This window comes from Sceloporus occidentalis, unplaced genomic scaffold, assembly GCF_023333645.1.
Source record: "Sceloporus occidentalis isolate IW3139 unplaced genomic scaffold, rSceOcc1.0.p SCAF_18, whole genome shotgun sequence".
NCBI lineage: Eukaryota > Metazoa > Chordata > Lepidosauria > Squamata > Phrynosomatidae > Sceloporus > Sceloporus occidentalis.
In genome coordinates, this window is record NW_028316998.1 from 9,160,488 (window position 1) to 9,217,792 (window position 57,305).

Below are 57,305 nucleotides of genomic sequence, written 5' to 3' on the forward strand. Positions count from 1 at the left end.
CACGAAGAGTGCGTTTTCGTGTTCGTTCCGAAGACACGCTGAAGAGAAGACAGCGGCGGTAAAACGCAGGCGAAGACGAAGACACCACACCACGATTCTAACTTACCTTGTCTTCGCGGCATCGCGGGCAGTTCACGGAAGTGGAAGTCCGCAGGTTCGCCGTCACGGGTTACAGGCCAGTACGAATGACCCTATTGGTCGCCTACAGGGACCTCCTCTGGCATCAACCAATTGGTTGATGCCAGAGGAAGACCCTGCAGGTGACCAATAGGCTCACTCGCACGGCCTTTTTAAGTTGTAACCCCTGACAGCGAACCTATGGATTTCCGCTCCCGTTAACCCCTTCGATGCTGCGTTAGATAAAGGGAGCGGAAATCCGTAGGTTAAAGGGCCGTGCAAGCGACCAATAGGCTCACTCGCACGGGCCCTTAACCCTTTAAAAAAAAAAGTTAAACCCTAATAAAAGTTAAAAAGTTAACCCTAATGCTGCAACTTACCTGGCAGATCCCACTGGTCTCCCTGTTCTATCAGTTAAATGTCCGTACGAGCGACTTTATTGGTCCAACAGAGTCGCTCGTACAGACTTTTAAAACCCCAATGCTGCAACTTACCCTGCAGATGCCACTGGTCTCCCTCCCTGTTCAATTAGTTAAATGTCCGTACGAGCGATTTTATTGGTAGCCAGCATGGGGCTCGTCTGCCATCAACCAATGGCAGACAAGCCCCCTGCTGACGACCAATAGAGTTGCTCATACGTACATTTAAACTCCTGGCGCCAGATCTGCGTTAACCCCGTATTAACCCCTTAACCGGAAAAAACAAAGAAAAAACGAACACGAAGAATGTCTACGAATATTCGCCCGAAGAGAAGACAGGAACGGGCGAATATTCGCGGAATACGAAGATTTTTTTTCCCCCGAAGACGAGCACGAAGACGAACACGAAGAGCCCCCTGGTGCCCAAGTCTAGTAATTAGCTGCACAAAAATATTGCTAGGCTACTGACTTATGCTGAGCTGTAGCATAAAACACCCTTATTACCAGGTGTATATGGCATGCTGTGAACGCCACCAAAATTCCAGCAAGTTCTTCTGTTGAGTCGGACCTCATAATCACTGTCATTATGTTGGAAGTTGTCTGGAGTTGTGAGGGAACTTGTAATCCACAGAACCTACAGAGGGATGGAATGAAATGGACAATGTCCGACTGAATTATAAACAGAACAACGCAGAATATATCAGATGCCACATTCATGAAATGAGGAACTTCAGTGCCAAAAACATTGATCTGTAAGATACACTAACCAATAGTCTTATGGCACAGAATTGGTACAGTGAAAGATTTCTTACATAGTTTACTGAAATCGTATTACTATGGCTGCCTGAGCATGTTAAAGGTAGCAGTCCACAGAACATTATGTACTAGGGCTTACTGTATCTATATCTGTGAACCTTAGCTATTGGATCAACAATTTTACATGCCACCCTTTATTAACTGATTCAAACATCGTGTTTAATAATATATTCCCAATATCATAGTGACCTTCAAGTTGTCAAAATAAGTCTTCAAAAAGAAATTCCTAATACAGTCATCTGATAGTATATGATTACGCAATGAATTGTTTTGATTGGATGAGATTGTATTACCGTCCAATCAGTTGGCCGTCACTTTCTTTTCCATCATATACCAGTACATGGTCATATTGACATATTGTGTGCTCCTCTACAATTAGTGATATGAAATCGAGGGTGACATAGAAGCCAAGCGGAGCTTCAATGACCCATTTACAATTCATATCCTTGTCATAGGACTGTGGGAACCCGGGGCTTTGAAACCTTCCAGAACGTCTTTGAAGCAATCCACCACATGTATCTGAAAGGAGAAGCGGTTTGTTTGAACTCATATAGAAATCCATTATAGCTGATTTCAAAACTGATATTGTATCTTATTCATTTTAATGATAAAGACTGTCCTTGAGTTACATGAAAGTGCCTTATTGAAATGCCCACGTACATGGTAACCATGATCTTGAATTACAGTGCAGAATACTCACTGTTAAGTCAAATATTAAATAAACCTTACTTACATCAGTACATCTTATAATTGGGAAAAAAACTAAAATTGTTGTCTATCAACTGTATACTTCCGTGCAATGCGAAAAAAAGAACAAAGCCTAAATTTATGCTATAGGGTTTCAGGTAGGAAAAGACTTGCTGTTAATAACTTGCCTACTTTCTTCAAGCTATCACAATGCTACGGCTGCAGAAAAAAAATACATTATAATGATATATTATATTATATATATTGTATACTTTGGATTATATATTGCATTTTGTAAGCAGGATGTGAAGTTGCTCACCCAAAGTCTTGTCCATGTTCAGTGATGTTGATCTCTCAGTTCCTCTGTGCAAAGATGGAGTGATCAGTGAAGGGGCACTTGTGGGATTGACTGGTCCATAGGCAGAAATCAACCTTGTAGTTTCATTTGCATATGTCCTTTGGCCAACACGTTTTCTTTCTGGTAAAGATGATGTTTTCTTCATTGGCCAATAGGATGAGGGAGTTGTGAATGTACTTGTCTGACTTCTTTCAGATGTGCCTTTTATGGATGTTGAAATCTTGTCATCGTCATTGATTGCACTTTTCTTTATATTTTTATTTTCATCAAGTAAACTTGTGTTTGCAGCACCAGATGTTTCGGGCGTACTTGATGATTCAGCTGTAAAAGTCATAACTGTTGGACTAAAAGATCCCTTATTTGTTGTAATAACTGGTAGCTTGTGGATGTCCTTTTGCTGTTCTTCCACTATATTTGAGCTTAGTAGCCATGAGCCATTCTTTTGTGTTATTGCATCAACACTTTCATCCAGTAAAGTGTTTTTTGTAGCCGCAGATGGCTGTAGCATGTTTGTAACTGTTTGTCTAAAAGTTCCAATGTTTGTCTTCACATCTAGTAGCTTTTGGGTACTTTTTTGCTGTTCTTCCACAATATGTGAAGTTTGTAGCCATGACCTATTCCTGGTGACTAAATCTGTGTTTTTTAGTTCCAAATCAGTCAAAGGTTCAGGAACATTTAAATAACTGTTTGGCTTCTGAGTTGTATTAGTATGAAATCTCTCATTTGTGATATTCATTTTATTCAACATTGTTGAATTGCTGACTTTTTCTGAGAATATTTTTTGTGGAAAATCCATCCAGGTAGCCACTGGCTGCTTAGGTTCCTCATAAGCAGTAATATACTCATTTAGTAGGCTTGAGGACTGAGTTGTTGAAATGAATTTAGGCTTTCCATTAAGGGCAACCGCAGTTTGTGATGGAGTTGATTCATTAGCTTGTTTCAGATTTGCAGAGTCACTAAGTCCAATGCCAATTTGTTCCCTAGTCTCAGCTATAGGCATTTCAACATACATCAGGTTATAATGTGAACAATCGTCATCTAACTTATAGCAGAATACATCCCACTTTTCCAGCAGGTTTTGTCGTATTCCGTATGATATAATACCAGTTCTATTTTCACCGCAGTTCCAATGTTTGTTAATCCTAGGGTAAGCCACCTCTGCGGACGTTATCCAACCTGCCCGACACTCTTCAAGACCAGACTGCAATGCTTTCAAAAGCTGTTCACGGGTTGCTAATGCTGCCCCAAAATCTTGCTGGCACGTAACTTTAGCATCATAGTATGTGAGTTGGTATCTCATATGGCGATCATAGCGAAATACTCCTTCCTTACGACCTTTTAATATATAACACGAGTCTGAGTTTGAGTAGTTATTATGGCATTACATGATTTCTGTATAAAGTTTATTATAAACTGCACTGCGATAAATAAAAGCAAATTACTGTATTGAGTAAGAAAGTGACTTTAGAACATTTTACATATGTATATATATATATATATATATATATATATATACCATATATATGTGTGTATAAAATGTTTTAAAGTCATAGTCTTACTCAATACAATCAAGTTATCTGCATAATATGGGCCATAATTAATATTGTACAGATAACATACATTCACTTTGCAAAATTTAGGTTCATTCAATATATGTTAAATAAATAATAATTAAAAAAAAACAATAAAGTTAAAAAGTTTTTACTTTCTTTTACGATTTATAATCACAGGCGGTTACCCTAGCTGAAGAACTGAATAAAGTAGGAGGGTTGCATGTTTATGGGGGACATCCTCTTCTTTTTTTGGAAAAAGATATGTTACATTAATACACAGTGTTTTAGGGATCATGAAAGCCATGTCAACAGCTTAGGTTTCAGAGGATTCTTCCACTGCCTGGACATATAACACGTTTTGTAAACTCAGTTTGTAATCATGATTGAAACTGTTCGAAACTTTTAGCATTTTTTTGTTTGTTCAGGAAAGTCCAACAATGGAATCATTAATATTACTCTGTCACATCCAGTTGCATGTAGAATAGGAAGTGAAAATGTTTATTTAACCTGCCCTTAAACCAGATCTTAAACCATTTTAAGTGACCTGATATTTCAGATGTGATGCCAGCACAGCAGATACATATGATATATAGGTATAGAGGACAACAAAATAAATCAGTCCAGGATTTAATCTGAATGCAAGAAACATAAGTGGAGCTGGAGGCAAATCAGTTGGAAAAGAGGTACAAATGAAGGAATGGGTTATATGCCAGAGAATGGAAAATGAATAACCAAGGAAAACAAGCAAACTGCGATACAGCTCATCAGAAACATAGAATTTTATGGCAGATAAGAGCCATTCAGCTCATAAAGTCTGCCCCTTTTTCTTAATGTAAAGACTCAGATCTTAATCAGTCCTTGGTCTAGTCTTAGATTCAGGATGGCTTTGTGCCTGTCCCATGAGTGTTTAAATTCCCTAAATTTATTATCCGACACTTATGATGAGAAGCTGTAACAGGATCTAACTCACAATCAATTACAAAGATATATAGAGTAAAGTAATCTGGCATTGAATATGGTTCTTCTGCCCATTTAATTACCCACAGACAGTCATTTGTTAACATAGAATTTGACAGCATATAAAACCCATTCATCCCATCTAGTCTGCCCATTTATCCCAGACTTCAAAAGTGGCCGTGGGGTAGCAGATGAGCCAACTTCCCTCTTCGGCCGATAAAGGTAGGTGTGTGTGGGTCCAGTATTAGTGTTTATGAGAATGTCACTGTATGTATTTGTGTTAGTATGTGTAGTTATGTTAATGTTTGTGTGGGCAAGTATGTTACTGTGTGTAAGTATATTAGTATGTTAGTGTGTGTAAGTATGCTATTGTGTGTTAGTATGTATAGTATAGCTATGTTAGTGTGGCTGTGCCTGTAAGTATGTTACTGTATGAATGTGTAAGTATAAATTTCTACTCTGTGCGTGTTAGTCTAGATGATGTACAAAAATATATATTTTTCAAATATGACTTACGACTTAGGTAGTACTTGCAGTCCTGTAAGCAGCAGCATGGTGAGAGAAGTAGGGATGCAATTATAATGATACTCCAATCCATTCTAAGTTGTAGTATATATTTTCTAGCACATTGAATCTGAAATGAAAGAAGGAAACAGGCTGTTGTGACAGAGAACTGTTCTGGGAAAATGTGTTGGTCAAGAGATGTTTAAAAAGCACTTCCTCGGAAGGAAGTTAAAGTTTGGGTTAACTATTTCAATGCAGCATTATGGTTTGGGTTTAAGTGGTATATCAATAATACAAATAATTTCAAGGAAACTGTAGTGATTTAAAAACTTACAAAAATATATCTAGTGATTTAACAATTTAAAGGTTAGCTAGAACCTTACAAATATATTAAAATGAGAAACATTTTCTGCTCTTATGTGCTTTACATATTATATAATTGCAAAAGATTTGATAGTGTTAGAAATGTATTTTATATATATTGGAGACACCAAAGCAGAAGGTCCAGAATTCATATTTAATCATAGAACAAGTACTCCATAATCACTGGATGTGGTTCAAAACTGCGTATGCGAAGGTAGTCAACTCTGCCCAGACTAGGCTATTATGAACTCACTTCCCTCCTGGGCCAACAAAAGTGTGTGTTAGTGTGTGTGTAAGTATGTTACTGTGTTTGTAAGAACAGTATCTCACAAAAGTGAGTACACCCCTCACATTTTTGTAAATATTTTATTATATCTTTTCATGTGACAACACTGAAACACAGAAATAACACTCTTCTACAAGTAGTGAGTGTACAGCCCGTATAACAGTGTACATTTGCAGTCCCCTCAAAATAACTCAACACACAGCCATTAATGTCTAAACCTTGGCAACAAAAGTGAGTACCCCACTAAGTGGAAATGTCCAAATTGGGCCCAAAGTGTCAATATTTTGTGTGCCCACCATTATTTTCCAGCACTGCCTTAACCCTTTTGGCTGTGGAGTTCACCAGAGCTTCACAGGTTGCCACTGGAGTCCTCTTCCACTCATCCATGACAACATCACGGAGCTGGTGGATGTTACAGACTTTGCGCTCCCCCACCTTCCGTTGGATGCCCCACAGATGCTCAATAGGTTTTAGGTCTGGAGACATGCTTGGTCAGTCCATCACCTTTACCCTCAGCTTCTTTAGCAAGGCAGTGGTCGTCTTGGAGGTGTGTTTGGGGTTGTTATGTTATGGAATACTGCCCTGCGGCCCAGTCTCCAAAGGGAGAGGATCATGCTCTGCTTCAGTATATCATGGTTCCCTCAATAAACTGTAGCTCCGCAGTGCCAGCAGCACTCATGCAGGCCCAGGCTATGACACTCCCACCACCAAGCTTGACTGTAGGCAAGACACACTTGTCTTTGTACTCCTCACCTGGTTGCTGGCGACACACGCTTGACACCATCAGAACCAAATAAGTTTATCTTGGTCTCATCGGACCACAGGACATGGTTCCAGTAATCCATGTCCTTAGTCTGCTTGTCTTCAGCAAACTGTTTGCGGGCTTTCTTGTGCATTATCTTTAGAAGAGGCTTTCTTCTGGGACGGCAGCCATGCAGACAGTGGCGTCTCCAGCTTTCATATTTAGGGGGGGCACATGGGGGGCCAGGAACCAAAGTATGGGGGCCAATTATAAAACGGTACATATACACTATATATATATATATATATATATATATATATATATATATACACACATATATACACACACGTTAGGCAGTTATTTCTCATTCTTTAATATTAGCCCCTGCTGATGACAATATATAGAAATATTACACCCTGCTTCTGATATATATTAATATTAACCCCTGCTGCGGATATATATTGATATTAGCCCCTGCTGCGGATATATACTTATATTATACCCTGCTGCCGATATACATAAAAATTATACCCTGCTGCCGATATATATTAATATTTGACCCTGCTACCAGTATATATTAATATTAGCCCCTACTGCCAATATATATTATTAGTCCCTGCAGCCAATATATATATATAAACTTAGCCCCTGCAGCCAATATATATTAATATTAGCCCCTGCTGCCGATATATATATAAATACTAGACCCTGCTGCCAATATGAATATAAATACTAGACCCTGCTGCCAATTAATATTAATATTAGCCCCTGCTGCCAATATATGTTAATATCTCCCTCTCCCTCCCAAACTATCCTAACTACCCCCTCTCCCTCCCAATCTATCCTAACTACCCCCTCTCCCTCCCAATCTATCCTAACTACCCCCTCTCCCTCCCAATCTATCCTAACTACCCCCTCTCCCTCCCAATCTATCCTATCTACCCCCTCTCTCCCTCCCAATGTATCCCTATCTACCTCTTCTCACTTCCTATCTACCTCTTTTCACTCTCTAACCCCCTCCTAACTTTCTACCCTCCTCCCCCCCCTTTGAAGTTCACTTACCTTGGGCTTGTAGAAGTCCAGCGGCGGGATCGCGAGGTCTCTGTCTTCCTGGTTCTGCCGCAGTGTGCGCGGCTTCATTGCTGAGCGCCGGATATGACATCATATACCGGCGCTCGGCTTGAAATGCCGGCACTGCGACCAAGGCAGAGGCCTCGCGGTCGCGGAAAAGAGTGAGAGGTGCCGAACGGTCGCTGAGAACTTATTCCTCAGCGACCGCTCGGCGCCTCTCTCTCCTCCGGATCTATTAAAAAAAAAAAAAAAAAGACGGCGTTTCAATTGGGGGGGCACACCGGGGGGCACAGCATGATTTAGGGGGGGCCATGGCCCCCTCTGGCCCCCCCCTGCCGACGCCACTGCATGCAGACCAATTGCATATGGTCTGAGCACTGACAGGCTGACCACCTCCCTTCAACCTCTGCAGCAATGCTGGCAGCACTCATACATCTATTTCCCAAATGTTGAGGGGACAGCAAATTTACACTGTTACACTGTTATACAGGCTGTACACTCACTACATTGTAGCAGAGTGTCATTTCTTCAGTATTGTCACATAAAAAGATATAATAAAATGATTACAAAAATGTGAGGGGTGTACTCACTTTTGTGAGATACTGTAAGTTTACTATTGTGTATGCAAGTATATTATTAGTATGTTAGTGTGAACATATTCATGTTACTGTGTGGTGGACTCTAGATACATGTGTGTGCTCTTTCTGTGTAGGGTCCTCCAAGGGTAAAAACAAGTTCAATGTACGGATAAACAAAGAGATGCATTTAGACGGATCTGCATCCCCGTAGATTGTCACATCCTATCCAAGTAAGGATCAAATCAGACCGATTAAAATCACCCCCTATGATAGCATTCTGATAAGTAACAGAGAGAAACAAAATAGAAAGGTGAATAAATCATGTTTGGGGCATAAAGGGCATATACATCGATCAGCCATAACATTATGACCACCTGCCTAATAATGTGTAAGTCCCCCTTTTGCTGCCAAAACAGCCTTGGCCAGTCAAGGCATTGACTCCACTAGACCTCTGAGGGTGTGCTGTGGTATCTGGCACAGGCATTTGCAGAAGGTCCTTTAAGTCCTGTAACTTGTAAAGTGGGGCCTCCATGGATGCATCCTGGTGCCATGTGTTCTTCAAGTAAGCCACACACATGCACCGGCCATCCACGTGATGTAAAAGAAAATGTGATTCATCAGACCAGGCCACCTTTTTCCATAGCTCTGTGGTCCAGTTCTTATGCTGATGTGCCTATTGTAGGCCCTTTCGGCAGTGGACAGGGGTCAGCATGGGCACTCTGACTGGTCTCTGGCTATCCAGACCCATACGCAACAAACTGCGATTCACTGTGTATTCTGACACCTTTCTAACTTTTTCAGCAATTTTAGCTATAGTACTTTGTCTGTTGGATTTGACCACATGGGCCAGCCTTCTTCTCCCACGTGCATCATGACCCTGTTGCTGGTTCACTGTTTTTTTTTTTCCTTGGACCACTTTTGATAGGTACTGACCACAGCAGACTGGGAACACTCCCACAAGAGCTGCAGTTTTGGAGATGCTCTGACCCAGTCATCTAGCGATCACAATTTGACCCTTGTCCTTGTGTGTTTCATTTTCCCTTGCTGACACTTCTTACCTGTAAGAAGAATTCTTTGACCTAAGCCTTTCAGGGTAGACTGTTGTATGTAAATTACCCTCTTGTACTGTTTTAAGGCCAGTGGGTTTTTTTAATTAAAACTGAGTTCCTGTTTTACCTCAACATTCGTTCTGTCTGATGTTTGGGGTAATATGTTATAACTATTATTTTTCAATTAGCGCTGCATTTCACATCATTCTTAAACAACTGATCATCATATTTGCAGATATGCAGAAAAATATGTTCTCACAGCACACATGCACCGACAGGTCTCTAGTGGGTCGATAGCATGTTACATGTGTGCCTGCCCATACACATGCCTACCCATACTCCACTTTCTCCCTATCTTGCCATTTCCTCATCTCTTCCCTTTCTCCATACCTCTCCCATTTCTCCTCTTTTCCTCCAACTCTTCTCTTTCTCCCCATTTCTTCTCATTATCTCCCCCCTTTCCCCATATCTTCCCTTTTTCAATATCTCTCATCTTGCTCATTATCTCTTCATTATCCCTTTCCTTTCTACCTATATATCCTTTTTCTCCCTACCTCTCCCTTTTCTACCTATCTCTTTCCTTTCCATGTCTCCTTTCTTTTTCATGCAACCTTGTTTGTCCTGTGGTGGGAGTGTGAGATCTGTTTCTTCAGACCTCCGTTTCAGCTCTTCCTCATGTGTTAGCTTCAGCTGCTTCAGTGTTGAGCGCCAGGATATGACATCATATCCCGGCCCTCAGTATCACTAGAGGGCATATGATGAGAGGGAGCACTATAACAGAGGTCTATAGGAACTGAACTCACGCTCCCTTAATTTTGGCCCAGTTACAAGTAGATCAATGATCTCCCAATTCAGTGACAGACAGCCGAAATTGTGTTGAAAGACACCGGTATCCGGGTATAGACACCTAGCCGGCCCCTGCTTTACCTGTACCTGCAGTACTGTTTGGGTGACTTCTTTATTTTCAGCTGTTTCTTTAAAGCAATGCCGATTAAGTCAATTTTTCCATAGATGTTTATGGTGACTATTGGGTGATAAAGACCGAGCTATTCTATTGCTTACAGCAAGCTAAGATGCTAAAACAGATACAAATGAATAATATGCAGCTGCCTAAAACCATTATTTTATGTAAAACCTTTAAAAAGAAACAGCACAATATTTATGAAAACATTTTTTTATACTGACGATAGTAATTACAAAAAATAAAAGGAACATCAGAAGTCCTAAAGGCTTAGGTGACTTTACATCTCTTTCCTTGTTGGACCAATAAAAGGTGCTGGACTAAAGAGCGGCAGTTGGGGTGAAATTGAGTGGCACTTGGGATGAAATTGAGTGGCACTGGGAGTCAATGTAACATAAGAACACTTTGGGGCTAGATAAACAGGATAGTCTCATTGACATAACCTATAGCTCCCACTAGGTGGCAGTAACTAGCCTGTCCGTTGAGAAGGCGGATCCCCTGTGATCCCGCCCAGTGCTCCAGACTGACATCCGAATGTGGAAGAGCAAGAGCCACTATTGTGACGTACCTACGGAGGCTGGGTCACGGGATTCAGTGACGTCACTAGGCCGGCCTGACCACAGTTTCGGTGTGTTGCTTCCGGGTTTACGTCACGGTGGGAACACATCGGAGTCTAGATATCGGGCGGCCTCCCGTATCGGAGTCACAGACGCTTTATACCGACCGTTAAAAATGAACAGGATCTTTGGGAAGTCGAAGCCTAAAGTGCCTGCCCCGAGCCTGACAGACTGCATCGGGAATGTAAGTGACCGAGTGGGGGGTTATACAGCACAATAGGATACAGATCGGGCACCGTATACCGGCACTGTACATGACATAAGAGAGCTCGCAAGCAGATCCAATGTCAGACAGAGCCTTTGGCCCCTATATATATATATATATAGATCTGGCGTATAATGTAGGCCAGATTTAGGTCGGTATGTACAGTACATACTGGCCACAAAACATCTTGGAATGTGAAGCCTCCCTTCATTATCACTGCTTCTCTGAATGGCAAGTGGAGCTTTATTCTGGTGGCCAAAGTCATTTGCCTGCCACTAGCGATTACCTGGCTGTTACTTTGAACGGTTTGTGTATTGTCATGATTTATATATATATATATATATATATAAGATAATAATAATTCAGAATTATAATTTCTATCGGGTTAGTTAGCATAGAAATATAGGATAGTGTTAGCACTTCCTGCTTCCCTGTGATTGGGTCACATGACTCTGCCCCACTGTGATATATCCTATATGTAAATAGAGAGAGCTTTAAACGTTACCTGGATACATAGCATTAAATGTATTATTTCCCATTAACGGCACTAGGTATGTGGACATTCCTACCTATTGTCACTTACTTTAGTTATTAACGGAAATCCATAACACTGTTATTTCTGATACTAAACAAGTTCTGGTGTTTGTTCTCAAAACCAACAAGATGACTTGACAGGATAGATAGAACATTGGGCCCATGTTGTCTGCCTGTTTTTCCTGTTGTCATTTACCTCATCCGCTCATTACGAGGCAGCAGGCCCAATTATGTTGCATTGACACATCAATAAACCATTGCATTGCTTTGTTTCAGTTCCTGGGACATTTTACCTCAGGCTATTTGTGACTGAATCCGTTTATCACAGAGGCTAAACACAGCCGGGTCCCCCGGCCTCTGATACATAGTACAGTAGATACACAATGCACTCTAAATTCTAGCGGGAAAAACAGGTTTATAAAGTGAAAACTACCCTTTTCATTTTATACAAATTGTTGTTAGACTGTTCCAGAATGCTAGTGCTGTGGAGCAATGTTGTTGTTCCGCCAACACTCCAATATATATATATATATGAGAGACACTACTGTTCAAAAGTTTGGGGTCCCTTAGAAATGTCCATGTTTTTGAAAGAAAAGCACATTGTGTCCATTAAAATAACAGGAAATGTATCAGAAATACAGTGTAGACGTTGTTAATGTTGTAATTGATTATTGTAGCTGGAAAGGGTGATATTTAATGGAAGTTCTTCATAGGCGTACAAAGGCCCTTTATCACTCCTGTGTTCCAATGGCACGTTGTGTTCGCTAGTCCAAGTTTAAGTTTAAAAAACTAATTGATCTTTAGAAAACCTTTTTGTAACTATGTTACACTATAAATGTCCTTGTTTTCCATGAAAACGGCTAAGTGACCCCAAACCTTTGAACTGTATATAGTGTTTCAGAATGCTGAAATGGTTTTTGTTTTATGCCAAAGGTTGACGGCAGAGCAGAATCCATTGACAAGAAAATTGCGCGGCTTGATGCAGAATTGGTGAAGTACAAGGATCAGATGAAGAAGATGAGGGAAGGACCGTCCAAGGTATACATTTAGTCTGTGGTTGTGGAAACGAAATGTCGATGTAAATTACAAACTTTACGTCTCTTGGAAGAATAAGAAAAGAAATATTACAAGAGAATATACGTTAATCATTTTAGAAATGTGATTTAATGGGGAACTTTTTGGGGATTTTTTTTTGTTTTAATTCTAGCGTCTAAAGTAACACAAATAGGCATTTACATAATGAGCTGCTGCCCGGGTATAAATTACCCTCTGTATAGATAAATTAATAAAGAAAATAAAACTATGCAAATAAGTGCAAACATAGAAAAATCTTATTTTTTTGTGCCTAGCTATTTCACTAATTTCATTATTACAAAAATCTCTTTTCTGACTAAATTACCAATTTAAAGTATCTTCTTGATAGACGCTGTACTTTTATTTGAAGGATCCAAGGCTTTATACTACACTGCCATTATTTTTGTGTGGCAGATCCATCAGCATTTACTTTTGTCGAGTAACAAAACCATACAGTGTTTTTATGAATAAGACTCCTTCGGGTCCCATTATAACTTAAGTCAGAAAAACATTGCTATGTCATATACATGGGGTTTTCTGTTCGATTATCACATTAATAGCAACCCTGTGTGCATATGGATATTAGTGGGTGGCCATGGCCGACAGAAAGCCGACATGGCAGATCTTCCATTGGCTTAATACAGCTCTACCTAACCAAAGGCTGGCGCACACAACCCCCCAACAAAGTCTATACAGTAATTAATACTTAACCCGTGTGATGCTTGGCAAGCAATATGGTATTTTAAGAGTTTAATTATATATTTATTAGCAGTAACCCATGCATATTGTTTTTCTTTTTCACCTTTTTTTTGTTACTGCATCACCAAACCACCTAACCCAGATAACGATTATATATTGTATTCATATAGGGTATTATACAGTGGGGCAAAAAAGTATTTATTTAGTCAGCCACCAATTGTGCAAGTTCTCCCACTTAAAAAGATGAAAGGTCTGTAATTTTCACCATAGGTACACTTCAACTATGAGAGACAGAATGGGGGGGGGGGGGAAGAATACAGGAAATCACATTGAAGGATTTCTAATGAATTTATTGGTAAATTCCTCGGTAAAATAAGTATTTGGTCACCTACAAACAAGCAAGATATCTGGCTCTCACAGACCTGTAACATCTTCTTTACGAGTCTCCTCTGTCCTCCACTCGTTACCTGTATTAATGGCACCTGTTTGAACTTGTTATCAGTATAAAAGACACCTGTCCACAACCTCAAACAGTCACACTCCAAACCCCACTATGGCCAAGACCAAAGAGCTGTCGAAGGACACCAGAAACAAAATTGTAGACCTGCACCAGGCTGGGAAGACTGAATCTGCAATAGGCAACTAGCTAGGTGTGAAGAAATCAACCGTGGGAGCAATTATTCAAACATAGAAGACATACAGGACCACTGATAATCTCCCTCGATCTGGGGCTCCACGCAAGATCTCACCCCGTGGTGTCAAAATGATCACAAGAACGGTGAGCAAAAATCCCAGAACCACACAGAGGGGGCCTAGTGAATGACCTGCAGAGAGCTGGGACCAAAGTAACAAAGGCTACCATCAGTAACACACTACGCCGCCAGGGACTCAAATCACGCACTGCCAGACGTGTCCCCCTGCTTAAGCCAGTACATGTCCGGGCCCGTCTGAAGTTTGCTAGAGAGCATTTGGATGATCCAGAAGAGGATTGGGTGAATGTCATATGGTCAGATGAATCCAAGGTAGAACTTTTTGGTAGAAACGCAACTCGTCGTGTTTGGAGAAGAAAGAATGCTGAGTTGCATCCAAAGAACACCATACCTACGGTGAAGCATGGGGGTGGAAACATCATGCTTTGGGGCTGTTTTTCTGCAAAGGACCAGGACGACTGATCCGTGTAAAGGAAAGACTGAATGGGGCCATGTATCGAGAGATTTTGAGTGAAAACCTCTTTCCATCAGCAAGGGCATTGAAGATGAAACGTGGCTGGGTCTTTCAGCATGACAGTGATCCCAAACACACCGTCCGGGCAACGAAGGAGTAGCTTCGTAAGAAGCATTTCAAGGTCCTGGAGTGGCCTAGCCAGTCTCCAGATATCAACCCCATAGACAGCCCCAAAACATCACTGCTCTAGAGGAGATCTGCATGGAGGAATGGTCCAAAATACCAGCAACAGTGCGTGAAAACCTTGTGAACCAACAAAGTGTATATAACAAAGTATTGATATGAACTTTTGTTATTGACCAAATACTTATTTTCCACCATAATTTGCAAATGAATTCTTTAGACAATGTGATTTATGGACTTTGTTGTCTCATTCTGTCTCTCATAGTTGAAGTGTACCTATGGTGAAAATTACAGGCCTCTCTCATCTTTGGGAGAACTTGCACAGTTGGTTGCTGACTAAATACTTGCTCCACTGTATCCCTTGCAGATTTTGTGTTTCCAAAAAACAATCAGATGTCTCCTTGGATTTAGAGAAGCTCTAAAATCTGAATGTTTATTCCTTCTCCATCTAGGCTCCACCTATTTAATAATAAACTCTCATACAGTTAATTCAAACCGATTATGTCGTTGTAAGGCTGTGTAGTTTAATTCAGTAAAGACTCCTATTTGTGTTAGTGTGTCATACCAGGAATAAGAGGTAATCACACTGTGCCAGAAGAAGACTGTGTGTGACTAGCTTGTAAGCCGTCAGGTGACTGACATACCTCATAGCTGAATAAGTGGGTGTTGGTTAGTGATTGCAAGACCTGTTCTGCTTACAAAAAAGAAAAGTATGCAGACGTTCAGATTCAGTTGACAGATATGCTGGTAAAATAAATACAAAATACAAAATCTGAGGACTGTTCTCAGAAATTTGGGAAAGGAGGAGAGTTCCATTTTTAATCATAGGACAGAAATATTTGATTTAGACAGATGTCACAGTGGAAATGATTCTGCATTTTGAAGGCATTTATTTTATGGTTTTATTGTAGAATGGCAGGGGTTAAATCCCCAACCAAAAACCATATTACTAAATGACAATCAATGGGAAAACAGTTGTGCTGGGATATATTGTGAAGATGGCGGGTTCTACCGCCTTAATGTCACGTAGGTGAGCTCATTATCAGCAGATATAGTAATTATGAGGTCACAGCTGTATACATAACATGTTTATTGTAATTTCTATCTAATATTAACTATTTGCCCTTATTTAAAGTCAATAAAACATACTTCTGTTGAATACCCAAACCAAAATAATTCTTTAACCCCTTAATGACAATTGCCGGTCCTGGCACGGCACGGAAAAGCATGTGCTTTACGACAAATGACGTGCCAGGACCGGCACGTCTTTAAACGGGTGCAGAAAGCGATCTACTATCGCTTTCTGCACCCAAAAAGCGTTGCTGAATGCCTCGACCTCGAGGCATTCAGCAACGCCGCGATCGGCACGAAGGGGCCATCTCTGGCCCCTCCACGGGGCGTCAACATCCGCCATACTTTGTATGGCGGCGGACGCCCGTTTTAAAAGCGTTTAGGAGGCGATCGACGATCGCCTCCTAAACTTAAATGGTGTCGCTGGAATGCCTCGATCAGGAGGCATCCAGCGACACCAAACACTAACCTTTTGATGGGCTGTGACCGCTCCGGAGAGCGGTCACAGCCGCAGCTGCCGGCAATCTTCGCCATCAAGGAAGATGGCCGCCATCCTGTAACAGGAACCACAAATTTTAAAAGTTCGCTAGATAGTCCAGACCATCTAGAGAACTTTGGCTCCACTTGCAGGTTGAATACAGGTACTGCATTCACCATGCAAGTCAATGGAGCCCAGCTTTCTAATCACAGTGTGATTAGTAAAAATAAATTAAAAAATAAAATTAATAATAATTAGAAAAAAATAGTAAAAAAACAGTAAAATGTAAAAATCATTTCCCACTGATGTCACTATCAGGGGAACCTCCAAGTTGAAAAAAAATGTTAAATTTTTTAAAAAAAAATATATATATATATATAAAAAATATATTTTTGTGAGCAAGTCCTAAAATTAGCATATTAGCTTAAAACAATTCTCGCATGGAAAGAGTTAAAATACTGGCATATTAAATGCCCATGGGGTGTCTACTTTTAAAAAATGTATGATTTGATGGGGTAAATTGAATGGGCCAGGTTCAACAACGTCCCAATTAACACGGGGGGAAGGATGGCCACACATCTAATTTCCAATTAGAAAAATGCACACGTACCAAATGTGGCCTTTTAGTTCCCCCAAAAAATGACACACCCATGCATGTGGGGTATCACTGCACTCAGGAGATGTTGCTGAACACATTATGGGGTGTCGTGTGACAGCGGCATATACCAGGAGCTGTAAATTCATACATAAAGTAGGTGTGTGTGGGAAAAATACACACACAAAAATATTACTGCAAACTTTGAAAAAATGCTGGTGGTAAAATATGTGCATGCAAAGAGTTAAAATACCAGCATTTAAAATACCCTGTGGTGTCTAGTTTTGAAAAATATATGGTTTTGTTGGGCACACTGAAATGGCCCGGCTCAAAGATGTACCAAATGGGGCATGGGCAGTGGATCCCAAATGCCAAAGTTCAACATTGAAAAAAGCGCATGCCCCAAATGTGGCCCTTTTGCCCCAAAACAGCCAGGCAAAATCATTCATGTGAGGTATCGCTGTACTCAGGAGATGTTGCTGAACACATATTGGGGTGTTTTGTGATAGTGACATATACGAGAACATTTTAATTCATACCTGAATTAAAATGTGTGTGGAAAACCAAATGCAAAAAAATGACTACCACAAAGTTTGACAAAGACTGGTGGTAGATATGGTGCATGGAAAGAGTTAAAATACTAGCATTTGAAATACCCTGGGGTGTCTAGTTTTCAAAAATATATGGGTTTATTGGGCACACTGAAATGGCCCGGCTCAAAGATGTACCAAATAGGGCATGGGCAGTGGATCCCCAAATGCCAAAGTTCAACATTGAAAAATGCGCATGCCCCAAATGTGGCCCTTTTGCCCCCAAACAGCCAGGCAAAATCATTCATGTGGGGTATCGCTGCGCTCAGGAGATGTTGCTGAACACATATTGGGGTGTTTTGTGATAGTGACATAAACTAGAACATTTTAATTCATACCTGAAGTAAAATGTGTATGACAAAACAAATGCAAAAAAATGACTACCATAAAGTTTGACAAAGACTGGTGGTAGATATGGTGCATGGAAAGAGTTAAAATACTAGCATTTGGAATACCCTGGGCTGTCTAGTTTTCAAAAATATATGACTTGATGGGGTAAATTGCATTGGCCGGGTTCAAAGATACCCGAAATGGCACATGGGGGGAAGAATTACCAGATTTGGAAAAAATGGCTTTGAAATAGCAAAACGCTACCTGTACTTATTGCCCCATAATGGGTAGAAAAAAGCAAAAAAACATAAAAACATTGGGTATTTCTAAACTCAGGACAAATAGTAGAATCTATTTAGCAGGTTTTTTCATTACCTTTTATAGATGAGTAAAAGATTTTTCAACTAAAAGTTAGAAACAGTCATTTTTTTCTAAATTTTTCACCATATTTTATAATTTTTTTAATAGTAAATAATATGATACAATCAAAACAATGTCATCTAAAGAAAGCCCTTCTTGTCCTGAAAAAAACAATATCTAATGTGTGTGGGTTCAGTAAACGGGAAAGAAGAAAATTACAGCTAAACACAAGCAGCGCAGAAATGTTAAAAAGGCCATTGTCACAAAGGGTACAAAAAGTAAAATCAGCCTTTGTCTCGAAGGGGTTAAACATCTTAAATTTTGCCTCGCTTGCAATTTTTGCAGGTCACGTGACACAAAAGGAGGCACTGATAGGCTGTTGATTTATAAACTGAGAAAGCCCCTTTATAAGTTTGTTTTTGTGTGGTAAAACACTCTTACTGTAGCTCTGGTGAGGTTATTTGCTTAACCTACTAAATAGTGATATTTACATTTTGTCTAACTGGAAATGTAGCTTTTGTTAAATGGCGTTATATTTTGTTTAATTCCAACATTAATGTTTTTCTGTTGAAACCTTTATCACAAAGGGTATTTGAGAAATGCTTTATTATGCTATAGCTGTCTGAATAGACAAACTACAGCTTTAAACGCTGCTTACTACCTCGTGATGCGACAACGATAATATTACACCTTCATACCTTAAAATGACACCTTAATATTTAAGTGAAAGTTAGTAAGGCTTCCTGAACGTGTTTGCGTAATGCATAAAGTAATCATTTCATCGCATTTGGGTGTGTGTGTGTACACGCAGGAAACGTGGGCTGAACAATTTCTTTTTCATTTCAGAACATGGTCAAACAAAAAGCTATGAGAGTGCTGAAACAAAAACGAATGTAAGTAGCCTTATGCTTGGACTACTTAAATTACTATACTCATGTATGCTGGCCAGTCATCTACTTCATTCAACATGAGGATTCTTATTTAGATCTGTAAACAGGCCATTTCCTCTTCCAGACGAAGCATATTATTATTATTATTATTATTATTATTTATTGTTTTAGATAGCGGCATATTCCACAGCACTGTAAGCATTATTTTGTTCTGGCCAGGGGAGTTTTTTTTTTGTGTGGTTTTTTTTTTTTTTTTTTTTTTTTTTACACAGCAAAGGTCGTTTTATAATCTGACCTCTAATAGAGGTCTGACTACAAGACTAAGATCCAGATCCCCCACAGTGCTGCAGGGGACCTGGATCCTCCTCTCTGGCACCCAGTGGACGTCTGCGCAATGCACGCAGACAACCACCGCTGCTGCCCGGCACTTCTGCTGGGGCTTCTATGATGGAGCACCCGCGTGACGTGACCTTTCAGTGCTCAGTCATAAAAGCCCGGCAGAAGTCCCAGGTAGCAGCGGAGGTTGTCAGCAAGCAGACGTCCACCGGGTGCCCCCAGGGAGTCTGGAGCACGGGGGACAAGACTAGGAATGCATAGGAGGGCATATAGGGGGTATAAGGCATATCTGGAGCAGAGTGGCATATATGGGTGTATAAGGCATATCAGGGGGCAAAGTGGCATATAGGGGGGTATATGGCATTTCTGGGGGCAGAGTGGCATACAAGGGGGTATAAGGAATATCTGGGGGGGTAGATGTGCATAACTGGGGGGGCAGGCTGGCAAATAAAAGGAAATAAAAACACAAAAATGCATTTTTCTCAATCAGTTTTTATTAAATATGAAAAATAGTTTACATGTGAATTAATATTTACTAGTAAAACTTTTTTCCTATAGGGTAGTCTACAATATTCAGGCTTTTTCTTTTTTTTTCTAAATTAATGTTCACATTTTTGGGTGATTGTCTTATAATCAAGCAAATATGGTATATATAGCTTGGTTTCCAGCTGCTTCTAGTGAGAGCATGGAGCTCTGTATATAATGCACACAGTTTTGGATTCAGCTATTTAAAAAAAAACTATTTTAATTAATTTATAAATTGTTTAGCTTCCTGGATTTTTTATTTATTTCATTAGTTGTATGATTAGTTTCTCCAAAGAAATGTCCATAACGACATCCAATTCTGTAGTTTTTTGGGGCTTTAATCTTAATTTTTTTTTTTTTTAATAAGAGATGAAGCATTGACAATTAGATGGTTAAGCATTCACACTAGACTAAAATCCCTTGACATCAAGGCTCATGTATTCCTTTTCATTGATGTCTCTGGGATTGTGCTAGCTTTATGGCTAGCGCGAGGTCACCCCCACTTTAAATTTTAAGCTTAAAGTGTGTTTAGGTTTTTAAGGAGGTTTTAGGTCAATCGTTATAGGATGAAGAATGACAAAGATCAGTGCATTTATGGGATCACTCTATAATGTTTTAAATATGTACTTCAGGTATGAACAGCAGCGAGATAATCTGAACCAGCAGTCATTTAACATGGAACAAGCCAACTACACGATCCAAACTCTGAAAGACACAAAAACAACGGTAAAATGATATCATCTTAAATGTACTGTCTTTGGGTCTCTTCTTTAGTCATCTTATTGATCATTTATTCTGCATCTTAAGGTTGATGCCATGAAAATAGGTGCTAAAGAAATGAAGAAGGCATACAAGCAAGTCAAAATTGATCAGATTGAGGTAAGTTAAGTTTGTATTTTTCCAAATACGTTTTTTTTTCTCTTCTACTGTTTAGTAAGGAACAGTCATTTGATTTTTTATTTTTTTTTAACCTATCTTTTCCCAACTAGCCCATGAACCCTACAGAGAGCTTCTGCCAGAAACACTATGCAGAGCCGCAGGGTGTTTGGCTAATAGATTGGGCTAGCATAACAGAACAAGAACACATACAAATGACTGATATGCATCCACCTGGAAATATTATACAATGCACAAACTAGGATTGTTTTATAAAAGCAAACCACACAGTAACAAAATAGTTTCATGGATTTTCTCCTTTGTACCTTTCCAGCCCTTGGACACTACATTTAAACAGTGAATTTTCACGGTCTCCTCCTAAAAAGCAAAGCTAACATGCACTACATTGGGTTACAATTATTCTTATGTTTGCAGGACCTTCAAGATCAGTTGGAAGACATGATGGAGAATGCAAGCGAAATCCAGGATGCTCTGAGCCGTAGCTATGGGACGCCAGAAATTGATGAAGATGACCTTGAGGCTGGTAAGAGCTGACAAAACACTGATATCATAGGATGACGAAGAAGTGTGTGAGATCGTTCCTGATCAGTTCATTGACAGACTATGGTTAGGTCCTAATACTATTGAATCTGGATTTAAAGGGACAGTCAGGCCAGTCTTTTTGCATAGAAAAAAAAAAAGTATATTAAAACTGACAGCTCTAGTGAATCTGCCAGTGGAAGACTGGCTACATAATTCTGCCATTGCAGTGTTTATATACACTGTTTTGTGCTCCTTGCATCCTTTTTGATAAAACATTCAGCAAACTTATATTTAGTTATACGACTGCTAGATTGCTCATTGATGGAAATGTTGTCGCCCGTGTTGATTGTATGGCACTTGATTGCAGAGCTTGATGCCCTGGGTGATGAGCTTCTACTGGATGATGACAGTTCCTATTTAGATGAAGCTGCCTCCGCACCAGCTATTCCTGAAGGCGTACCCAGCGACACGAAAAACAAGGTAAATTTATCCCCATCCTACTAGGCAAACAAAATAGGTTAAGTATTTCAAATGCTTTAATAAAATCGCAGTTTAAAAAAAAATAAAAAATATCCTGTTAATACAACACGTCTTATTTATGTAATGTTAAATCTGTTAGACAATTGCAGTTACACATCTCAAAATGAAATCATTGGGCTCATGTTTTTAAAGAATAGTCAATCCTATTCACAGAATGTGGGTTCATTTCACATTCTTGGGTAACACAGTTGCTTTTGAGAAAAGCTGCGTCGTCGCCAATGTCCCTGGCTTTTCTTAGCAGTGTGAAGCAAGGAGGAACTTGATCTATAAACTATAACACTTCTAGCAATCCTGCCATCAACAAAATGTACTATTAGCATACAGATACAACTGCTAGGGCCCTCAGTGGATACCTTCTAACTTGATAAGCATTTTAGAGTACAGTTTGGCTAATTGTTTTGATTGGCTCCCTGGTAATGGGCAGTAATGGGGCTACAGAGCAAAAGTTGCATGTGTTATTATATAAAAGTAGCCATTAATATATGTAGTAAGTTAGTATACATATAAACAAGAAACAAAACAAACATAGACATGTCCTATTTACTAAATTTCTTTATAAAAAAAAAAAGTTTCACACCAAAGAAGTGCAAAAGTTGCTTTGCTATTAAATTGGGAACTGGGCAGGTTTTCAGTAAGACAATTATAAAAAAAAAAATACACATAATTCTTTCTACGTTGGCCCATTTATGGGGCAAAACAGAAAGCATTGTGTTCAGATGTATACCCTGCTCAACGCAGCAAAAAGAAACTATATAACATTCATGCTGTGGCAATTTCAGCGCATTGCATAACTAAACTTTCATATACTTCATAAAGTGGAGCCCGTCACCCAGTCGTTGTTCATATTGTCATGATGTGTATCCAAGCTGTTCTATCTTTGCTATATGTTCTTTCTTACACTGTGTTTTATTCCTCAGGATGGTGTATTGGTGGATGAGTTCGGACTACCACAGATCCCCGCTACATAAAATCCCACATATAGATATATATTGAAGTTTCAAGCTTTTTCCTCCTTTAAACTTATTTAACTAAATTACTTTTGAATCAACTACAAAACTACAAAGACCTTTGGTTTCTGTATTTCAGCATTCACTACATAATAACTTTTGTCCTGGATTTAAATATTTAATGTATTCGTTCTTACTTGCTTTCTATAACCCAAACCCTTGAATTTTACAAGTTTTACATTGAGATGCAGGAATAGGCTTCTCAGAAATTCACATGTGCAGAAAAAAACAAAGCAGGTTGATAATGGAGAAAGTTTATGGTGTCCTCTACTGTATACGATACGGCATATGTTGGACTTAGTTCCTTATCGGTGTTTAGGATGGTCGTGCAGTATTGACGTCTTTCTGAGCTTTCCAGACTGGAGTGCCAAGCTCTGCTCTGCCAGCCCAACACCATCACTATGGCATCCTATGGGCTAACATCGAGTCTAATTTGGCCTTCAGCAATAAAAAACAAACTAACAAAAAAACATGTTGATCCAAAGGTGACATTCACTTGCCTGGACTTGGCAATGTCTGTACAATAAATACTAATGATCAAAAATCATTGCCCTGTCATTCTTCATAGTCTATACTTTACATATTTTACTCCCTGTAGTCCGTTTACTGTGTTCTTTTGTATAATGTTGCCTCTTTGTTTGATAACCCTTTTTATTTTAATAATCTTGTACATGGGGCCTGGAGATGGCCCAAAACATTTACTGCTTGTACCTTGTTATAAGGTGTAACCATTAATAAAGAGAGAATGATTGGTGTTGACGTGTACTTTAAATTGTGTCTTGTACTTTGTATAGAGTAAATGTACTTAAGTGCAGATGGCGCGCTCATTAAGAAGGTAAGGTGAAAACCCCTTCGGATCAAGAGTCTTTAATCGTCAGTTTTTCCGCACAATGGAACTCTGCCTGTACCAAGTTGACAAAGTCTCTTTTGGGCGAGATGCAAAATGCAATTTTTAAGATGATTCTCTATGTACCTGCAGCTTAAACTCTGTATTTGTCTCTATCTACTTTCAATAGCTACTCCTTCCCGATGAATTGTCCCATCAAGTTTAATTGATTTACCAAACCATACTTTAAGTATAAGTTTAGCCAGAGAGTTAGCCCAATAATTTTAGGTGCGTACCTACCATAATGCATCATGAAGGGTGATCCGCAGTGAACCTCTGCTGCAGGAAGAACTTTAATATTTTATTTTTGTCCTTACCTGAGATATATAACACCACAGAAAGTTGACTTTGGGTATGGATATATCGCCTATGCTTATACAGACTCAAGGGTCAACAGCAATGTTTAGTGTCTAGATATACATAACAGAGCCAGTTGCTGATAGCGACGCCTATGGCCCTGTCTTTCTGCTAAACATTTAGTTGAATATGGATCTCTGGACTACAATGAAGCACTTTACCTGCGCGGGTCAGCAATATGGCCAGGAAAACATGGCTGGTGGCTGGTCACTCATACCCAGGAATTTAGCGGTTTTGCCCCAATTTCTGGGTGAAGGGGTAGATTATCAGGGTCACACAATCTGGAGCTGATGCCTTCCTGGTGTACACTTCCAACTGGTTCTTTACCAGTACGTTATAGTTAATAATATCCCTGCTTCAATGCAGGTGACTCAGTGTATCTTTACACGATGACAAGTCAAGGTTTCCATAAGGACAGCTTGTAGAGCTATATGGCTAACACGTTTGGAGAGTAGCTACATAGGATCTTCATGATGTGCTATGAAAGGGTTAATTTCATGGTCAGCTCATTGAGAAGCTTCCCAGGTATGTATGTAATTCACTACTCGGATGTTTGCCCACTGTAAGGTGAAATAGAACAGTGCTATACAAATTAATGCATAATTCCTTTTTTTTTCTCCTCTGTAGAATTGTGAAGAATGAGTTTGCTCTGCTGGCTTGTCAAATAACCAAAATAGATAATAAGTAATACTCAAATAATGATACAAAAGTAACAATTACAAGTGGATGTTGCAGTAAACAGACTGATAATGGAATAACGAACACTTAACCCTGCATGTTCCAATATAAGCCAGGACTTCTGCATTAAATGTCATAGAGCTCAATAAAAAAATAAAATGAAAACAATTACACAATATACTTGGAAAAATATATTTATTGTTTATAAGAAAATTGACCTCTGCCTGCCTGTGGACCATAACTCCCATTACCCTCATCCAGAATGATGATGGGAGTTGCAGGCATCATAAGCATATGCCAAAAGAGTGGCCTGCTTACGGTCATATGCATTCTCTACCGAGGGGTTGGGTCTTTATCACAATTTTAGAATTTAACCCTTTTCTGTATGTGCCTACCCTGCACTATACTTTGTCTGTGACCTTCATGCAGTCCATGTTCTCATCCAGAATACACTGGCCATAATAGAATATTTCAGTGCCGCGGACTATGATGGCGCTATATAAACAATATATATATATAGATAGATAGATAGATAGATAGATAGATATAGATAGATATAGATATACTCATTCTATAAACCTAGTCTCTAAAAACATGAATATATATATATATATAATATATATATATATATATACTCTATATAGTCTCTGATAACATAAATAAATATTATATATACATGTATGTTCCGGTACAGCTTTTTTTAGTTGCCACAACGGCACCCTTACACTCTTTAAATGCAAAGCTGCCCTTAGTCAAAATGGCTTCCCAGTGTCCGTAGGAAGAGCCTCAGGAAAAGAGCGGTATGGGCCCGGATGTGACGTACACCGGCATAGGAAGTGAGTGTGACAGCTGCTGTCAGGCATCTTTGGAAGAAGTGTGTCTAGCACTGCGAGGAGATGAGTTGTAGCGACGGATTGGCTGTCACCGTCACCCATGGTAACATATTTTCTGACATTATCGCTTCTTAACCCGTGTTTTGCTGGATATATTAGCCTCTGAGTTTTGAATGCAATGTTATTGCCCTGGGCATGCTTATAGAAAGTGTATGCATCTATATGCTTCCCTGCAGGTGATCGGATTATCTCACTTTACCCCATAACACTGACGTTGTCTCTGAATTTCCCTGATCTGTGTTGTCTTCTGTTATTCACTATACATTCCTTTATAGTGCTGTGTATGTACGAGCCTTCTTTAGACTTTCTGTTTATGTTATTGATTATGGTGCAAAGAACAGGGGAAAAAACTTTATTAACACAAAATAATAACACAGTCCAAATTCTTTCCATAAGCCACTGGGCTGATATTATACACACCATTGGGCCCATTATTCAGCCTTACATTTCCTTTCTGTATAACCTCTACCTCATCTGCTGGAAGGCCGTTCCACCTATCTGTATATAGGGATTGTAATTGTGACATTGTGTTTTTATGAAGTATAATATATATATATATATATATATATATATATATATATATTTATTTATTTTTTATTATTTTTTTTGTTTATGTCACACCAGCTTTTTTTAACAGTTACTCTCCAGTTGCACAATTTTGTTCTCTGTATAATAAAGCAAATCTGTGCATAAGTTAGGAACCACAGGATCAAATCTGGTAGCCAGTTTGATATTTCAAGGAGTCAGATGTAACAATCTAAGAGCTGTGGCTACCTGGCTCTGGGGATTTGTCCCGTCGTGGCTTGCTGCATGTCAGAGCTTAGAGGGGTAGGTTCCAAATATATTGTACAGGAAAATCCACAATATCTGTGCAATTGTTTGAAAAATAGGATCGACGTCCTGCTTAGCACTGACATGTATTTTAGGCAGTGAAAAGCACAAACTCCAAGTGATCGGGCAGGATGAAAATAACGAGCCCACCCTACAGGACCTGGCATTGGTCGTGGAGCAGGTCTCCGGAGTCCCACTAACATCACAGAAGCTGATATTTAAAGGTAAGTCCCTTTTTATATGTGGAACGCTTTCAAACAGAAAGGTTATAGGTTTCCACAGGGATTTGGCCCACCACAAATTACTTTACATTTCACCCCTTATAGCTTTGGTTGTTTTGACTGCGTCCCCCCCCATACAGCATATCGGTGATCTACTGTTACTATACTTTATGGAGTTCAGGTATCGGGACTACAACTTTATGACCACACTGGCTGCTGATCTGATTGCATAGCCTTATTTCCTTTTGTGACCGTCGTCATTTATCCGTGCCTCTGCGCCTCGCAGGCCCGCTTCCGTGCCGCGGAGCCCCTCCTCCATGCAGCACATCTGCTTGTTCTTCATTTTCTTGTTCTTTTCTTTCTTCTTTTTTCATCCGTATCTCCATGGAAATAACCACCCCAGAAAAAATTCTGCCCAAATGACAGAGCTTCCTGGTGACGTCCCATCCCCATGATTGGGGGAGAGAACGTCACCAGCTCTGTCATTTTGCCGTAAGATGACCCTGTGTGAACTTCCGCCTCACGCTCACTGGGAGAGATGCGGACGAAGAAGAAGATAGGAAAGAGGAGAACAAAAGGCTGCAAAACTGAAAACTTTGTCGGAAATGTTTTTTGGCCCATTTGCACTTGTCTAACGTACATACATATTGTGTTGCTGATCACATGTTTTTCTTCCCTTGTTTATTTGTTTTGAAGGGAAATCTCTTAAGGAGATGGATCAGGCGCTCTCCGCCCTGGGTGTAAAAAATGGGTGTAAGATCATGTTAATTGGCAAAAAGGTAACCATGTATTCATTTTGTTATTGGTTTAATTGTTCACCTCACTATAAAAGTGTTTTTCCACTTTGTTTATGTGATACAGTGTAACTTGGTATGTGTTACCCGGCCATACATCAGCATAGCACATAAGACATATAAACTGTGGTGTTGGCAGATGTGACTGGTTTCAGCCGACACCCCAAAGGGTCCGTTTCAGGGATCACTGCTTTGCTAGGAAATTGATGGATGACCTTGCCTTCCTTTTAATACATCAGTGACGGTCTTTGTGAGACACTTGCCCCACTAGGCGTTTTTATCGTGGTGAAAATACATGCAAACAACGCTCTGTGAGCATTAACGTTTGTGGCACAATCTATAACAATACATAATTTTTATATTTTATCAGAACAGTCCAGAAGAGGACTTGGAACTAAAGAAATTGAAAGATTTGGAGAAATCAGTGGAACAGATGGCAATCAAACTAGATGACGTTAACAAAGAGCTGTCCGGAATCCAGAAGGTCTGATATCTATTTTTGTCTAATAATGCAGTTCCCTTCTATACTATGTGCATCTAATTCTTGGGATGTAATAGCATTGTCTGTCATTTTCAAATGAATTCCATGCTTTGGATTGTTCTGTGGTGCTGAAATGCCCACAGCCTTACACTATGGTTTACATTAGAGGCGACTGCCTATTAGACATGATCATTGTTTGGCTCCCACTCATGTTCTAAATCGTATTATCCAGATCGGTAGAAAATGGAACAGCCTCCCATTAAAATTAATTTTTTTTAGTTATATGGCAATGAATACAAAAGCTATTTCAAAAGCATTTTATTCAAAGCTGGTAATCTTGTCCCCATGTCCTATTTGGGACATCTTTGGAGCCGGCCAATTCATTTTTTATTTTTTTTTTAAACTAGACACCCCAAGGTATTTCAAATGGTCGTATTTTAACTCTTTCAATGCACTTTATTCTACCACCAGCCTTTGTCAAAGCTTGTGGTAGTAATTTTTTTACAGCCTTTCACTCAATATGTGTTCCGCAAAATCTCCTGAGTACTGTGATATCATCATGCATAGGTTTGTCAGGTTGTTTGGGGGCTAAAAGACCACATTTGAGAGGTGTGCATTTTTCTTAAGGAAACAAGAGTTGGAGAATACCTGGACAGTCTTTGTAACTGTGATATGTTGCATAGATGCATAAAATGTTTTTCTTTTCCAGGGTTTCCTTAATAAAACTCTTCAAGTAGAAGCTCTGAATAAACTTGACAAAAGAATAAAGTCAACTGTGGAACAGTTTATGAAAATACTGGAGCAGATCGATGCCATGGTGAGGAAATGTATCTTCGAGATATGGGGGTTCATGTTATAACCTTCTCCAGTAGCTTCAATATCAGTTTTTTAATATGAAAAATGTATAAAAAGAGGCATATTTCACACATGGGCTCACATGTTAGTTGTCCTACATCCAAGTGTGCCCTAGCCCATTGTGCGGTAACACATTGGTCCCAAATTTTAGGCGTCTGGATTAGTAGCATTTAGAAGGCCACCGGAGGACTTGTAATTGCTGTATCCAACTTTAGGTAGGTTAAACTGACAAAATGGTTAGCGCTTGGCTTTAGATGGTGGCTAGGAGACTGGGGAAAGAGAGAACAGAATAAGAGGGTGAGGGGATCCGGATAAAGGACAAGCAATGTCCCCACAGTACTTATTTGGTGCATATATAGGAAAACATGCATAATACTATAAAATATGTATTGGTAAACTTGCTTGCAGATTGTTATGTATAATAAATGATGCATTTTAAAAGTGACCAGTCAGAGGGACTATTCTATTGGTTGCTCTGGTGAGCAGATCAGCTCCCATTGCATTAGAACCACTTTTTATACATAACCCCTAATATGTCTATTCAGAAGATGCCAGTATGCCAGGCACTTGGTCTCAAGTAGGGATGCACCAAAATATCGGTGGGCGAAAATGGCATTATCGGCAAAATGGCGAACTAAAAAAGACGGCCAAAAATAATCGTCTGCAGAGACCCTGCTGCTTACCTGTACGTTGCTCACACACGAGCAACGTCTCTTTTTGTTGGGGGGTAATTGTGTTTGCAATTGTTTGATATGCATGAAAGCAGAGTGTTTTGTGTATTTTTTGAAGAAAAAGTCAAAGGGTTAACCAATAAGGACAATTTCTCACAGCATTGTTTGCACCAAGGGTGCCAATGTTAGTGGAGGGCACTGCAATGACTCTCAATCAGCTTATGCAGTGACTAGTATTTTCAGACGGTTTGTTCTGACACACTGTCTATACTTCCCTAAACCTTTGCCTCCTTTATTCCTTGCAGGCCATGCCAGATAATTTCAGTGATTGTAGGCAGAAGAGAAAGGGACTGGTGAAAAAGGTCCAGGTGAGCATGAAAGCCCCACCGCACTCATTTCATGATGTTACTTGAAGTATATTTACACACGGCTAACTTTACTTCTGCATGCCGTCTACAATGCCAAGGAAATCGGGCAATAACTAGTAATGCTTTGGAGGTGTATACAAAGGGTGAGCAGGGTGGGGTGTTTGGTAACATCCAAGTTTGATTCAAAATTGTGACAGTCAACATCCTCAACAAGTAGCAGTGTATTTATCAGATATGACACCTTCTATAAGCCAATTATTCGTAATACTTGGGCTTTTTATTTCAAGGAGTGTGTATATTTGTATCTTTTACTGTATCTTGCACATACATGGCCTTGCCCAGCACCCAGAGAGCATGCATAGGACTTGCCCCAGCAACCAGACACGACACTTGACCAAATTGCATCCATAGGATTTACCCAGCACACAGATTGCACCCACAGTGGCCTCCTCTCAGAGTCTCAGGTCTCTTTAAAATCTGGCTCATGTGTACCCTTTATTCGTTTTATACCTTTTAGGCCCAAAACTGGAACATTAATGGATAGTCAGTCAGAATACACACGTATATTACACTTACAAATCCCTGCCCATAAACACATGCACATTCACTTTTGCCCCCTATACATGAACATCCTAGCTCACACTTGCCTTGCATCCACACACTTGCTTGTCCTTAGACATGTCTGCCCTAACATACAAACGCTTTAAAAACACAAACACGCTCTCTCTCCGGTTTCTTACAATTTCCTATTCCCCTTCTGCCCATCTCTCCCCTTTCTCTTTATTTGTCCTCTTTCATTATCTACTCCCTTTTCTCATTATCTCCCCTCTTTTCTCATTATATCTCCTCTTTCTTCCCATCTCTCTCTCACCATCTCTCATTATGTCTCTCCTTTCTATTTATCGCATCTCTCCCATTCTTCTATCTCTCCCCTACAGCTTTCTCTCTCCATCTATATTATATTCCCACCCATAACTGACCCGTCTCCTTTATGAAGTCCTTATTCTCGGAGGCCTCCATCGTGGTCCAGCCGACCTCACAGCAGGTGCCTGGCCTTCCGTTTCATTGCTCGCTCGTGATGCTGCCGAGTAATGCTGAGCGCCGTGATATGACGTCATATCCTGGCGCCCAGCAGTGAGGTCGGGTGCACCGCCGGTTAGCGGGACATCAATGATCTTCCCAACAGGCCCCGCTCCTCCAGCAGCGGGCGGACCAGCCCTAGGTACAGCACTGCCTATCACATATATTTTAGACATCAGTGTTCAGATAACATACGAGTGATTGGCTGCTGCTACTACCATTGATTTTTTAATGGTAGCTCAGCTCCCATTGGCTAGAATGGAATTTCTGCTGAGCATGTGCAAGAAGCACATTGTGGTATGCTCCCTGTTTTCAGTAGAGGCAGCCGGAGGAGGAGTGGTGAATTTTACAGAAGAATGCACTGATTTGCATGCAGTAAAATCCATGCAAGACCTAGCAAAAAGGTCTTCTATATCCATGTATATGAAAATAGGGCCCCTTTTGTGAAATAACATAACATCTATTTTCAAACTCATTCTGCTTTATATTTTTAGGGTCTTCTTGCGCAATGTGACACTGTGGAAGGAAATATTAGTCAAGAAATTGATAAGCTCCAGTGTAAGAACTTGGCACTTTCAAAATAAAAGTGTTTTTTTTTTCTGTAATGTGGTGATATGGTAATATGATTGCTCTATGAGCAAGTAAGAAAAAGGAAAAACAAGTTTTTGCTCTGTTTGGAGCATATATCCCGGTTTTATTTTATTATATATATATTGTGTAGGTGCTAAGATTATTGTTTGTTTGTGCAAGATTTGCTGCTATGTTTTGTCTTTTGGTGCTCACCAAATGCAGATAATATATATTTTTTAAGATTATTGGTTAATCTAATTCATGGCTAAATGAAATATACCAGGAGGAATATACCAATAAAGCTTTACTTTACAGATGAAAGAAAAATCTCAGTGCTTTTTTTTCCCCATTTTAAAAAGTACATAAAGGAATTTTATAATAATTCATTTCTATAGTAACTGGTTCTATACCAAATGTATTAAATTCTATCATTTATCTAGAAACTAATAATATACACATTAAGCAACGCTGCATAATCTGCCTGAGAAGATGGAATATAAAAAAAAATCTTTATTAAAAGAAGACCATAATTTAAGATTTGTCTACAAAAACAGCTTGATGAGCGATTATGTAATGTTATTTGCATTAAATAAAACCACAGGAAGCAAATCTCAAGGGGTAACTTTTCAGCTGCTGTTAAACTACAGCGTCCATGATTTCGATTCTGCATTTGCTTAACTACAATATATTCTGGCTCAAGATCATGAGAATTCTTGTTCCGCAACAGCTTGAGAGTTGGCTGTTCCTTCTTATGATGAAACTGCTGGTAGTATAATTTATCAACTATGATAGATTTTATGCCAATTATTGCTTGCTGCTTATACTTGTGTAAATCATGTAAATGCGCACATCAAAAACCAAAAAAGAAAGCATTGTTCCTATCCACTTTGCATGTTTTTTTCTTAGTGGATATACGAAAGAACTTAAAAATGTTATTGATGTGTATTTAGCAACACCTCCCAAGTCAGGCAATACCGCACATGCATGGGTAAGTTCCATACCTTTAGTTCCACCACGTGCTCTATTGGATTGAGATCTGGCGATTGGGGAGGCCATTGGAGTGCAGTGACCTCATTGTCATGTTCCAGAAACCAGTTTGAGATGATGTGAGCTTTGTGACATGGTGCATTATCGTGCTGGAAGTAGCCATCAGAACGTAGGTACACTGTGGTCATAAAGTGATGGACATGTTTAATTGGTAATATAAAAGATGCTCAATTGGTACTAAGGGGCCCAAAGTGTGCCAAGAAAATGTCCCTCACAGCATTACACCACCACCAGCCTGAACTGTTGATACAAGGCAGGATGGATCCATGCTTTCATGTTGTTTACGCCAAAGTCTGACCCAGCCATCTGAATTTTGCAGCTGTTATAGAGACTCATCAGACCAGGCAACGCTCTTCCAGTCTTCCATTGTCCAATTTTGGTGAGCCTGTGCGAATTGTAGCCTCAGTTTCCTGTTCTTAGCTGACAGGAGTGGCGCCTGGTGTGGTCTTCTGCTGCTGTAGCCCATCTGCTTCAAGGTTCGACGTGTTGTGCGTTCAGAAATGGCATTCTGCGTAATGAGTGGTTATTCTGTCATCTCGAACCAGTCTGCCCATTCTCCTCTGACATCAACAAGGCATTTTCGTCCACACAACTGCCCCCACAAATGATATATTCTCCCGAAAGCCAAGGACCTCAAATAAACTCCACTTACCTTTCATGAAGACTGCCAGAACCACAAATATATTGAGGTTTTTTCTTTTCGCATTTTTTGCACATATCAAGATAGAGACTACATGAAGTCTCTACTTTTTTCTAGAACACATGGCATGTTTTTTTGCTGAAGTAATATTTTTTTTTTTGGGTCAAATTTGTTTTTTGGTGTCTCAAAACCAAATAACTAATTACTTGCTTAGTGAATATACCTACTGGTTATTTTAGGGGTTAGGGGATAGCATTTTAGTTAGATGTTAAGTTGCAGTTAGTGTAAAGTGTTGATGATATGGATGATGATCCAATTAGGTCGCTGGCTATTGATCTGTGAAAATAATCAGTGACGTAAAGGTTCATTAATCAGTGACCACATGGCATTTTATTAGATTGTGTCAGGAACCAATATTTCACTACCTGAACCATGGCTTTTTTATACCTGTGGCGTTTACATCTGCGACCACTAGTGGCCACCCTCTGCCCACTGGAGCACTCAGAACTCAGGTGTGCCTTGTTACCTGGGTTGAGCCCTAGTCTACATCCAGCTGGGCCTTGTTACCTGGATTACCCTGCCTTTATGAACCTGCCCTGCCCTTCAGTCAGGGCCTTTGTATTGAAGTCTATGGACCTTCCTGCTGTGGCTCTGCACCTGTACTGTTCCTGGTTCCCTGCTTTGTGTCCTGATCCAAGTGGACTCCCTGCTTTCGTACCCTTCCAAGCGGGCTGTGTGCCTTTCGTACCCTTCCAAGCAGGCTGTGTGCCTTTCGTACCCTTCCAAGCGGGCTGTGTGCCTTTCGTACCCTTCCAAGCGGGCTGTGTGCCTTTCGTACCCTTCCAAGCGGGCTGTGTGCCTTTCGTGCCCTTCCAAGTGGGCTCTCTGTCTGTCGTGCCCTTCCAAGCGGGCTCTCTGTCTGTCGTGCCCTTCCAAGCGGGCTCTCTGTCTGTCGCGCCCTTCCAAGCGGGCTCTCTGTCTGTCGCGCCCTTCCAAGCGGGCTCTCTGTCTGTCGCGCCCTTCCAAGCAGGCTCTCTGTCTGTCGCGCCCTTCCAAGCGGGCTCTCTGTCTGTCGCGGCCTTCCAAGCGGGCTCTCTGTCTGTCGCGCCCTTCCAAGCGGGCTCTCTGTCTGTCGCGCCCTTCCAAGCGGGCTCTCTGTCTGTCGCGCCCTTCCAAGCGGGCTCTCTGTCTGTCGTGCCCTTCCAAGCGGGCTCTCTGTCTGTCGCGCCCTTCCAAGCGGGCTCCCTGCCAAAAGACTAATTACCTGTATTTTATTTTGCCATACGTCCGGTTACTTGCTTAGACTGTATTACCCTTATTTGCTGGTCCTGTTATACATGAAATACACTGCATTACCTGGATTTCTGTTTGTGGTGTCTTTGTTTGCATAATCATGCACCGTGGGTTACAGACTGAACCCCAAGTATCCCCTGCGCATGGGCTCCTACCTGACCTGATCACCCGAGTCCTGACAGATTGGAAGTGTTTAAAAACATTTAAGAAATGTAAAAATAAAAAGAATGTAATCAGATCACCTGTTTTTGACAAAGTGAGGCCACTGACATTGATCAATGAACCAATCAATAATTAGTGACCTAAAGAGTGATTGATAAGTGATCAGTGATTGGCTCTTCAGCAGTTTGAAGATTTTTTTTAGTGCTTTCAATGCTTGTGATTTGGTTACCCACAATGCAGAGGTTAAGCCTGCATGATCGCTCCTGTAGGTCAGAGGCTCTGGCTGTCTCTGTTTCACTGCTGCTGGTCTGCCCGGACTTCTGAGCAGACAGCAGTAGCGTCCCCACCCGATTGCAGCGGAAATTCACTGTGATCGGTGAAGATAGCGGAGAGAGGGCCGAGCTACCTACTGTATATGCACTCAGCATGGGCGCATCCTCCGCGGCAGGCTAGCCCACCCACTGATGGAGGAGCAGAGTATAGATTTCAGTTGATCAATACCTGCAATGGTGTGATCCCATGTGGTGTTTAGTTGATCTATGCCTGATCTACACATAGGGGAGAAGAGAAGTTGAGCACAGTGAAGAAAAGAACAAAATGCGCCATCTTCGCAGGGGGGAAAGCCATGCGTATATTCAGGTCACAAAGGGAGGGGGAGCAGCAAAACAAGGTTTTGCCTAAGGTGGCAAAAATCCTTGCACCGGCCCTGCTTATACAATTTACAGAAGATGGAAAACCAAGTATCCCAAACTGCTAAAATTAACAAATACAAGATAGAAGAGGAGGACTATTGTTAATAACATAAAATCAAGTGCTGCTTGGATAGGCCCAGCTACACACTATGTGAGTATAAAAACACGGTCAAACATTTACAGCCATCAGCTGCTGGCCTTAAAGTGGCAGGACCAACTCTTTTGCTAGTCGGCCCCTGACAGCTGCATATTTTAGGTTAGGGTTTGAGAAGTGATCCAAATATCTAATCATCTTATCCTGTATTTGCCCTCCAGCAGTAATGTGAGTGACTTTTAGGCTTTATAAAAATTGCAAATAAAATGCAATACTTTTTATTCCTTCTTTAATACTCTTTGTATTTTTTTAATATTCAGTTGATGACCACTATTTATATTTAAGGATGTTCAACAAAGCTGGGGATAAAATATCATCTAATCAATTATGAGGGTTAGATTATAAATTAACATTTTTACATGAAATCAGACGTACCAACGCATTTTAATCTTATTCGATTAATGTCATAGCATAAACAAAATTTAAATATCTAATGTATAACATAAGAAAATATGTAAAGAAAGCTGGATCGTGTATAGTTGATATTTTTTGCTTTTCATTAGGTGATTTCTTCTCGTTAATTTTGTAAATTAATTTAAAATTAATTTATAAACTACCACTAACAGTAATTATTGGTATAATAAAATATTTTTAAAATGTGATAACATTACATGGGAATATAACAAAACTATCCATCTAGAAACCGCAGCAGATCAGCCCCAACTCAGCCTGATGTAAAGGCTCTGGATAGCTTTATGCCTATCTAACGCATGTTTAAATTCCCTCACTGTATTAGCCTTTAACACTTCTGCTGGGAGGCTGGTCCACTTATGTACCACCCTCTCAGTGGTAAATTTCTCTCCCATACATTGTTAAAACGTGGCAGACAAGATATAGCTTTCCTCAAAATCAAGCCATGCCCAGCCCCATTAATAAAACCCTTAATGTTTTGTGTAAATGTATGTCAATAAAAGTGTTGGTGCACATCTGGATTTACTACGGCAACTGAGCAATCAACCCTGTAGCCACTAATTTTATGTGTGATGTGGAGTGTGTTGGCAGTTGAAGAGTTAAACACATAGCGTGGTGGTCGGTGTGATGTCATAATGTAGACTATGCTGGCGTTACAAAACAACTCAACACACAAGCACAGCTGTCACTCTGGAGCACCTCCTTTCAAGACAGCAAAGAAGCCTGAAGAGCCATGTGAAAACTGCTAGCCTCCTGACAAAGAGATCTGTGGAGTGTCGGCTCTCCGGCAAAGTGATTCGCAGAGTGTCAGGATCCCAGCAGAGATCTGAAGATTGTAAACTGCAGGTCGACTTTTATTTGTGCTGAATAACATGTTGCCTTTAGATTGTTTTGTACTTTGCCACCCACTCCTGATAAAAAAGGAAACTTATGAACCCTTAATGCCAGAAAAAAAAATCTCCATGCACTAGATATAAATAACCTCTTAGTGCCCAGAGGGTAGGGCAATTCTTCCAACCACGGTCCCTCAGAGGTTTCCTCCAAAATGGGGGTTTTCCTCTCCTGAGTGCTGGAGAATGACTCTTTGTGAGTCCAGAGGTAGCCCCTTCTCCAACCTGCTTTAAGGTTGTTTAAATAGAAACAATTTGATTATATAATAAAGTTTATTATTATTCTCATAATCGTTGTCTGTGATTTTTTTCTTCCAAATAATAAAATGTTTTGGTTTTTTTTACTTTCAATTGCCAACACTGTTAAAATACCCACATCAAAACACCCGAAAATAAAAAAAAAGGTAGAGGGGCAGAAAAAGAAATGGGAGGTGTATGAAATGTGCCTGTAAAAATGGTGGACGGTAAAAAATGGAAAGGGAATATTCATATGAGCATATTTGTGAGAAGCTTACAATTGCTGGAAAGGTGATTCATATTAAAGGAAGGAATGGGGGGAGAGGGCATACACATTATTTGATAAATAATAAAAAAATGGAGAGAGGCATACACATTATTTGATAAACAAAAAGCGGAAATACCTTTACTTTTTTAAAATAATGTTTTTTATTGAAAATGAAAAGTACATACAAATATTACCCAGTGGAGCGGAGTGGGAGTACACTGCTGGTCTTACAGCTTTTACCAGGTAAGCACTTTCTTTCCTTACAGGTAGCATGACTTTCCGTTTAAGTAGAAGCCACTGACTGATCCACTCCCCTCCTATCAGAGATAACAATAAAACATGAAAAGGGACTTTTTTTGGTGTATGTCATGCTTCATGCTATCTCCAGAGACAGACTTGACTGCCTGCCACTGGAGAAGCAGGGCTGGTTGGAGATCATGGATCGCCCTCGACCCAGCTCAAAAAGAAGCCCAAAATTCGTACGAGCCTGTGCTTCAGTGCTCTCTCACAATGTGTGCAGCGATTGATTCTGATGGCATACCTCTGAGCATGGCTCTGAAGCCGTGCACACCATGAGGAAGCACCGAAGCGGTGGTCTTTGGAAACACGACTGTGCACTCCTACCACAGGACCCAAGAAGAAGGAAAAGCGGAGGTAGGGCGGTAAGAGACGGGTAGAGACAGATGTTTGCGTGTCTATCTGGGTATCTGTGTGTGTCCATCTGTCTGGGTGTGCTTGGGTATATCTGTGTATGCGTAGATATGTCAGTGTGTGAACATGTCTTTGGGTGTGTGTGTGTTAGGGTATGCTATTGTATGTTAGTGTCTAACTATGTTATTGTCTTTGGGGCAAAAGGGAGTTGATACCTGGGGATGTAATGCTGTGTCTTTGGACCTTACTGGGTTAAAGCTGATGTTCCGCCAACTCTAATGAAGTTAACACTGTTATAACTAAATAGAGCAACACTTGCCATGTGATGCCAAATAAGTCACTGATAGGTTGTTGCCATATAAACTGGGGGGGAAAACTTATTTTCACAAGCTGTTTATATAGTCTTAATTATAAGCGTTATATATTTTTATGTAATTACTCAGATAGAAATAAATAGCTGACCTCCATACTTTACTAGCAATGTCCATGCCAAAGAAACCAAACTTATTTTAAAAACCTGTCAAGCTGAGATATACTCTAAAAACAGCCAATAGCTCTAGATAAAGCGTACTTTCCTAAACTAAACCAACCGTTCGTCTCTTGTAATATGATCACTTCGTCACGCACCTAAGACAGTTGCGGGCAAACACTTAGTGTTGCGGTCTCCTTTTGATGACGTTTCAAAGTACGCGCCCTCCCCGTTGCAGCAGTGCTGGCGGAAGTCACGCAGTAAGTGCCAATAGATGGTAAGGGCAGATTTGGCAACATGGCAGCCTCCGGGAAGAAGAAACAGATTCAGCAGGAGGAATTGAGGCGGCTGATGAAAGCAAAGCAGCGGGAGAGCTCGGTCAAGAAAAGGATAGAGTCTCCGTTTGCTAAATATCCTTTCTTGGCGTGCACAGTATTAATGAATAAGGGACTCATTGATCCCTCCGTAGTTCTTTGCATAGCAGGTCGCTGGTCACCTGGGTGATGGGATAATATTTGGGAATCCAGGATGACAACAGTCTGAGGTTTTTCCGTTTAACTCGACTGCAGTTAACTTCTGATGTCTCCATGATGTCAACACCGAAAGCAAGACTCCCCTCCCCTAATCCGCCCATAAATAAACCCCTCAGGTTCATATTTATTGCTGCACATTGGATTGGTTTTGGTGCAAGATACTAAATTTGCAGTGTTCTTGTTGAATGCTCAAAATGTAGCAGTTTGCCCCACATCCGATTCACTTTTATGTATAAACAGGGAAAAAAACCCAACATAGGCAGAATGTATATCTGTTGTATAGTGCAGTAGAATATTCTGACTATATAAATGAGTAAATAATAGTAATACATCTTGAGCTTTTGTGCCCCAAAAAATCCCAAAATGAGTGTTAATATCTATGTCCGGAGACTGATGTGTAAAGGCTACATACTGATATTATTATTATCTTTTATTTATATAGCGCCAACAGTTTACACAGCGCTTAGTTATGTCCCGTCTACCCATTGTACAGCGCTACGGAATATGATTGCGCTATATAAAACAATAATAATTCTAGGCATTGCAACCATGTGCCTGTGAGATCGTTGTACGTCAGCCCCATTAATCAGGTTTTCACGATATGGGCGTCAGGACGTGTTCTTCCTTAACTTTATCTTCTATACATACAACAGTCTCGGTCACTTGTCCTGTGCCGTTTGTAATGTACACATAAAGAATGAAATTCTGTGGCAAGCACACATCCTTGGGAAACAACACAAAGAGGTAGTTATTTAATTTTATCTTTTAAACTCATGTTTATATTTTGAAACTTTAAAGCCGTGCAGTCATTATAACCAATGGAGTATGTTGGCCCAAATCCGCCCTGATTGTTTACCAGTGACTGGTTGATTGGTTTGAGGTTTCATTGGGGGTGGCTTTTCCATAACTTTTGCACACCTAAAGATTGTATGCCTGGTTACCTAGCACATAAAAATGAAACAAGCAATAAGCTTGGTGTCGTTTGTCCTCTCAAGGTCCACCTATATTTTAGTACTTCCAACAAAATAATCCGGCCAAAGTCAATGTGAAAAATATGCATCAATGCAGAAAATCCAACGGGAAAAAAACGTTTTTTTTTAAAATGTCATTGCATTAAATACTTATTTGCATGTTTTCAAGAAAGTTGCAGAACTGAAAGGCACAAAGGCAAACACCAGCAGTTCATCTGTCACGACGTCACAGCTTTCACAGCCTACTAAACGTAAAGGACTACAGCCAGAGAGAGAGGACAGTAAAAAACCTAAAGGTTAGTGAATGGTTTCTTGCCTGTTTAGACAGTTGCTACTTTCACTTCATGTTTCAGTGCAAGCTGGGAATTAATACAGAGGTTCGCTATGGTTTTTGTTCAAGAAGAGCGTCTCTTCTTTTCAGCTTTCCCATGATACCTCAGTGAAGAGTGCGTTGGAGTCAGGGTCTCCATGTCCATCCCACGGTCCCACTCATTGCTCCATCCATCGCTGTGTCCTAAGATCCTACCATAAGCACACCTTTTAAGAATGGGGCAAACCTGGGGTTAGAGGCATCTGGGTATCTGCAGTATTTCTTCAAGCCCCCCGTATAAGTAACTTGCATACATAGCAAAGTGCAAACTCGCGTAAAATGGGTCATTCTGAAGAGCTCAGTGAATTAAAGCGTGGTACTGTGATAGGATGTCACCTTTGCAATAAGTCAGTTCATACGTGCTAGATATTCCATGGTCAACTGTAAGTGGTATTATTGGACAGTGGAAGGGTTTAGGAACAGCGGCATGGCGACGCATGGTGCGTTAAAGTCACCAACATACGAAAGTATTCCAGACGTCCACTGGCATTAAAATTAGCACAAACACTATGCGGGGTGGAGCTTCGTAGAATGGGTTTCCATAACCGAGCAGCTGCATGCAAGCCTCACCAAGTACAATGCAAAGTATCGGATCAAGTGGTGTAAAGCACACCGCTACTGGACTCTGGAGCAGTGTAAATGTGTTCTGTGCGGTGATGAATCACACTTCTGTCTGATGGGACACACTTGAGTCAGGGAGTCTGTGTTTGGCGGATGCCAGGAGAACATTACCTGCCTGACTGGATTGTGCCAACTGTAAAGTTATGGAGGAGGGATAATGGTACGGGGCTGTTTTTGAGGGGTTTGGCCCCCTTACTTCCAGTGAATGGAAATCTTAATACTTCAGCCTACCAAGACATTTTTGACAATGCTATGCTTCCAACTTTGTGGGAACAGTTTGGGAAAGGCCCTTTTTTCCCCCAGTGCACAAAGCAAGGTCCATAAAGGCATGGTTGGATGATTGCTCTTCATAAACAAATCATCATTGGGCTGGCACCTTCTGGCCGAAGGGACAGGTAAAGCCAAGCGGTCCAATTCCCCCCATTAACCCACATACACACTGACACACATTTTGACGCACCCTCTCACATTTGCACACACTTACATCTTCATGCGAACACACACGCGTTTACAGACTCATTATAACACATACTCCTCACACTAACACATTCATTCATGCCAACGCACTTATGCATACACATCCATACTCTTACACATACTTCATGCAAACGCACACTTGCACATCGATGCAGAACAACTTATGCACACGCTCTCACTCAAACATACATACATCCTCCCTCTATCACCCACTTACCTCACTTGCAGCTTTCCCTCTTGCTGCTCACAAATGTTCAAGCAGCCTCACTTTTACAGCATTTACATTGCATTACCCTACTGTGTTGCTGTCTCACCGTGCTGGTCCAAAATTGTTTACAAAGTACTGGCCCGGGGGGACGATTGCCCACCAGCCAGCATCACCCTCTTTACACATGGCAACTGTTAAAGGCTTTTTTTTGTTGTTTTTTTCTTTCTCCAGATTCAGAAGAGCAGCCTCCTGCTTCAACAACAAAGTGGGTAGATTGTGTTAGTTTTTCTATATACATGGTTGTCATATTTTTTCTAATATTTTCTTTATCATTTTCTATTTTTGAATGTGTAAAAGATGGTACAAACTTAGTATAATCTTGTTCTAACCTACATGCATTAGAAGTGATAACATGGGTATATTCAGTTTCTTAGATATAAGGCTTGTCAATGTGCACGCTGGCTAATTATTATTATTATTATTATTATTATTATTATTATTATTAGGCTTCCAACTGGGTTTTTTGAAGCATCAGAGCAACCTTCTCACAAACAGACTACTATAAAAGCACCAGGTTTAAAATTGCTAGCAGGAGATTATGATGACGACAGTGACGAAGAAGCAAGCCATGACAAAGAACCCTCTTCTGAACAAAAAAACACAGAAATCCCACTACCTCCACCAACAGCAAGTGCTGACAGTCTGCCACCAGGTATCACTCTGAGCAAGCAAGGCCTAAATATTTCCATTGGACATGCAATTTTCGTCCTGGCTGTTCAGTGTTCCTTTAGTTATCAAACCATCATGGCGAACAAATAGTATAGTGTATTATGCATGATGCATCCCAGTTTAAAGAGAAAAAAAAACCCTTACATGTTTCATATACTGTTATATTTTAAATTAATTATTGCCTTAAATGTAGGGCTGTATAATTTATTGGCATGCAATATTTTCACTTTTTAGATTTCTTTGACAACAAAACGCCGGTGGTATCTCATTCTGGATCGATTCTGAAGGCAGAGATACAAGAGAAGGCAGTAGAAAGGTAATCTAAACAAATGAAGTTTGTGACTTCTAGACCAACCAAAAGTGTTTTCAGTGTTATTTCCACTGGTCCATACAGTGGTGCTGGAGTTAATAGTGCCACTGCATATAATTCATTACTGTTTTGTAGTTTTAGGATGACCTGTATGTGTCTCGCCAGGCCTACTGATAACATTATCACCTTTGCAATGTGTTTTGGGCTGACAAATCACTATAGCAGTTGCGGTTCAAATGCCATTATGGGCATTGTGTGGGTTAAATATTGCCTTTGAAATGTCATTTGTCATATTGGCAACGTAAGACTTTGTGAATTTGTATTAGTTTACTAAACCACATGATTCCTCTCAATGTCAGACAGCAGACCATTTTATCTGAACAAGATAACTTTGTCTGGCATCAGTATTTAAACAGACTTTCTCCATCCACCTTGGCAGCCCCCAAAACCAGAGCATGGTAAGAGCAGTGGCTTAGACACAAAGCATAGTGTTTCCCATATAAACAATCAATGAAAATATATCATTCTTATGTATTTGAAGTATGTGTAGGTAGAACAAGGTAAATGAAATCCCATGTATGTCCCCTTTTTCACACCCTTGCTCCTTTATTGAAAAACTGTTCACAATTGCCCAAGCTCCTGTATGTGAATAGACATTTACCCTGTACTTGCTATATGAAATACATTGATAATTTTGTCCTTTAACGGTGCTGTTCCTAATACCCACACACTGTTGAATGTAAGACTTTAAAAAGAAAAAAATATGTATATTAAATAGGTCGTTAGAAACATTGTTCCTAGTACTGCTGTCTAAACTCTTCCCAGAAATAATTCTTTAGTCGCATAAAATGTAATATCTTTTTATCATTTTTGCTGGGGACACAATTCTCTCGTGACGCAAGCAGGTATAGTTAAAGCCACAGAAACTGAAAAACTTCTTAAAGGCTTCTATTAGTAAAACATTAGAGGCTAGAGTATCTGTGTGTGTGTGTATGTGTGTGTGTGTGTGTGTGTATATATATATATATATATATATATATATATATATATATATATATTATACACGCTAAAGTTTATTTGTTTAACATACTAGAAAAACAATTAGTTATGTGGAACAGGTCCTTTTAAGCAGCTTCATGCTGCTAATTACAGCGGCTGTGCTGGCACGGGTTTTATCAGAAGTCTATTGATGATTAAGTTTCTCTATTAAGTAGTACTGGATGCTTAATTAACTTTCTGTAATAGCCAAAGATGCTGCAGCTGGTCCCATTACTTTTGCAGGAAGAGAAATATGTATTGAGACACAGCCCCAGCATTTGAGAGTAGCACATGGACCTGACGGACCTCTTGTTCTTCTTCTTAGGAAAGAGAATACAGCTGAAGCATTGCCCGAGGGATTCTTTGATGACCCAGAAGTGGATGCAAAGGCAAGCTCTTACTCCTTCCACCTAGTGGTGTATACCCTCTGCCGCTGAATCACAAAGACATTTCCAACAGCAATGATCCATTTCATTTTAAGCTCCCCGTTGGGTTTTTTGGCAGAGTTCCTTACTTACACGGCATATGGTGCCTGTCACGAGCCATATCTTTTCTGATAGGAGAGGAAGTAACGCAGTGTACTGTAAGCCTCCGATGTTTTCCAGACGAATATCAATAACTACGCCACAGTGCACATTTCACCTATTAAGTTACTTTAAAGCACCATTTGCGCATCACAAATACACAGACAAAACCGTAAACCTTTTCACGCTTTTCTTACTAGGTCACAGGATTAGCAGATAGAAGAAGAAAAAAGGCTTTATTTGCATTTTCTTTTCTCTTCCTGATAATTTTTCATACGATGCAATTACAAACCGTGTATCTCACGTTTATTGTGTTTGTTTGTAATGTCTTTTGTTAAGGTGCGGAAAGTTGATGCTCCTAAAGATCAGATGGATAAGGAATGGGAAGAATTTCAGAAGGAAATACGCCAGGTTAATACTGTAAGTTCACTGATGAGCGTGCCCTTCTCTATCTGTTTTTACACTACAGGGAGGATTTGATTTAAAGTTAGTCGATTTAAATCACTAGTCAGTTTTAATGGTAAAGCCTCATTCTTGCTGGTAGTTATAATTGTAATATTTGCAACAAGGTGAAGTTTTCATATTTTAAAATAATAACCTGTCAGATTGGTAAAGCAGCTGTATCAGAACAGATTTTAGTTTAATAAGTAAATCACTTATATTTGGAGAACTACTTCAGGGTCATATGTCTTAAAATAGCGTTGTTGGAAAGACTGTTTACTTTTTATCTTCATTAAGACCTCGGCTACTGTGTAGTAATTCTCAGTTTGCTGCATGACCTACTTTCCTGCAGGTTTCTGAAGCGATTGTTGCTGATGAAGATGAGGAAGGCAGATTTGATCGTCAGATTGACGAGATTGATGAACAAATGTGAGTGTTCTCATTTCAGATAGATAAACATGTTTTTCATTTAGTTGCGTAATAATTCTGCTCGCTAGTAGTTGCCCAATAATTGTGCACACAAAGATAAGAAAGAAAGCCAAAACCTCACTTTTACTTTCTTAAATATTTAGGTTTAAGATTTCTTAACTTTTAGAGAGCACTGTAGTTGTTCAATAATAAAATGAATCCTCAAAAACACAACTTGCCTAATAATTGTGCACACAGTGTAGTCAGACTATGGAGGGCGAGGGCACCTACTGCTGCAGGGCAGCTTCTTCTCTGTCGGGTAAGAGTATTTTATTTTCCCCATTTTCAAAGAATGCATACTAAAGTGCACACAGTACTTTAATATGTATTTTTTATTGTGGGGCTGTCCATTTGAAAGCATCCATGCAACATTTCTTAGATGTTTACGTAGCTGTCAGACTGGAAGTGCACACATTTTTATTGCTGTCATCCGGTAGTTGGTTTACATATTTTATGAAGAACGTTCACATTCAATAAAATATTCTATAGCTTTGCTTTAATATAATGGTAATTTAGTCACAAACTCATTGGACTTCCAGGCTTAATTTAAAGCAGAACAAAGAGAGTGTACTAAGAAGGTGATAAGGATATATGTCACATAAGCGGCACTACAGAGGAGCTCTCTGATCTCGGAAGTGTGCGATGGGAGGAATGAATTCCCATGGCTTTACTCTATGCTATGTAAATATTCATAAGCCTGTGTAAAACCCTGTCACTAAGACAAAGCATGATCAGGTAGGAGGTCAAGGGTGGAAGAATGTGTACGTGCTGTGAATTCTTTTAGCCGGCCAAGCTGCACCTTCTGCATTCATTCATTCATTCATTCATTTTTTTTTAAATACCGGTGTACATGTGTCACTGTGTTTTCAATTATTTCAGTAGTTACAGTGTCCATATGTACTGCATAGTGTAAATCTAATTTACAATGTACATTTGTAGAATAATGCGCTTTTATTGTTGTATAGTGTGTCTAATTTTATATACACAATATGTTCGGATAAAAATTATGAGGCATTTATGTAGCTTGCGGCCAGGCATATCCAGCCGGTCACAGCACAATACATCACCCAGTCTGCAACTGCCTATAGAGAGATGTCGGACAGTGTCCCACCAGGCATTTGCCAGATGGCCAGTCTGCGCCTGATGGTGTGTGTGGCTCGAAGCCTCTAGGACATTTTATATAAATATACGCACATACACCCAGAGGAATAAAGATTGGCATTGTCACTCTTATCAATTCATTGTTGAAAATTAGGGAAATGTTGCTTTTGTAAAACACACACGTAGACACACACCTGTCTCTAAGAACTCTAATGTGCATATATATATGCCTCCAATTCATTGTATTCGTATTTTGCTCTGCAGTGAGTGTTATCGACGTATCGAGCACCTGAGGAACCAGAAGGATGGGTTGCAGGAAACATTAAAGGACATTATGATGTCGAAGGCCAACAAATATCAAGATGGAGATGAGGTCAGAAGCGATGATGAAGAAATGCTGCCAATGATCCTTGCGCAGAACTGGCGTGAAAAGGGGGCCTTTCTTTAGTGTTCTTTCATACTCCATTCTATTTAATTGTGTTAAAGGGGAGGTCAAACATCAGTTAACACTAATCTGTGCAATAAATACATCTCAGATTGGTATATATGGCAGGGACTTGTAAATACAAAATAACATCAATAAATAAGACATCAAAGCATATATTTGCCTCAATTAAACTTTCTTTATTACCAACTTTTTTTTTGGTTTGCTTGCCTGTGTTTTCAGAGCTGTTGGAGATAATAGGTATCAGTATTTGTAATAGTATTTCATTTTCTGTCCTCCTTTTTTCCTTATGTCAATAAAGTTGTAATATTTTCGTATACTTCTTTGTGTTATTTTAAACTTGATATTATGAAATATTCAGAGATCCTAAAACCTGACAAATGCATTGTTTTAGTTTTAACCCCTTAAGGACAATGGGTGGTCCCTAAACCTTGACGGGCTTTGTCATTAAGAGGTTAATAAATAAACATATATCAGAATGCATTTTCATTTTTTTTGTACGCAATATATTGATTCCAAAGGGCTATTGTCACATTGTTATTTATCTTCATCATATAAACACGTTTAAGAGTAGAATATAGGTAAGTAGATTGCTGGAGGTAAAACTTCCTCTAGACTTAAGTGGAAAGCTGAAAAAAACAAACAGATTTTAGTTAGCACTTTATTTGTACTAGAAAATAGTTACTGTGAAATACACCATGCCTTGCAAAAGTATGTGGATCCCTGTCTCAAAATCAGTTATTGCAAGGTGACATTTGATACAATTACTTTACCATTGGCCTTCAAATGTGAACCATTGGAGGCAAAGTAATACAAAGCATAGATTATGATAAGGGTTACAAAATAATATCAAAGTGCTTGGATTCTAGGGATTGCTGTTAAATCAAGGAAATGGAAGCTGCATCACACTTCTCAACGTTGCCAAGAAAGCTCTGGGGTCTATTCCTCTTTAACGGGAGAGTTTGCAGGAGAATTGTCATTTCAACTTCAGCAATGAAGAAACCTGACAATTTTGATACTTCATAATTAATAGTGAAATTAGGTTTTTCAACTACAACTCTCTTGCAAACTCCATTTAGTGAATAAACCCCAATGTGTCTCAAAATGCAGTGCTCAAACAAGATGGACACTTGTGTGAGAAGCTGACAAGCACTTCGAAGGCGCTACATACTTCTGGGGGCTTCTATGACGAAGCGCCGGCATGACATAACCTTCTGGTGCTACATCATAAAAGTCCCAGCGGTAGTGCTGTTGTCTGCGTGCATCATGCAGATGTTCACCGGCTGCCGGAGAGGAGGATCCCTCGTAGTGCTGCAGGGAACCTGGATCAGTCTCCCTGGCAGCCGGTGAACGTCTGCGCGATGAACGCAGACAACCTCAGCTGTTGCCGGGGCTTCTGAGACTGAGCACCTGCGTGACATGACCTTCCGGTGCTCAGTCATAGAAGCCCCGGCGGAACTAATGGTCAGCAAAGGTTGTCTACGTGCAGAACGCAAACATCCACCGGCTGCCCCCACTAGACAACACGGAGTCTGAAGTATGGGGGACAAGTCTGGGGAAGCATAAGTAAGCCGGGGGGGGGCAGAGTGGCATATAGGGGGTTAAAAGGCATATCAGGGAGGTATAAGGCATATCTGGGGCAGAGTGGCATATAGGGGTATAAGGCGTTTCTGGGGGGGGCATATGCGATGTGCGCAGACAACCTCCCCTGCTGCCGGCACTTCTGCTGGGGCTTCAATGATGAGCGTTGACATCACATGACTTTCCGGTGCTCCACCATTGAAGGCGGAAGTGCTGTCAGCAACGGAGGTTGTCTGCGCGCATCCCGCAGCCAGTGAACGTTTGCGGGGTAGGCGTGGAGCACCTGAAGATCATGTGATGCCGGCGCTCAGTCACACTCAGTAGTACTGGCCTACGTGTTACCTAATATTTATACCCCTGTGAAACAGGAAGTCATGGTTGAACAATTTCATGTTCCTAGTCACCTTATGTAAAATATAAATAGGAATATACTTCAATTTTTTGTCATATGATTTCATAGGGGTGCCAATAATTGTGCCACACATATATTTAACCCCTTAATGACAAAGCCCGTACATGTACAGGCTCAAAACGCATTGTTTTCAATGGTTTTAAGGACCGCCTATTGTCCTTAAGGGGGTTAACATTTTTTTTAAACCCGTGTTGTGTTTGCAACTATTGTCTAACATCAATGAGAGCAGGGTATTTTGTGTATTTTTTGAAGAAAAGATCAAAAGGGTTAAACACTGAAGACAATTTTTCACAACTCATATTTACCAAGGGTGCCAATATTTGTGGAGGGCACACTACTGTTAAAAAAATTGGGGTCACATAGAAATGTCATGTGTTTGACGTAGTAGCAGTATAGATGTTAATGTTGTAAATGACTGTTGTAGCTGGAGAGCGCTGATACATAAAGGAATATCTTCATAGGTGTATAGAGGCGCACTACCAGTAACCATCAGTCCTGTGTTAGCTGAGTGGTCCCTTTAAATTTTACTTGTGGTTTCTGTTGCAAATGTATAGGGGGATTTTGCACATCTCCTGACACATGATATGCCTACTGCCAGTGAACCCCAGTGCTGGCTTGGCAACCGTTGTGAAGGATTAATGGAAAGAGATTTCAGTGGAACACTGATTGGAAATGTCCCACCATGGAGGAGGAGGCATGGCGCTGCCTTTAATATACATTATTTGGTGAGACTCCTATCTGGGAGTGTACTTTTAGATGTGATGGAAGTAATTTTCATCAAGCATTAAATACGGTTTTATAGTGATATACTTATTGCTGCGATAAACCTCATGCCTTTGTAGTGAAATGGGTGGATTTTGCATAAAATTCCCTACTCATAAAGCACACTGAGGTGATTTTTTATGGTCACGCCTGGGAACTCTCTGGGTTTGACCCTGATTTTCCAGGTTAAGTCTTGCTTTCCCAAGTTACCGCGGCACTTTCTTCTTCATCCGGACAGAGGAGTAGCAGTTTTAACTCAACTCGCTAACGCAATTTCCAGCTTGATCCTATATAATGCATGGTTAAGCCTGCGAGATTTCTTGAATGTCAGCTCAATGACTGAACAAGCATTATACTGAGCCAGCTTAGCCCCTTATATATAGGAAGCTGCAAGACCTGACCTTTCAAAAAGCATAGTGAGTCAGTTGAAACTGCAACTCCTGCTTAAGCGAGTAAACCCATTGTGTGTTTGTATAGTATATATTTGGCTAAGATAACAGAGCTGGGACACATACACATCAGTTATATACGTGAAGACTATAATTGTTTAGAAACAATGCTGTTTTAAGTATAAAACGCAATCATGGATGCTTCTATTCTAAAAATGATGTCATCATTTCTTTGAGAATGCCCAGCCATTGCGTAAACAAAATAAAAAAGGAAACACAGACCCAAAGGAAATTATTTACATTTATTCTGGAAATAACTTGTTAGAGCACAACATTCTGGAGATGCGCAGCACTTGATTGTCTTAAAAATTATGCTTTTTCGGGCACATTAAAGCTATGTTGTTCTTTAACATGGGCTTGGTGCAGATGTTATCTGATGGCCGTGACACACGTACATCATGATTTAAAGTGATATCTGCATTCCAAAGGATCCTGGCATTGATATGCTAATGCCTCATGCAAAAAATCTGCCATTCTTATTGAGGTGCACCTTATCGTTAACATGATGTTACACATATGCACAATACACATTGCACTTAACATAAGTAGTAAAGCCCATTGATAATAAATCGACAATCCACTTACTTTTACATATCTCAATCTACCTTAATGTGACTGTTCTTTATTGAAACAGAAAGAAAATATTGCTGTATTCAATTTATGTTGGACGCATCTCAGTGACTCTTTGAACTTTGCAGTGATGACATCAGAGTACATATCTGTCCTCAATAACACTGTTTACAAAGAATTACAGATTACAGAGATTAACCGTTAGAGAAATGTACTGCTGATCAAGGTATAGACAGCAGACATTTTTGTTGGATCAGTCAATGTACTTGTCATTCTGCAAGAGCCAACTGTGCTCTGTTGAGGAAACATGAAAAACATAGTCGGTAAGGGGACACCAGGGTGTATGGTATGGATGTCTAACTCTAGTATCAAAAGCCGCAAATTATACCAGGATTTCAGGAGTGCTTTGAGCGACTGCCATTTCACGCAACCAAACAAAAATTTGTTTGAGAAAAATAAACCGGAGAAGTCTTAAAATTCCAGCATGGTTATGGCCTTGAGGACCTCTGTTGACCATCATATCCTTTGTTACAACTGATTCCAGATCATGGGTGCCACCTCAGTTATTACCTTACAGAACATTAAACAATTATGTACTGCTTTTTAACACTTTATGTGCCCATCAGCAGCATGAAACTATATATATATATATATATATATATATATGTGCCAAAGTGACAGCCAAGTCTCAGATGAACTAAAATGTCTGATCTTGTGGTTCCTTTGCTGAAATATTATAAACTTATAAAATAGGTATATCTGCTCACGTCTTAGGGAAGGATTTCATTATAATGGTTTTAACTTTAGTAGTCATCAAGCATGGGACTGTACCCTTTCTCCCATCCTAACAATAACACAAAAACAGCACCATATATACAAAACAAAACAACTGAATTTAAAATACTGTCTTAAAAAAGGAAAAAAAACAAAAACAACCAAATGGCTACCACATCTCACAGCTGTAGTATTGGGGAATTTCATGTGCTTAAAACAGCACCAGAATTAACAGAAATCCCCAGTGTAACCTAAAGATTTGATAGCTATACAAGACAATCCTTTCACTACTCGCATATTTTCCTACCTGAAGCTTGTTTTGCATAGAACTGTCCATACCATCTCTCCCTTTTAATATATTGCATTTGATCAGCTTCGAGACATAATATTTTAGGCTGTTATGTTAAATTATTTGAATAAAATTATTAGATAGGGAGAACGAGAGGAAGAAAAAAAGGTTCTTATGTGGAAGTAATACATATGATGTCATCAGGTGTTTTTTTTTTTTTTTTCAAATGTAAATGGTACATAGGATTTTTAGATTGTATGGCAGCAGCATTATGTAGTATGGTCATGTATAGTTATGGTCAACTAGTTTGGTTTCTCAACACTGAGATGAATCACCTGAGCTACAACAAAAAATATACATTATTTTTTTATGGGACTTCACAAATACACTTCATTCTTACTAAAGATTGTATATTATATATTTTTATGCTCTATAGTTGATCTCTTTTTATTCATTTTTTTTGAGCATGTTTATAATTCATTCTTAGAGGAATGACCAGTTACCAACACATTGACATTCTACAAACTATTGCCAATTTAATAATTACTTCCAATGAAAAGCACATAGCGGAATATGGTGGCTCTATCCAACTCCTTAGTCAAGCAGTGAACCTCGATGGACACACAATTTCCTGACGTTTTCAAGGAGATGATGGCCCGATGTAAAGCTGAATCCATTGGGATTTATTCATATTCACCAAAAGAAACTGCAAAAAGAAGAGAAAAGTATTCTTACAGTTTTATTGATGAATATGGGATTTTCATATACCCCTTACAGTTAACGTATTTTGACAAAATGTAGATTTTTTTGGCGAACCTTAAATTTGATGTGGAAAATCAATGTGATCCAGACTTTTATAACATGGTTTTATGATGAAGCAATTATATTAAATCAATGATTTGACCAATTCATATGCCATTATGTAAAGTGTGAACATGTGTATGTATATATATATATATATATATATATATATATATATATATATATATATATACATACAGAGAGAGAGAGAGAGAGAGAGAAATCCCACGAAATCCCACCAAGGCTTCTTCACAATGCTAATTTTAGTCTTAGGATTTCAGAGTTTACTTGTCTTTAAGATTTATATAGTAAAAATATGAAATATTAAATAATGAGTACAAAAGAAAACAACACTGGTAACACTGAAAAAAAGGTCTTCAATATTATCTGCTATGTTATGGTAAACATAGCATACACATTTTACAATATTACAAATGGTGATTTCAAGCAGTTAAATGTGTTGAACGTGATGCACTTATGTCTTTTTTTCAATCTGTTTGTTAAATGTGGATATTAGTTACAGATTGGTAGCATTTAGCCAGTACTCGCACCAGCGTGATATTGATATAAAGGTTTTGTAAACCTTTAAAAGCTTGTTTCTCATATTTAATTTATTTTTTATGAACAAACTATGCCATACACACATTTTATTCTGCCGAATTCTAAAAATATTTTAACAATTTTAAATGTTTTAGTTTGGAATATGCATTAGCTTTTCACTGTGTAAGTATTTTTGTCTCATTAACATTTTTTTCTCATCGGTCATAATTTTCATTGGCAGCCTGACATTTATGATGTTATTCTACGGAAAACAGCGCAGAAATGGTGAGCATTTTGGTCATGTAGACAGGGACACCCATATTCTCTCAAATCCGACAGATATTTTATGCATTATGGATGCGGCCAGCATGCTACATGGAGAGCGTGGGAGCTGGGAGAAAAGGTATTTCCTACATCCTTTCATTAAAGTTTTTACTGCAATTATGTTGTTATTTGTGTTTACGGAACTTAAAGAAACATTTTTTTCTCACTACAGTCCTTTAAGACATGAGGTATATTTTAATATCTCAACAATTTCCGTCCAGGGGCAAATAATAAGGAAAATATTATATTACAACACATTTGTATTTTAAAATATGAACAGAAAGAATAACTCTCAGCCACACACCTTGTAGTAATACTTGTAGTAATAAGGCCTTTGGCGTAAGAGTACCTTTCCTAATGGACAATCCACTTTTTGCAACTGCCTCCAGAATAAGAGTTTTACCCTGTCATTTATTATACCTGTGTGATCTCATCTTGCAATCATCTTCGCAATCAAATCAACACTTTGTTGTGTTCATACACTTTGATCATTACATTCCCGTGAAAGGAACCTTTATAATACCGTGATCACAATGGAAACTTTGGTGGAACAGTATATATTTTTTCCAGAATAGGAAGAATGATGTGATATGATTAATTTACTCTTACTGTACTTACTTTCCAATAGAATAGATTATTAACTATATTGCTCTTGTATCTATATAAACCAGTAATCCTCATGAAATCATACAAACAGTAACAAATCAGACATTTACGCATGAAAACATTAGCTTTTTTGTATCATATATGCATGTGGGTAAATACAACTTAAGGTTTTTATCATATATATATATATATATATATATATATATATATATATATATATATATATATATATATATATACCGTATATTATAATATATATATAGATTTTTAACAAGACAGCAGATCACAATCTAAAATAACATTACATTGCAAGTACATGTGACAATGCTTGCATGTAGCACATTGATAAACAGACAAAAAACATGACAACATAATTGTGTAAATTCTTTTATTGATACAATTATTATATAATACAGCTTAAAATAAATGTATCAGTAGTGTATATTGCAATAATTTATATAGGTGTTTAATTGCTGAGTGCGATGTAATGTTGTTACTCAAACGGTAATAACCAGTGACACGTGTTATGCTGTATACTGTTCTTGTTAAAGTAACTTGATAAATAAAAATACATTTTACCCATGAGATTTAGGAACATCTAGCCATCAGACAGCAGAAATAACAGCAGAACATCAAACATTGTGTAGTATTGGATAATGCAATATTTAGGTAATTATTGGGGTTTTGGATATTTAGATTATTTATATTTGTTTGATGTTATCTATGCTACATAGTACAGACTAATTTCTGCATATATTTTCTGATTAGCTATTTTTCACATCTATAGCATTATTTCTGTCTGTTTCCAATAATCACTGCATTTTTATCTCTAAATGATTCTGAATGGTCGTTTGCTTCTGCAACACTGCATAGATTATGGTCTAGTTGTAGTACTTTGATCTACACAATTTTATGCCTACATGAGATGCAGTCCAGATATTATTCCCCTTGCACAGGTGCGAGAATTAAAATACCCCTTTTAATTTGATGTCCAGCACCCTTATGTTGTACAGTCTTAATGCAGCCCCCATTTTACTTGGCCATCCCATACATTTCGTTGAATTGTACTATTAATAATATTCAGTCCACTGTCTGGTTTTATAAGAGGATAAATGGAGATGTCTTCAATCAAGGCATGGCCAATGTACTTCATTGTTATACTAATATCTAGTTGGTACATTACTTGGTTATTTAATACTGCATACGAGCATTAGATAATTTTATCACTTAATTCCACCAATCACTAGCCGTCCAGGTATTACGGACCCATGGTTTATAGCACACGTCTATTTTAGGGATGCTGTGGAAGTCAAAGGGGGGGGGCGCTCAATGTTGGCAATGCCCCGTCACATACTGTATCCCTATCTAATCCATATACATCTTTTACTGCACTTTTGGCAAAGACACCACCCATTTCCTACCTATCCACGGTCGTCAAATTCTTAAAAAAAATATTTTAGCACTAAGTGGAACAGAAAGCTTGATTCCTCAAAAATCGAAATCCAGCTTTTCGTGGAACTATGTATCCCATATTGGTTAGTAAACATCTAACATAAAAATGAGTGAGCCTATTGCTAAACATCATGGGATACTCAGCTTTACAGAAGCTGGAGAGCTGCCTGTTGGCTACTATGGTCCTTCAGGGGTTCATTGATGATTGGATTTGAGGACACTAAGGAATTTTATTATGGTTTTTTTCTAAGTACTTGGTGGACCTAATTAACCTTTGTATTAGACAATACTCTTGTCCATCACAATAGAATTGTTCCTTAATGTTTGTTGTATTAATAACTCGATAATAACATTAACAGAATTTGCCCAGCAGAATTCTGTGTATCTAAAATGTGACATTTTTAGTTCATCTCAATTACATGTTCACTATTGCTCCACGTGAGTCCTAAAATACATCAGATCAATGCTTATTGAATGATGGAAAATAATTGATAGCTCAAAAAATACTGTGTAGGACATAGCCATTTTAGATCGTTAGGGTTTACTCGACTCAAGTGGTTGCTGTGTCACCAAAATATCCAGGACAAGATACGATTACAGTATAGAAAGACAAAGGATAGCAAGGGCTACAAATATTTTAAGAACTCAAATGTTTTCTTCCTGAGTGTTCTTTTATTGACATAATTTACATATTATAACATTTTGTCTCTATTTACTGTTCCTCTTGACATTACTATTTCAGGAATATTCTGAATGTTGCCAGTCAGAAGCCATATTTAAAAAAAAAAAATGATATGTCCTCTAGAGATGAGATGCCAATAATCATAAGACCTGCTTCGCTGTATACGTATTATTTCCCGTGTCGTACGCTGTAGTTGTTGTATGAACACATCTGCATTGTCTTAACCACAAAACAATTCTTGCTTTATTTCAATTAAAAAAAAATTAAAATACCATTAAAACTACAGTTAAGTGGACTGATTTTGTAATAATTAAAGTCCATGCTTTATATCGCATTGAAAGCATGAGAACATAAAGGCTGGGCTGATTTATAAAAGAAAAGTTTCTTAAAGATCATAGTGTTTCTCATCCTTGCGTGACAAAGATAAGTAAACCAGGACTTAATAGTTGCCCCAGGAATATAAAAATAAAATAAAATAAAAAAAGACATTCTCTCCCTGTATCAGACTTGACAGAAAAAGTCTGAATTTGGCTGATATCCCTCTGACGTCTAAAATCCATAGAAATCATTGTCTTACGGCCACTGGAAAAGTCCTGTCTTGAGGCTAAAACATTACGTACATGTTGACATATTTTACAGAGCCCCCAGGCCTGTTACTTCTGATGAAAGCCTAGAAGGTGGAAACAAAATAGAGGGGGAAAAAGCAAGAAAAAAATCTTCTCACTATTAAAAAAATAACTCTCAAGTCACAACCAACATAAAGAGCGTATCAAATCAGGCAATATTTTCTGACAATTTGTTTACTTCAATTAATAAAACATAGATACAATAATTCAGAACATTACACAGCAGTTATTCCAAGCTGTTAATAATCTGAGGTACTGTGACATCATTTCCATCATATATATATATATATATATATATACACACTCAAAACAAAAAGATTCAAAAACATTGCAGTAAGCACATTTTATAAGGATTGTGACTCTTAATAATGGTTACAGACACATGTTTAGTGCATTGATGTGAGACAAGTCTACATTATACAGAAATTACACAAAATACTAAATGGTAAATTGCCCTGCACATTAATACTGTGTTTCTTTAACCTTTTAAGTGCCAGGGAGGTGTGCTGTGAGGTTCACAGCGC

The 57,305-nt window shown here is 39.2% G+C and overlaps 3 protein-coding genes across 3 annotated transcripts; all 3 read left to right on the top strand.

Moving 5' to 3' along the window:
- The first annotated feature begins 11,193 nt into the window (after positions 1 to 11,193).
- Positions 11,194 to 23,039, top strand: CHMP5 (charged multivesicular body protein 5). The gene is made up of 8 exons (XM_089482272.1): positions 11,194 to 11,262; positions 12,751 to 12,855; positions 19,208 to 19,254; positions 20,745 to 20,838; positions 20,920 to 20,991; positions 21,424 to 21,532; positions 21,899 to 22,011; positions 22,989 to 23,039. The coding sequence occupies exons 1-8, from the start codon at positions 11,194 to 11,196 to the stop codon at positions 23,037 to 23,039; spliced, it is 660 nt and encodes a 219-aa protein (XP_089338398.1).
- Positions 23,040 to 25,895: 2,856 nt separating this feature from the next.
- LOC149302585 (BAG family molecular chaperone regulator 1-like) lies at positions 25,896 to 31,777 on the top strand. The gene is made up of 7 exons (XM_089482292.1): positions 25,896 to 25,935; positions 26,819 to 26,947; positions 27,641 to 27,723; positions 28,109 to 28,222; positions 28,929 to 29,036; positions 30,051 to 30,113; positions 31,688 to 31,777. The coding sequence occupies exons 1-7, from the start codon at positions 25,896 to 25,898 to the stop codon at positions 31,775 to 31,777; spliced, it is 627 nt and encodes a 208-aa protein (XP_089338418.1).
- Positions 31,778 to 38,974: 7,197 nt separating this feature from the next.
- On the top strand, positions 38,975 to 46,916 carry LOC149302586 (zinc finger protein 830-like). Its single transcript, XM_089482355.1, has 10 exons — positions 38,975 to 39,087; positions 39,855 to 39,954; positions 40,351 to 40,477; positions 42,089 to 42,122; positions 42,364 to 42,569; positions 42,821 to 42,902; positions 44,260 to 44,323; positions 44,798 to 44,878; positions 45,252 to 45,328; positions 46,733 to 46,916. Exons 1-10 carry the CDS (start codon positions 38,975 to 38,977, stop codon positions 46,914 to 46,916), a joined length of 1,068 nt encoding a protein of 355 aa, XP_089338481.1.
- Positions 46,917 to 57,305: the final 10,389 nt, after the last annotated feature.

Excerpts from the sequence above, each read along its gene's own strand:
- LOC149302586 (XM_089482355.1), top strand. The coding sequence starts at position 38,975 with ATGGCAGCCTCCGGGAAGAAGAAACAGATTCAGCAGGAGGAATTGAGG. Across the intron at positions 39,088-39,854 it reads ATAGAGTCTCCGTTTGCTAA|ATACAACAGTCTCGGTCACT; the intron begins ATATCCTTTCTT and ends TATCTTCTATAC. Across the intron at positions 44,324-44,797 it reads ACCCAGAAGTGGATGCAAAG|GTGCGGAAAGTTGATGCTCC; the intron begins GCAAGCTCTTAC and ends TCTTTTGTTAAG.
- LOC149302585 (XM_089482292.1), top strand. The coding sequence starts at position 25,896 with ATGAGTTGTAGCGACGGATTGGCTGTCACCGTCACCCATG. Across the intron at positions 25,936-26,818 it reads GGCTGTCACCGTCACCCATG|GCAGTGAAAAGCACAAACTC; the intron begins GTAACATATTTT and ends CATGTATTTTAG. Across the intron at positions 30,114-31,687 it reads GACTGGTGAAAAAGGTCCAG|GGTCTTCTTGCGCAATGTGA; the intron begins GTGAGCATGAAA and ends TTATATTTTTAG.
- CHMP5 (XM_089482272.1), top strand. The coding sequence starts at position 11,194 with ATGAACAGGATCTTTGGGAAGTCGAAGCCTAAAGTGCCTGCCCCGAGC. Across the intron at positions 20,839-20,919 it reads TGAAAGACACAAAAACAACG|GTTGATGCCATGAAAATAGG; the intron begins GTAAAATGATAT and ends CTGCATCTTAAG. Across the intron at positions 22,012-22,988 it reads CCAGCGACACGAAAAACAAG|GATGGTGTATTGGTGGATGA; the intron begins GTAAATTTATCC and ends TTTATTCCTCAG.